At 37.9% G+C, this 71293-nt stretch overlaps 1 protein-coding gene across 3 annotated transcripts; it reads left to right on the top strand.

The window, feature by feature from the left end:
* The first annotated feature begins 18849 nt into the window (after positions 1–18849).
* CD200 (CD200 molecule) lies at positions 18850–38001 on the top strand. 3 transcript variants are annotated; one of them, XM_060149342.1, is made up of 6 exons: positions 18850–18981; positions 22732–22813; positions 25989–26309; positions 28652–28924; positions 30977–31084; positions 36697–38001. In XM_060149342.1, the coding sequence occupies exons 1-6, from the start codon at positions 18970–18972 to the stop codon at positions 36702–36704; spliced, it is 804 nt and encodes a 267-aa protein (XP_060005325.1). In that variant the 5' UTR covers positions 18850–18969; the 3' UTR covers positions 36705–38001. The 3 variants fall into 3 exon arrangements, with proteins under 3 accessions (XP_060005325.1, XP_060005326.1, XP_060005327.1); XM_060149343.1 differs by lacking the exon at positions 30977–31084; XM_060149344.1 differs by lacking the exon at positions 22732–22813 and having other exon boundaries at positions 18859–18981.
* The last annotated feature ends 33292 nt before the right edge of the window (positions 38002–71293 follow it).

The following is a 71293-nucleotide window of genomic DNA, read 5'->3' as shown; positions in this document are numbered from 1 at the left end:
AGAAGAAGTAAAGTTGTCAGTGTTTGCAGATGACATGATACTATACATAGAGAATCCTAAAGATGCTACCAGAAAACTACTAGAGCTAATCAATGAATTTGGTAAAGTAGCAGGATACAAAATTAATGCACAGAAATCTCTTGCATTCCTATACAGTAATGATGAAAAATCTGAAAGTGAAATCAAGAAAACACTCCCATTTACCATTGCAACAAAAAGAATAAAATATCTAGGAATAAACCTACCTAAGGAGACAAAACACCTGTATGCAGAAAATTATAAGACACTGAATAAAGAAATTAAAGATGACACAAACAGATGGAGAAATCTACCATGTTCTTGGATTGGAAGAATCAACATTGTGAAAATGACTCTACTACTCAAAGCGATCTACAGATTCAATGCAATCACTATCAAACTACCACTGGCATTTTTCACAGAACTAGAACAAAAAATTTCAGAATATGTATGGAAACACAAAAGACTCCGAATAGTCAAAGCAATCTTGAGAAGGAAAAAAGGAGCTGGAAGAATCAGGCTCCCTGACTTCAGACTGTACTACAAAGCTACAGTAATCAAGAGAGTATTGTACTGGCACAGAAACAGAAATATAGAGCAATGGAACAGGATAGAAAGCCCAGAGATAAACCCACACACATATGATCACCTTATCTTTCATAAAGGAGACAGGAATGTACAGTGCAGAAAGGACAGCCTCTTCAATAAGTTGTGCTGGTAAAACTGGACAGGTACATGTAAAAGTATGAGATTAGAACACTCCGTAACACCATACACAAAAATAAGCTCAAAATGGATTAAAGACCTAAATGTAAGGTCAGAAACTATCAAACTCTTAGAAGAAAACATAGGCAGAACACTCTATAACATAAATCACAGCAAGATCCTTTTTGACCCACCTCCTAGAGAAATGGAAATAAAAACAAAAATAAACAAATGGCACCTAATGAAACTTCAAACTTTTGCACAGCAAAGGAAACCATAAAGAAGACCAAAAGACAACCCTCACATTGGGAGAAAATATTTGCAAATGAGGCAACTGACAAAGGATTATTCTTCAAAATTATAAGCAGCTCATGCAGCTCAATAACAAAAAACAAACAACCCAATGCAAAAGTGAGCAGAAGACCTGAATAGAAATTTCTCCAAAGATGATATACCGATTGTCAACAAACACATGAAAGAATGCTCAACATCATTAATCATTAGAGAAATGCAAATCAAAACTACAATGAGATATCATCTCACACCTGTCAGAATGGCCATCATCAAAAAATCTAGAAACAATAAATGCTGGAGAGGGTGTGGAGAAAAGGGAAAACTCTTGCACTGCTGGTGGGAATGTGAATTGGTACAGCCACTATGGAGAACAGTATGGAGGTTCCTTAAAAAACTACAAATAGAACTACCATATGACCCAGCAATCCCACTACTGGTCATATACCCTGAGAAAACCATAATTCAAAAGGAGTCATGTATCAAAATGTTTATTGCAGCTCTATTTACAATAACCAGGAGATGGAAACAACCTAAGTGTCCATCATCGGATAAATGGATAAAGAAGATGTGGCACATGTATACAATGGAATATTACTCAGCCATAAAAAGAAATGAAATTGAGTAATTTGTAGTGAGGTAGATGGACATAGAGTCTGTCATGCAGAGTGAAGTAAGTCAGAAGGAGAAAGAGAAATACCATATGCTAACATATATATATGGAATATAAGAAAAAAATGTCATGAAGAACCTAGGGGTAAGACGGGAATAAAAACACAGACCTACTAGAGAACAGACTTGAGGATATGGGGAGGGGGAAGGGTAAGCTGTGACAAAGTGAGAGAGTGGCATGGACATATATACACTACCAAACATAAAATAGATAGCTAGTCGGAAGCAGCCACATAGCACAGGAAGATCAGCTCGGTGCTTTGTGACCACCTGGATGGGTGGGAGGGTGGGAGACGCAAGAGGGAGGAGATATGGGAACATATGTATATGTATAACTGATTCACTTTGTTATAAATCAGAAAGTAATACACCATTGTAAAGAAATTATACTCCAATAAAGATGTAAAAAAAAAAAGAAAAAAGAAAAAGAGGGAGAGGACTGAAATCAATAAAATTAGAAATGAAAAAGAAGTTACAACAGACACCGTAGAAATACAAAGCATCCTAAGAAGCTACTACAAGCAACTCTATGCCAATAAAAAGGACAACCTGGAAGAAATGGAGAAGTTCTTAGAAAGATATAACATTCCAAGACTGAACCATGAAAAAATAGAAAAGATGAACAGACCAATCACAAGTAATGAAATTGAAACTGTGATTAAAATTCTTCCAACAAACAAAAGTCCAGGACCATTTGGTTTCACAGGTGAATTCTATCAAACATTTAGAGAAGAGCTAACACCCATCCTTCTGAAACTCTTCCAAAAATTTGTGGAGGAAGGAACACTCCCAAACTCATTCTATGAGTCCACCATCACCCTCATACCAAAACCAGACAAAGATAATACAAAAAAAGAAAATTACAGACCAATATCACTGATGAATATAGATGCAACAATCCTCAGCAAAATACTAGCAAACAGAATCCAACAACACATTAAAAGGATCATACACCATGATCAAGTGGAATTTATCCCACGGATGCAAGGATTCTTCAATATACATAAATCAATCAATGTGATACACCATATTAAAAAATTGAAGAATAAAAACCATATGATCATCTCAATAGATGCAGAGAAAGCTTTTGACAAAATTCAACGCCCATTTATGATAAAAACTCTCCAGAAAGTGGGCATAGAGGGAAACAACCTCAACATAATAAAGGCAATATACGACAAACCGAGAGCAAACATCATTCTCAATGGTGAAAAACTGAAAGCATTTCTTCTAAGATCAGGAAGAAGACAAGGTTGCCCACTCTCACCACTATTATTCAACATAGTTTTGGAAGTCCTAGCCACGGCAAACAGAGAAGAAAAAGAAATAAAAGGAATACAAATTGGAAAAGAAGAAGGAAAACTAGTTTGGAAGTCCTAGCCATGGCAATCAGAGAAGAAAAAGAAATAAAAGGAATACAAATTGGAAAAGAAGAAGGAAAACTGTCACTGTTTGCAGATGGCATGATACTATACATAGAGAATCCTAAAGATGCCACCAGAAAACTACTAGAGCTAATCAATGAATTTGGTAAAGTTGCAGGATACAAAGTTAATGCACAGAAATCTCTTGCATTACTATACACCAGTGATGAAAAATCTGAAAGAGAAATTAAGGAAACACTACCATTTACCATTACAAGGAAAAGGATAAAATACCTAGGAATAAACCTACCTAAGGAGACAAAAGACCTGTATGCAGAAAACTATAAGACACTGATGAAAGAAATTAAAGGTGATACCAACAGATGGAGAGATATACCATGTTCTTGGATTGGAAGAATCAATATTGTGAAAATGACTGTACTACCCAAAGCAATCTACAGATTCAATGCAATCCCTATCAAATTACCAATGGCATTTTTTACAGAACTAAAACAAAAAATCTTAAAATTTGTTTGGAGACAGAGAAGACCCTGAATAGCCAAAACAGTCTTGAGGGAAAAAAACAGAGCTGGAGGGATCAGTCTCCCTGACTTCAGACTGTACTACAAAGCTACAGTAATCAAGACAATATGGTACTGGCACATAAACAGAAGCATGGATCTATGGAACAAGATAGAAAGCCCAGAGATTAACCCATGCACCTATTGTCAACTAATCTATGACAAAGGAGGCAAGGATACGCAATGGAGAAAAGACAATCTCTTCAGTAAGTGTTGCTGGGAAAACTGGACAGCTACATGTAAAAGAATGAAATGAAAACACTCCTTAACACCATACAAAAAAAAAATTCAAAATGGATTCTCTAATGTAAGACCAGACATAATAAACCTCTTAGAGGAAAACATAGGAAGAACATTCTTTGACATAAATCACAGCAAGATCTTTTATGACACCCCTCCTAGAGTAATGGAAATAAAACAAAAAAGAAATAAATGGGACCTAATGAAACTTAAAAGCTTTTTCACAGCAAAGGAAACCATAAACAAGACGAAAAGACAGCCCTCAGAATGGGAGAAAATATTTGCAAATGAAACAACGGACAAAGGATTAATCTCCAAAATTTACAAGCAGCTCATGCATCTCAATATTAAAAAAACAAACAACCCAATCCAAAATTGGGCAGAAGACCTAAATAGACATTTCTCTAAAGAAGACATAGAGATGGCCAAGAAGCACATGAAAAGCTGCTCAACTTCACTAATTATTAGAGAAATGCAAATCAACACTACAACGAGGTATCATCTCACACCAGTTAGAATGGGCATCATCAGAAAATCTACAAACAACAAATTCTGGAGAGGGTGTGGAGAAAAGGGAACCCTCTTGCACTGTTGGTGGGAATGTAAATTGATACAGCCACTATGGAGAACAGTATGGAGGTTCCTTAAAAAACTAAAAATTGAATTACCATATGATCCAGCCATCCCACTACTGGGCATATACCCAGAGAAAACCATAATTCAAGAAGACACATGCACCCCAATGTTCATTGCAGCATTATTTACAATAGCTATGTCATGGAAGCAACCTACAAGCCCATCGACAGATGAATGGTTAAAGAACATGTGGTACATATATAGAATGGAATATTACTCAGCCATAAAAAGGACCAAATTGGGTCATTTATAGAGACATGGATGGATCTAGAGGCTGTCATACAGAGTGAAGTAAGTCAGAAAGAGAAAAACAAATATCATATGTTAGTGTATAAATGTGGAACCTAGAAAAATGGTACAGGTGAACTGGTTTGCAGGGCAAAAATTGAGACACAGATGTAGAGAACAAACGTATGGACACCAGTGGGGGGAAGTGGTGGGGAGGTGGGGGTGGTGGTATGATGATTTGGGAGATTGGGATTGACATGTATAGACTGATGTGTATAAAATTGATGACTAATAAGGACCTGCTGTGTAAAAAAATAAATTAAAAGAATTCAAAAAAGAAAAACTATTTTGATCTGTCAAGAGAGTTTTAAACTCCCAATTTTTTATTGATAGCATGCTCTTACAATATACTGCCATTAGGGGGAGTGTTTGGGTTGTATTCATCTTATGTATAATCTCAGTCTTTATATCTCTAGGTCTGAGAATGTGCTTGAACGCACACCCCAGCTGAGACAGCCTGGCATGGACACCCTAATGAACCACACACCTTAATGAACACAGGTAATTGGCAGATGTGTGATTTTTGCTGTCATTGTGTATACTTCAAACTTAAGACTTACCCTTCCATATTAAATCATCCATTTGGTAGCAGCAATTATCATTTTAAAAATAAGTGGAAAAAATTTGTTTATATATCCAATTTCATGAATTAGTAATTTCAATTGAGGTTATATTAATATTACTGTCTTGGAATGTTCCTATTCATTCACTGTCTATTCACCCCTCCCACTGTCACCAGTTGAATGGCTACTCTGATTTGGGGTGTACTTTTTCTGATTATTAATAAGTATGAGCCTGTTTTGTTATGCACTCCCCTTCTGTGAAGTTCTTGTCTACATCTTCATGTGACTTCGGGTAGGTGGACTGTATTTGTAGAAATTGTAGAATATCATAGATTCTGTAAATACCAGATATTTATTGCTTCTCCCTATTTGGCCTCACTCCATTAAATTTCTCAGTTATATCATTAAAAGAACAGGGGTCTTTAATGTTTTAATGTTGTTAACTCCATCACTTTTTTACCTACTTTTGAGTTTGGGGTCTTATTTAAGAAGTCCTCATCCACCTAAATTCACAAAAATACAATCATATTTATTAGCTTTATATTTTTCTATTTTCTATTTAGGTCTCTAAACCTTTATACATAATGTAGACTTGATAATATAGTGTTAATTTTCATCATATAATGATCCAGATTTCCTAACATCAGCTACTATACGATATATCCTTTCCTTACTGATGAGTTGTTTCCAGCTCTCTCAGGTGGAACTTTTGTCCCATCGTTTAATTTTTTTTTTCATGGATGCATAGTTTTTATTACTGTGGTCTGTGTTAGGTGTTAAAATGTGGTAGGGAGAGGTTTCCCTTTTTTCTTTTCTAACTTGATATTTCAATTCAGGGATACACAAACATACACATGTATCAAGAAATAAGTTTATTAAGTTCTTAAAAAATACAGCTGGAATTTTGCTTAGTCCTATGTTGAATTTATAGATTAATTTTGGAAGTTTTTTATCTTTAGTGTAATTTACTCCACCTATAAATATGTTATCCATTTATTCAAGTCTTTCTGAATGTCTTTTAGGAAAGTTTAAAAATTTTCTCTCTGTAGGTTTTGTGGAACTTTTGCTAAGTTAATTCTTTGGTACTTTTTATTTGTGTGCTATAATTAATGGCATCTTATTTTTTAAATGAAATCTTCTAACTTGTTATTAGTGGTTTAGGAACTGTTATGGATTTTGTGTCTTAACCTGTAGCTGGAAACCTTGCTAAACTCTTTATTAACTCAAAGTTTTTCTGTTGATCTAATGATTTTCCACATAGATAACCATCTCCCTTGCACATAATGACATTTTTGCTTTAAAACACTTCTAAATTTAAAAACTATGTCTAAAATTTCTCTAAGTATGATATTTCCTGCAGTGTTTGGTCTTTAAGCATATTATCAAGTTTAGGAGATGTTTCATTATTTCCAGTCTCTGTGGTTTTAACATATATAGGTTGTTGAACTTAAGAAGTAATGTTTTTGTACCTGTTGAGATAGTGACATGAACTTTCCAAAGTGGTTCACTAACATGATAAATTACATTGACAGATTTGCAAATGCTAAACCATTCTGGGAATTTTTGCTGCTTTATAAGTAAAACAGGACTATACTTTGATTTTTTTAAAATCATCTTTCCTTGCTTTGAAATAAAAGTTTCAAATTAAGGTTTTGAAATTAACACTCAAAGAAAGAACTTAGTCATACAGTATTTCTCTTTTTAGAAACATATATAAGATAAAGATTTCTATTCCTTGATAGCCATCCGGATCTATGGATTTTTTGGCAGGGGAATTCTTTGATTTCATTTATTTCCTTTCAAAATTATTGGATTATTCCATTTTAAATTTCTTATAATTTGTATAATATTATTTCTCTTTTTAACATTTTATTTTATTGTGGTAAGAACATTTAATATGACATTACCCTCTTAATAAAAATCTTAAGCCTACAATATAATATTGTTGATTATTGGTACAATGTTGTAGAGCAGATCTCTAGAACTAATTCATGTTGCTTAACTTACACCCACTGACTAGTAACTCTCTACTTCTCTCTCTCTCTAGCCCCTGGCAACCACCATTTCACTCTCTGATTCTATGAATTTGACTATTTTAGATACCTCACATAAGTGGAACTGTGCAGGATCTGTCTTTTGTGACTGGTTTATTTCCCTTAGCATAATGCCCATGAGGTTCATCTATGTTGTCACATATTTCAGAATTTTTTTCTTTTTAAGGCTGAATAGTATTCCACCACATACACCATATTGTCATTATCCATTCATCTGCAGATGAATATTTAGGTTGTTTCTACCACATTTTCATTATCCATTAATCTGCAGGTGAATATTTAGGTTGTTTCTACACCTTGGCTAATGTGCATAGTGCTGCAATGAATACAGGAGTGCTAATATCTCTTTGAGATCCGGATTTCCATTCTTTTGGATAAATAGCAGAAGTGAGACTAGATCATATGTGGTTATATTTAAACATTTTTAAGAAACCGCTGTACTGTTTTCCATAGTAGCTGCACCATTTTGCATTCCCACCAATAACAAGCAAGGGTTGTCACTTTACCACATCCTCATCAACACTTGTTGTCTTTTGTTTTTTAATAATAGCCATCCTGACAGATGTCAGGTGATATCTCACTGTGGATTGATTCATATTTCCTTGATGATTAGTGACATTGACTACCTCTTGGGTGTTTGTATCTTTGGAGAAATATCTGTTCAAATTCTTAGCCTATTTGTTCATTGGATTATTAGGGATTTTTATTGTTGTTGTTGTGTGTATATATTTTTTTGCTATGAGTTATAGGAGCTCTTTATATGTATATGTTTTGGAGAGTAACGTCATCAGATATATGGTCTGCAAATTTTTTTCCCAGGGTCATGTTATCTTTTATTACTAGCACTGATTAATTTAAAAACACATCTGGAAACATGCTCTAAATAAAATGAAAACTACTTTTAGAAACTCATTAGGCCAGATAATGTGACTATAATTGGAAGAAATTAGGTGCAGAGGCTCAGGACAGTTTCTTGTGCAAGCACTTTGGGGCTGAAGAAAGACCTCCAAGATTCACATGGAGGACAAACCCTGACAGTGACCAAATGTTGTTGCCTATCCTGGAGCTACTTGTCTGTGTAACTGAGTAATTGTTTCCTGTTCCATATCTGGAACACACATGAATAAGTTATGGGTTAACTGTCATTAATGACACTGAGAAACCAATATTTGCATGCTTGTGATGGTTTTATGACTCTTAACGACTCCTGGAAATATTTCTCATATTCTTTAGGTTGCCCTTTCATGCTGTCATTGTTTCCTTTGTTGTGAAGAAGCTTTTTAGCTTGATATAATTCCATCTGTATATTTTTGCTTTTGTGGCCTGTGTTTTTGGTGTCACATCCATGAAATCATGCCAAGACGAACGTCACAAAGTTTTTCCTCTATGTTTTCTTCTAGGAGTTTAACAGTTTCAAGTCTTACATTTAAGTCTTTAATTCATTTTGAGTTGATTTTTCTGTATGGTGTAAAATAAGGGTCTAATTTCAGTCTTTTGCATGTGGATATCCAGTTTTCACAACATCATTTGTTCAAGAAACAATCCTTTCCCCATCATGTGTTCTTGGACCCTCCCTTGTCAAGCACCCTTGTCAAAGATCAGTCAACTGTATACATTTGGATTTATTTCTGAGTTCTCTCTTCTATTCCATTGATCCATATGTCTGTCATTACCCCAGTTCCATACTGTTTTGATTAATGTAGCTTTGTACTATATTCTGAAATCAGGAAGTGTTATACCTCCAGCTTCATTATTCTTTCTCAAGATTGATTTAGCTATTGATGGTTTTTTGTGTTTGATATGAACCATAGTTGTTTTTTTTCTATTTATGTAAAAAAATGCTATGGGAATTTTGATAGGCATTGCATAAAAAAACCTAATTCTACTCCTTAGAGATCTAGAAAAAGAAGAAAAAACTGAGCGCAAAGTTAGCAGAAGGAAGGAAGTTACAAAGATTAAATGAAATAGAAAATTAAAAAATAATAGAAAAAAATCGACAAAACTAAAAGTTGGTTTTTGAAAAGATAAAAAAAAATGATAAACCATTAGCTAGACTAAGAAGAAAAGAAAGAATACTCAAATAAATAAAATCAGAAATGAAACAAGAGACATTAGGATTGATGCACAGAAATAAAAAGTATCATAAGAGACTACTGTGATATATTATATATCAAAAAACTAGATAACCTGGAAGAAATTGATAAATTCTTAGAAACATACAACTTATCAAAACTAAATTATGAAGAAATAGAAAGTCTGAATAGACTGATAACTAGTATGCAGATTGAATCAGTAACCAAAAACCTTCCAATAAAGAAAAGTCCAGGACTAGATGGCTTCATTACTGAATTCTACCAAACATTTAAACAGGATTTAATGCCAATGCTTCACAAACTCTTTCAAGAAATTGAAAGGGAGGGAACAGTTCCAAACTCATTTTATTAAGCTAGATTTACCTTGTTACCAAAATCAGACAAAGACAGCACAAGAACAGAAAAACTACTGGACAATAGCTGTAACAAATATGTATGCAAAAGTCCTCAACAAAATGCCAGGAAACTGAATTCAGTGGCACATTAAAAGGCTCATATAGGCTTGGACTTGGCCAAGATGGTAGAGGAGGAAGACTCTGAGCTCACCTCCTCCCATGAGCACACCAAAATTACAACCATTTTAAGAGCAAATATCAATGAGGACAACCCAAAGACTAGCAGAAAAGATCTTCTACAACTAAAGGTATAAAGATGGAACCACAACAAGATGGATGGGGGAATGGAGACTCAGTATAGTCAAGACCCACACTGCCTGGTAGGAGACCTGCAAACAGGAGGATAATCACAATTGCAGAGCTTCAGGAGTGAGGGGTCCAAGTTCCATATTGAACAACCCAGCCTGGAGGTCCTGCACCAGGAAGATGAGCACCTAGAAAATCTGGATTTGAAGGCCAGTGGGGTGTGCTTTCAGGAGAGCCAGAGGGCTCTAGGAAGTAGAGACTTCACTGCTAAAGGGTGCACACAAAAATCTCACACAACAGAGAGCCAGGGCAGAAGCAGTAATTTAAAAGGGCCTGAGTCAGACCCACTTGCTGATCTTGGAGAGCTTCATGAAGAGGCAGGAGGCAACTTGGTCTCACCCTGGGGATATAGATGCTGGTGGAATCTGGCCCCAGCTGCACCAGGACATGGCCCTGCCCACCAGCAGGCCAGCACCAGTCCTGGGACTTTGCCTCACCCAACAGTGGGCAGGCACCAGCCCTGGGACTCCTAGGCTACGACAGTCAATCATACCAGAACCCAGCCCTACCCACAAGTAAGCAAGGAGCAGCCCACCAACTCTGGGTTGCAGCAGTGGACAGACACCATCCGCAGCACCCCATGGGCTCCAGTCTGGCACACCAGTGGGCTAGCACCAGCCTCAGGAACGCCTGAGCCCAACAGCCAGCTGCAACAAGATTGAGACCCAAAAATCAGTGAGCTGGCACCAGCCCTGGGACTTAGCTCCACCCACCAGTGGCCAGCAACTTCTGTACTAGGCAGGGCCTGACAACCAACCATGTTAAGGACTAGCCATGCTCATCAGAGACCCACAGTAGTCAGTCCCACAACAACAGAAGGGCCTATGCAGTCCACACAGGGGAACCCCTAGAGCATATACCTCTGCTGAACAGAGAGGACTGTGCTTCAGGGCTCCATAGGACATCTTCCTCATAAGGCCACTTCTCCAAGATCTGAAAATGTAACCACCTACCTAACATTAGGTTTACCTAATACATAGAAATAAAAGCAGAGTATCAGGCAAAATGAAATAACTCAAAAATAGTTTCAAAGTAAAGGAAGAGGTTACAACCTTAGAAGAAGAGGTGGAAAGTGGAGATAAGCAATCTACCTAATAAAGATTTCAAGGTAATAGTCATAAAGATGATCAGTGAACTTGGAAGAAGAATGGATGAACACAGTGAGAAGTTTGACAAAGAATTAGAAAATATAAAGAAGAACCAAACAAAGTTGAAGAATACAATAAATGAAATTTAAAAAAAACCACTAGAAGGAATCAACAGTAGATTAGATGATACAAAGAATGGGTCAGAGAACTCGAAGACAGAGTGTGGAAATCACTCAAGCTGAACAGAAAAAAAGAAAAAAGAATTTTAAAAATGAGGACAGTTTAAGAGACTTCTGGGACAACATCAAGTGCACTAACGTTGTCATTATAAGGGGCCCTGAAAGAGAAGAGAGAAAAAGAGACAGAGAACGTATATGAAGATATATTAGTTGAAAACTTCCCTAAGTTGAGAAAGGAAACAGACATCCAGGTCCAAGAAGAACAGAGAGTCCCAAATAGGATCAACCCAAAGAGGAACACACCAAGACACATTGTAATTAAAATGGCAAAAATTAAAGATAAAGAGAGAATTTTAAAAGCAGCAAGGGAAAAGTAACAAGTTATGTGCAAGGGAACTCCCATAAGACTGTCAGCTGACTTTTCAGCAGAAACTCAGCAGGCCAGAAGGGAGTGGCACAATATATTTAAAGTGATGAAAGCAAAAAAACCTACAAACAAGGATACTCTATTCAGCAAGACCTTCATTCAGATTTAATGGAGAGATCAAAAGTTTTATAGACAAGCAAAAGCTAAAAGAGTTCACCACAAAACCAGCTTCATAAGAAATGTAAAAGGAATTTCTCTAAGCAGAAAAGAAAAGAACAAAAACTAGAGGTATGAAAATTATGAAAGGAAAAATCTCATTGGTAAAGGCAAGTATACAATAAAGGTAGTAAGTCAACAAATAAACTTAGTAGAAAGGTTAAAAGCCAAAGGTACTAAAATCAACTATATTCACAATAAGTAGTGAAGGGATACAAAAAGAAAAAGATGAATAATATAATGTCAAAACAGTAAACTTAGAGGGACGAGTAAAAATGTAAGCCTGTTGAAAAGAGTTTGAATTTAAGAGATCAGCAACTTAAAATAATCATGCATATATAAATAATCTATATATAGATTGCTACATATAAACCTCATGGTAACCACAAACCAAAAATTATGATATATACACACACAAAATGGAGAAAGAAATCCAAAAATAAAACTAAAAATAGTCACCATATAACAAAAGAAGAGAGCAAAAGAAGGAACAAAAAAGGACTATAAAACAACCTGAAAACAATTAACAAAATGGCAATAAGTACATACCTATCAATAATTACGTTAAATGTAAATAGACTAAATGTGCAAATCAAAAGATATAGAGTGACAGAATGAATAAAAAAACAAGACCCATATATATGCTCTTTACAAGAGATTCACTTCAGATCCAAAGATACACTAGCCTGAAAGTAAGGGGATGGAGAAAAGTATTTTTCACAGAACTAGGACAAATAATTCTAAAACTTGTATGGAAACACAAAAGACCCCAAACAGCCAAATCCATCTTGAAAAAGTAGAACAAAGCTGGAGTTATCACACTCCCTTATTTCAAACAGTACTATGAAGCTACAGTCATGAATGCAATATGGTACTAGCACAGAAACAGGTACATAGATTAATGGAACAGAATCAGAGCCCAGAAATGAGCCCACACTTATATGGTCAGTTAATCTATGATATAGGAGGCAAGAATATACAATAGGGAAAAGACAGACTCTTCAATAATTACGTTGGGGAAAGCTGGACAGCTATGTTCAAAAGAATCAAACTGGACTACTTTCTCACACCATATACAAAAATAAATTCAAAATGGATTAAAGATGTAAATGTAAAACTTGAAACCATAAAGCTGCTAGAAGAAAACATTGGCAGTAAGCTCTTTGTCATCAGTCTTAGCAATATTTTTTGGCTCTGTCGCTTCAAGCAAGAGAAACAAACAAATGAACAAATGGAACTACATCAAACTAAAATTGGATATTGTAAATAATGCTGCAATGAACACAGGGGGAACTAACAAAATGGAAAGGCCATCTACTGTTTGGGAGAAGATATTTTCAAACAATATGTCTGATAAGGTGTTAATATCCAAAACATACAAAGAAGTCATATAACTCACCATCAAAAAACAAACAAGCCAATTAAAAAATGGGCATAGGACCAGAATAGACATTTTTTTCCAAAGAAGACATACAGATGGCCAACAGGCACATGACATCAGGATCAACATCACTAATCATCAGGGAAATGCAACTCAAGACCACAATAAAATATCACCTCACACTTGTTAGGATGAATGTTATCAAAAAGACAACAAATAACAAGTGTTGGCAAGGATGTAGAGAAAAGAGAACCCTTGTGGAAATGTAAATTGGTGCAGCCACTATGGAAAATAGCACGTAAGTTCCTCAAAAAATGGAAAATAGAACTACCATATGATCCATAAATTCTACTCCTGGTTATTTATCCAAAGAAAATGAAAACACTAATTTGAAAAGATATATGCACCCCTGTGTTCATTGCAGCATTATTTACAATAGCCAAGATAAGGAAGCAACCTAAGGTCCCACTGATAGATGCATGGATAAAGTAGGTTTTGGATATATATACAATGGAATACTACTCAACCATAAAACAGAATGAAATCTTGCCATTTGTGACAACATAGATGAACTTAGATGGTATTATGCTAAATGAAATGTCAGACAGAGAAATATAAATACCATATGATTTCACTTACATGTGGAATCTTAAAAACAAAACAAAGGAACAAACATAACAAAATAGAAAAAGTCTTAGATACAGAGAACAGATGGTTGCCAGAGGGGATAGAGTGGGTGGATGAGAGAAATAGATGAGGGAAATTAGGAGGTACAAATTTCCAGTTGCATAATAAATGAGTCACAGGTATGAAAGGTATAGTGTAGAGAATATAGCCAATAACTATGTAATATCTTTTTATGGTCTAGGAGGTAACTAAACTTATTGTGGTGACCATTTTGTAATGTATAGAAATATTGAATCACTATGTTGTGCACTGGGAACAAACATAGTGTTGTAGGTCTATTTTACTTCAAAAGCAAACAAACAAGTTCATAGTAAAAGAGATCAGATTTGTGGTTACCACAGGCAGTGAATGGGGGGAGGAGGAATTGGATGAAGCTGGTCAAGAGGTACAAACTTCCAGTTATAAGATAAATAAGTACTAGGGATGTCATGCACACCATGATAAATATAATTAACACTGCTCTATGTTATATATGGAAGTTGTTAAGAGAGTAAATCCTAAGAGTTCTCATCATGAGGAGAACAATTTTTCGTTTTTATTTTATTGTATCTACATGAGATGATGGATCTTCCCTAAATTTATTGTAGTAATATTTCATGATGTATGTAAGTCATATAATTATTCTGTACACCGTAAACTTATACATGCTGCATTCTATTATATCTCAAGAAAACAGGAATAAATAAATAAATATATAAATAAACAAAACAAAAATAAATAAGTAAAATGCTCATACATCATCTACTATACAACACAGGGAACCATATTCAGTAACTTGTAATAACCTATAATGAAAAAGAATCTGAAAAAGAATATATATATATATGTATGTATAAATGAATCATTTTGCTGTATACCTGAAACTAACACAACATTGTAAGTTAACTATACTTCAATTTTTTAAAAAAAATTTATTGGCGTATAGATGATTTACAATGTTGTGTTAGTTTCTGCTGTACAGCAAAGTGATACATATACATATATGTTATGTTATACATATACATATATACATACATATGTACATATATGTATATGTTATACATATACATATATCCACTCTTTTTTAGATTATTTTCCCATATAGATCATTACAGAGTATTGAATAGAGTTCCCTGTGCTATACAGTAGGCCCTAATTTGTTCAATTTTTTAAAAATGTTAAAAAAAGAATTGTAAAGTGAAAACTATAAAATATTAATGAAAGAAATTAGAGAATGGAATGGAATGGAATGACATTCCATAGAAATGGAATGACATTCCATGTTCATGAATTAGAAGATTTTATGTTGTTAAAATGTCAATTAAAATGGTAAAAATTCTTATGATCAATCTGTCACTTTCAGAATTTTTTAATTGATATGATTGTTTATAATACTGTCTTGTTATTTTTTCTATTTGTTATACCAGTATTATTTCTAACTTTCATTCTATATTGTTTCTTTTTATTTTCTATTTTTCTTAGTAAATTTTGCCATAGGTTTGTTCAATCAATCTCTAGGAAAAAAATCCTTTTATATATATTCAATTTTGTTCCTTTTTATTGATTTTTACCTGTAGTTTTATTGTATCTGTCCTTCTTATTTTGTTGAGTTCAGTGTTTGCTTCTTTTGCTCAACATTGGTATCTGATATATATATTTCAGGTGATAAATTAGCTCTGAGTGCTCCTTTAAATTTGTCCAAGAATTTTAAACATCATTTTTTCCTTTCTTGCAAAGTGTTAAATTATATAAGCACATTTCTTATTTTCCAAAGAATTTTTAAACAATGTTTATGCTCCATGATGGCAGGGATTTTTTTTCCCCTCTTTTGTTCACTCTTCTGCATCCCAAGTCTCTATCTTTTGTGTTTTTAACTTACTTGTATATGTCATAAATACTAATATAATAGAACATTTTGTCCATTTTATTTTTGACTTTCACATTTCATACTGGTAACCTTTTTCTCTTTTCTCCTATACTGTCTTTCACTAGGTTAAATATTCTTTTGCTAGTTTGAATCATATTTTATGCTATTCTTCTGGTGTTTTGTCTTAACTTACTAAGAACTTATATTTTTATTTCTTAAACATACACATCTTGGCATAATTCTCACCTACCTGTCATAATCTTATTATCTAACCTCTTACCCCCTTCCATGCACGTTTGAATTATGAACATACAATTTTGGGGATCTTGCTTTTCCTAGGCAGTTATAAGTTTTGATGAGTTTATTTACCCTTTCTGCATATCTTTCTATGTAGCTACTCCTGGATTAATTTTTCTTTTTTCTAGAATACTTCTTTTGAAAATATTTTCAAGGAGAGTCTTGATGTAATAAATTTTCTGAGATTTATATGCTTAACAAAATCTTTTTTTTATCCTGTCATTTTATAATATTTTGCTAATAAAATTTAGGACAGAGTCTTTAAGTAGATTTTTTTAAATGTCAAAATATCATCTGCAAAATATCATCTATATACTTGGGGGGGGAACAATAGAGAAAATTTTAAAGTAAAGTGATAGAAAAAGATAAAACTGGCAAAAACAAAAAATAATCTAACAGCATGGTGTACATGTGTTTAGGAAAAGCCATGTATAAGAATGTTTATAACACCACTATTAAAAATAACTCCAAAACGGAAACAAACAAATGTCTAGTAACAGCAGAATAGATAAATAAATGTGGCATTTAAAGAATGGGATAGCAGCAGTGAGAATGAATGAACCACAACTGCATGCAATAACATGGATGAATTTTTCAAATCTGTTGAGTGAAAGAACCCAGATACAAATGAGGACATACTCTATGATGCCGTTTATACAAAGTTTACGAACAGGCAAGTCTAGTCTATGATGTTGAAAGTAAGAGTGGTGGGAAGGTGGCAGTGACAGAAAGGGTAGGCAAAGAGAGTAGGACAGTTTCTGGTGAGCTGGGAATAGTCAGATTTTTATCTGCTTCTGGCTATGCAAGTATGTTTACTCTATGACGATTCATACTGGGTAGTTATGTATGCACTTTCCTCTATGAATAACACATTTTATCAAAAAATTAAATGTATTTTTAAAATATACCTCTGTAGCAATATTTATAAAAGGCAAAGTAGAATTCAAAGTTATTTTTCTTCAATATTTTGAAAGTTAACTCATTGCCTTCTTGCATCCAGCACTGCCTTGTGACATTTAAAGTCATTTTGGGGGGCTTCCCTGGTGGCGTAGTGGTTGAGAGTCTGTCTGCCGATGCAGGGGACACGGGTTCGTGCCCCGGTCCGGGAAGATCTCACATGCCGCGGAGCGGCTGGGCCCGTGAGCCATGGCCGCTGAGCCTGTGCGTCCGGAGCCTGTGCTCCGCAACGGGAGGGGCCACAGCAGTGAGAGGCCCGCGTACCGCAAAAAAAAAAAAAAAAGTCACGTTTGGGACTTCCCTGGTTGCACAGTGGTTGAGAATCCGCCTGCCAATGCAGGGGACACGGGTTCGATCCCTGGTCTGGGAAGATCCCACATGCTGCGGAGCAACTAAGTCCGTGCACCACAACTACTGAGCCTGTGCTCTAGAGCCCGCGTGCTGCAACTACTGAGCCCACGCACCACAACTACTGAAGCCCGCACGCCTAGAGCCCGTGCTCCGCAAGAGAAGCCACTGCAATGAGAAGCCCGCGCACCACAACGAAGAGTAGACCCCACTCACGGCAACTAGAGAAATCCTGCGTGCAGCAATGAAGACACAATGCAGCTAAAAATAAAAATAATTAATTAAATAAATAAAACACAGCTGTTTAAAAAAATAAAGTCACTTTGATTCTCTTTCTTGGTGTCTCTACTTGTCATTTTTGAAGCTTTAAGAATTTTCTTTCAATTTCTTTCATTTGATCTTAATTCCACTATGTCTATAAGTTGGCTTTCTTTTGTTTCCTTTTGCCACTCCATGAATATTTTAGTCCTGTCAATGTGTTTGTGTTTTTCTGAAAATCAGTCATTATTTTCGTTACCGCCCTGGAATTTACAGCCCCATGGACCCTTAGGTAAAAGCTCTGTCCCAGCACCTTGTCATAGGGGTGGTGTTAGGAAAACAGAAAAGGCTTTAGGAATTGAACACTTCATTGATTTGTTTGTCTGTCTTTGTTTGTTTAAGAGCCAAGAACTCTGGAACTTGTAAAGAATAAAAAAATAAAATGAGAAGAATCCTTATCATCAGTACAAATGAAAGAAAACTCCACACATAGAGAAAAAAACCCAGTCACATCGTGAGAGGAGAGATCATCACAGCATTGATAGCTTCAATATATAATTTGGTTCTGGATAGAAATAAATATCCATTTGTTTTGTAAAATGCCTACTGTTTAAATTCAGCTTCAAAATATTTGGATTTTCCGAGGTGGCAATTGTGGAAACTGTGTAACGTTTCTCAAAAATCATTTCGCACTTGCCAGCTGCACAGTGTAGATTGCCATTCCTCCAAGCGCCAACGCAGCGAACAATCCATGTCTTCCCACCTCTCCCTGTTTCCTTTCTGTCTGTACAATGAAAATGGAAACGGTGTATATTTTTTCAAATATTTTCTGTTTCCCCAGTTGCCACCTCTGAAAACTGCGAATCGTTTTGAAGATAGGAAAAGAGGAGTACTATTTATTTTATTTTATCCCCTACAAGTAAACTGGAAAAAACTGGCCTTCACGCCTCTGCTTGGGGGGCGGGGCGGGGGTGGGGAGGAGGGGTATTTGTGTCGGAGGAGGAGTGAGGCAGCTCTCCTCAGGCGCTGGCGGGGCGCATCCTTGCTCCACAGAACTGAAGGAGCTCAGTCTGGTCCGGTGTGAGATCCCTCCGGGCTTCCCCGCTGAAGCCAAACACCCCGCGCGGCCAGGAGCGAGGATGGAGTGGCTGGTGAGCCGGGCCAGGCGTGGGAAAGGGGGCGCAGGATGGGCGACATCGCTCCGGCGGCCCTGGGGCGGTGGCGGGCTGAGAGCTCCGGGCTGCGGCTTTCCCCAGTCTGGTTCGGAGGTGGGATTTCTGCTAGCGCTTTCCTCTCAGCTCTTAACCTTGCTGAGAAGCGGATTTTGCCTTCCAAAGGGTGGTTTACAGGCCGTTCCTGGCGTTCCGCTTCTCCGTCCCAGTGCGCTGGAAAAAGGATGCTGCCAGGCGCAGGCTCCGGAGACGCTTCTCCGAAGATCCTTGACATCCTCAGACAGGAACTGGGCTGGGAGGCGGGCGCTGGCGGCGGGGATAGAGGGTGCTGTATTGGCTCCGTTTTGGCCCTGAAACCTGGGGTGGGGTTGCAGAATTTCAGGCTCAGGCTGTCCAGGAGAGCTGGCGCCCTCTGTGATGCTCCAGCCTCTTTCTGCATCCTCTGGGTCTTTGCCTTGGGAAGCCATAAAGGATTGGATAAATCAGGGTTAAAACCCTGGGTATCCACGAGAGACAGACATTTTGTTTATTCAGGACCTGTGTATATGACAAAATGAAGGAAGGAGAGGGTTTTCATTTACATTGGTAATTGATAAAAATAATAAAAATTAAAATCTAAATACAAGTAATGCCTGGAGGTGGTTTTTTTTTTTTTTGTATATAGTTTATTGGCAGGATCACACAGCCAGTTATTTCACTGTTTTCCTTAATAAAGGAGAATGGTGGCCTTAGAGCTAGTGTTTACTGAGTGCCAGGTGCTGTTAATCTTCACCACTATCCTTCAAAGGAGGAGTTATTATCCAATTTTACAAATAAAGAAACAGGCAGAGAGGTTAAGTTTTCCAAGTCCATGTGACTGTATGTGGCAGGATCAGGATTTGGACCTAGAAATTTTCAGGGAAGAGGTATGTATAGGGGCAAAGTAGATAGGCAGCTGTCAGGTAAGACCCAGGCCTCTGAACCCTGGCCCTCTTGACAAAGGTTATAAATGGACCTCTCTATTTCCATTATTGTGTGATCTGATTAATGAATTTTTTTAAGTTACCTAATATATATTGGCTTTTACCATACCTTAGGCACTGTATTAAGTACTTTAAATGCTTAATTAATTCTCATAGTAACCCAAAGAGATAACAGCAACATTGATTTAGTCCTTTGTATCAGTCACTGTTCTAGGAGCTTTACATATACTATCTCATTTAGTCTTTTTAACAGAGAGAAGGTTGGTACTATTATTTTTTTCTGCATTTCAGAGAGGTAAAATGATTTGTCCTAGCTTACACATCTAATATTGGTGCTAGCCTGAACTCAAGTCAGCCAGAGGAAATGTGTATATAATTAATAGCAAAGCTTTCTTTCTAATTCCCTTTGCCTCAATCACTGTGCTTCTGTTTCTTAAACATTGCTGGCCCCCAGTTCGTACATCTTGTGTTTTGGTGTGTGTCTGCTTTCTCTCTTATCCTAAAAGACAGATTTTTACTCGGAAAGCCAAACTATTTGCATTCCTCATCACAGCCTTTGCTAGAGCCTGGATTTCCATGTGGCATGATGGTGTGGAATTCGAATGCCAAAGAAAACTTTTTAGTTTCAGAAGCCAAAGTTTGTTTGTTTGTTTGTTTTTAACATCTTAATTGGAGTGTAATTGCTTTACAATGTTGTGTTAGTTTCTGCTTTATAACAAAGTGAATCAGCTATACATATACATATATCCCCATATCTCTTCCCTCTTGCGTCTCCCTCCCTCCTACCCTCCCTATCCCACCCCTCTAGGTGGTCACAAAGCACCGAGCTGATCTCCCTGTGCTATGTGGCTGCTTCCCACTAGCTATCTATTTTACGTTTGGTAGTGTATATATGTCCATGCCACCCTCTCACTTTGTCCCAGCTTACCCTTTCCCCTCCCCATATCCTCAAGTCCATTCTCTAGTAGGTCTGTGTCTTTATTCCCGTCTTGCCCCTAGGTTCTTCATGACCTTTTTTTTTTTTTTTTAGATTCCATATATATGTGTTAGCATACGGTATTTGTTTTTCTCTTTCTGATTTACTTCACTCTGTATGACAGACTCTAGGTCCATCCACCTCACTACAAATAATTCAGTTTCATTTCTTTTTATGGCTGAGTAATATTCCATTGTATATCTTCTTTATCCATTCACATCTTCTTTATCCATTCATCTGTTGATGGACACTCAGAAGCCAAAGTTTTGAAATAGCAAAAGCCTAAGCATTTGAGTTTTAAAAGCCTAAATGCTGAAAGGCCAAGGACAGGCCTTCATCCGAGAAAAAGTTGATGGGAAGAATACAAGGTGATGGAGGAAGCAGCTTCTTTAACCCTAGGCTGGGAGAGCAAAGAGGGACTGACTAGTGTCGGTTTGTGTCCTGAAAAGGATGCTCTGTGCCTGGCCCCTGGGAGTAGGGAGTCCAGGAGGGTGGTGAATAGAACTTACAGGTAGGTGTTGAAATCAAAGAACAGAAAACACCTGTGCCTTGCTTTCTTGTGGGGAACTGTGGGAAGAGGCAAGCCTGCCCATCATGGCGAGGGAACTGTAAAACAGAGAGGGACAGATACATGGGAGTCTAGTCAGAGAGCCTTGCAGAATTCTCCTTTGTTCAGCACAGAAGAATCCAGGAGCACAGAATCTGGAGAATCGGGAAACATGAGAGAACATCCTGTAAGCACAAGATTTAATTGCACAAACCGATGAGCAGGATGACTTGAGGGGAACATAGTGCCAGCATGGATAGATGGTTGTAACCAAGGGTTAATGGTCCTGTCCCACGGCTTGGCATTCCCGGGACTGTGGATGCGGTTCCAGAGCTTGGGACAATTGTGAAGTGTTGGTGGGCTAAACTGACAGAGATTATGGGATATTGACTGAAATTAACTCTCTACCTCTAGTTGGAATGGCAACATGAAATAAAAATAAAGTTCAAGTTAAAGAAAAATACAGAGAAACCTATATTTCTTACATACCTCAATTATAGAAAAATATAGAATATAGGAAAAAATATAGGGAAAATTTACATTCCTTGCTTCTACCCCCTTACGGTGAACACACTAATGTGGACCAAAGCCAGCCATGGGGCTGCTGCAGAGTAAAGTTATTCTGTCTCCATTCCACTCTCTCATTTTATAGCAAAATTATACCCAGAATAATAGTCCCTTAAATACCACCATGATTTGTAAAAAGGCCAAGGATTTCTGCCAGACACATGAACATAAAGCAATGAAGAAAAAATAAAGCCATTACTGGTTTTGAAAAGGTAAAATTTACATAAACTGTGCAAAATTTGCAGGAAAATCTACCTCAGCAGTCACATATGCTGCCAAGTGGTTACAACCTGAGTTACATTTTTAATATAAACAGATGTGGATTATCTGGGGAGAGAATGTTCTTCAGCATTTGCCGTCTCTATGTTTTCTGAGTATACTTATGGCAGTTTGTTTTCCCAGCAGTCTTGACAGTGGTGGCTTTGGAAGCAAGGCCTCAAATTGCTTATTGATGGCCATAATGAAGGAACCACACTGCTGCTTTTCCCTTCCCATATCCTGAGCACCCTCTGTTATTTCTTCCATTTATAGTCTCTGGTTCTGCTTCCACAAAACCAAAGGTTTCCGGTGGTTAAAACTTTAGCTGCAGCATTTCCTGAAACAGCGATTAGATTGAAGCTTCCTTAGCTTTGTCCACATCCAAATGCCCACTTCTGTACTTTGCTTTCTGTCTTCAGGTGTTGAGGAGGCTCTTCTGTCATCTGTCTACCTTCCAACTGATTTGGTTCTTGGCTGCCATGATGTTTTGCAGGGCACAAGGTAAAGATACTCAATTCCCCTGCGTGGAATCCAGGAAACACAGTTTTTGGAGTGGAAACGTTTGGCCACTCTTGTTTGTGCTGTGTTAGTTCATCTGTCTGCATGAATTATTTAAGTGTGTAATTCGTTTGGAGGACTGGTTCTTTCTGCTTTCCACATTTTTTCCAATGTTTTCAAAGAATTTAATATTAAGAAACTTCTCCTAGATAAAACCAGACATGAAAAAATTCTTCCTAAATTAAGATATCATTTTTCACCTATCAAATTGAATAATGTTTAAAATAATAATTCCCTATGGTTGTAAAGATATGGGAATGCCTAAGGGAGTGTGAATGAATATGGTCTTTTGGGAAGGTAGTCTGGTAATAAGCCTTAAATTTGGGTGTGTCCCTCTCACAGAAAAATAGTAAAAATAATGAAATATGGAAGTTACGTAGGTTCACGTAGTCTATCATATAAAACATACACCTATGCTCTCCACTCATCTGCTGAATTTCCTACTTGTGCCAGTCCCTTCTCCTCGGTTCCATAGGAGAACACACCTCACTTTGCTGCTGGCCTTTTATCACCTTCTGCGTGATGTTGTACTACATCAGCCTTCACAGGGGTAGGAAAGGGAAGTTTCATACCATGTACAACATAGGATTTACCAACCCTAAATGGAGTTTCATATATGCAGCGAAGAGTTATAAACCTTCCACTAAATTATTAGTCAGAGAGAAAAGTTACCCAAGAAGTTAAAACTCTAGTTTTGATCCCTTTTCTACTCTCTATTCTAAAAGCAGCAATTTCTTCAGATCTCTGCTCTGCAAAATCCCAACAAACCTTTTGGAAACCCCAGTCCTAACAACCGGTATTCCCCCCAGAACTTTTCACATCTACCAAGAGTACACCTCACTAAAATTGGAATTATGCAACACTTGTGGGTTCCAATTTGTATTTGTTGCTATGCCCGTCTTTTCATGTTTGATGTTGTTGAGTGGATATTGTTTGTTTGTTTATGCTGCCTTCTTTTTTTCTAATTACTCTAACAGTTTATCTGTGTTATTAGTCTTAAAAAAATAACAGATTTGGTGTTTTAAGTCAAAATTTTGTGTACCATTTTATTAATTTGTGCCTTCAACTTTATTAATTCACTCCTTTTATCATTTCTTGGGTGGGGTGGGAATTTTGGGTATCTGTGTGTATTCATTTTCTTCAGTCTTTCTTGTTTCCCAGTAAATTAAGTTAGGATTAAATATTTCCCTCTGAGAACTGCTTTGTAAATTTCTACAGATTTTAATATATGATGTTCTTATTGTCATTCATAGTGATTTATAATTCTTGTTATGATTTCTGGTGTAATTAAGGAGTTAAAAGAAGCATGTAAATTTCTCATTTTATTGCATTATGGACAGAGTTCAAGGTCATTTTTTTGTACACTATTTCAAGTTCAATTTGAGGGTATGTTCCATATGTTGTTTGAAAAGATTGTATGTTTTCTTTTGGGTAAAAGTTTACAAATACATGCTCATATGCACATACTACACATACATATATAATAAGTTATATATAAAAATTTGTTTTTCAAATGTTCTATATCCTTATATTTGATTTTATTGCTTTACTTACTTTTTTTAACATCTTTATTGGAGTATAATTGCTTTACAATGGTGTGTTAGTTTCTGCTTTATAACAAAGTGAATCAGTTATACATATACATATGTTCCCATATCTCTTCCCTCTTGTGTCTCCCTCCCACCCTCCCTATCCCACCCCTCCAGGCGGTCACAAAGCACCGAGCTGATCTCCCTGTGCTATGCGGCTTACTTATTTTTTTAATATGTGGAAGTGAAAATTCCAAGAGAACAATGAAAAACTCTCTCATTATGATTATGGATTTATGGATTTTTCTTTGTAGTTCTATTAGGTTTTTATATATTTCAGAGTTATGTTGTTAGGTGCATGAAGATTCATGATTAGTATGTCTTACTTTAGATTCCTCCTTTTATCATTTTGAAAAATATATTTTTGTTCCTTACAGTGTTTTTGTCTTCTATTCTCCCCTTTCTCTCCTTTTAAAATGCTTACTGGACTCATGCTGAAACATTCTAGTCTTTGAATTTTTCTTTAATCCTTTCTATATCTTTATCCCTTTGTGCTACATTCTGGAAAAATTCTATGACCTGGTCTTCCTACTTACTAATTTACTCTTCAGTGATATTCATTCTGCTAAGTCTGTTAAGAGTTTACATTTCTCATTTTCTGCATCTATAGTTTCTACTATTTACAGTGCTGGTTCCTTTTCACACTTAAGATATCACATTTATTCACATCAAAATTTATTTATTTATGATAATAAATAAATAAATTTATTTATGATAACAAATAAATTTATTTATGATATTTTTATTCATTTGGTGAGTTCTTGGGTTTGTAGAGTTTATTATTCCTCTATCATTGTGTTAACTTTCTCAAATGTTTGGCTATTTGTTTTATTGAGATCTCCCATTGAGTCATCTATCATATCAATATGACTAGCCAGCATTGGAGGGGGAAGAAATTATTGCCATACCTTATATTCTGCACTGCATACAGTAAAAATAGGGGAATGTGTAGATTGTCATTTGGTGGTCAAATCTCTCTGGTACTATCAGCCTCCTGGAGCACTGTCCTGTATATCTCTCTATCTTGTGTTCCTATACTCACCACTGCTTCCTGAAGGCAGACATCACTACTGCTGCTCCTTCCTTTGCAGGTATGTGTGTGGAATGTCCAGAGCTGCTATACCTTCTTCACTTAAACTAATCACTCTGCCTATTGTCCGTTGGCCCTTTCTTATTCCTGTTACTGCTCCAGGCATAAACTCACTTGGTGATGCTTCTATCCTATTTGGCACTTTCCATCTTCAACCTCACTTCACCTAATTTCCAGCCTACAGGGATTCTTCATGTAATTTCTGGTCACTGGGATTTTGCTTTCTTATTTTTCTCCTCTGCTACTCTTAAAGACTGAACAAATATTTGAACTTATATTTCTCTAGCAACATCAGGAAGGTAGGTAAACGTTTTCTTTTTTTTGCATTTTTCTGTACCTTTTCTAAATTTGACTTTGAACGTGCATTGTTTTTAATCAAAAAATGTATATTTGTGTATGTATTAAAATTTAAATGTTTTTTATGATTCCATGATGAAAGTGGAGACCCAAGATGTAAAAGAGTTGCTGAACGCACCTGCTTCTTTAAGATGCTCTCTGCAAGATCCCCAGGAAGTTTTGATTGTGACATGGCAAAAAATCAAGGCTGTAAGCCCAGAAAACATGATCACCTTTAGCCAGAACCATGGGGTTGTAGTCCAGCCTGCCTATAAGGACAAGATAAACATCACCCAGCTGGGACTCATGAACTCAACCATTACCTTCTGGAATACCACCTTGGAAGATGAAGGGTGTTACAAGTGCCTTTTCAATACCTTTGGTTCTGGGAAGATCTCAGGAATAGCCTGCCTCACTCTCTTTGGTGAGAGTCTCTGAGAATACATTGTCTCTGGCTTGAAATGTTATTTTGCAGAATGTTTGGAATGTAGTGGTAGTGCCTAGTTTTTCAGGATCTTAACCCCAGAATGGCTCATGAGAGGACACTTGGCCTTTCATGTCTACTGTAACTGTGGTTACTGTTATTTGGAGAGTTCAAAGGACTATGTTGAATCTCTGCCTGGAGTTATCTTTGCCCTGACAAATACTGTTGTCAACAAGAGTAAATTAAGGACCATAGTGAGGATAAGTTCTCTATAAGCACTGATGTGGTTCAGACCTGGCTTTGCAATTAGCAGTCATGTGACCCTAGAAGAATCCTGTCCACTCTGTACCAGAGTTTATTTATCTGCACCAGAAGTGTGAAGTAGATCATTTCTAGGGTCTCTAACAGCTTTAGTATTTTTGGATCTAAGGACAAAGCCAGCTTGGGCTAAGCTGGAGCCAGTTATAGGGGTCCCTCTCATTTTGTTTCAGTTTAGCTGTATCAGGATTGATAAGGAGACATGCATCAGAGGCTCTTCATTCCTGATGCCTACTAGGGATTTAACTGAATAATAAGCATTCTTTTAAAATCCAAGAGGCTTAGTTTGATAAGATTCCTTTCTTCTTAACTGATGCTTAGCTGAGATCAAGAATTTAGAATTAGGAATAAGGGGTAACTTTGGAGGATGGCACGCTTGGTGGTAGTTTTAGAAGGGAAACGACAAACTTAGACGGGGTTATTAGGAATGTTAAAATGAGAGTTTGTGCACACCAAGAATATTGGACAAGGGATAAGAAGAGGCTCAATAAATAAGAATGCAAGGGAGGTAAGACAACACCAAATACAAGTTTCTTTCACTTATTTTGCCTGTAATGAGTCCTCTCTGCAGGATCTTGCATCAGGCTTTCTTCTTGATTTCTATTTCTTTCATTCCTCTTTCTCCCTCTGTCTCCCTGTCTTTCTCTCTCTCTCCCCTCCTCCAATCCTTCCTTCCTCTTTCCTTTCCTTTTTTCCTCCCTTGCTCTTTTTTCTTCCCTCCCTCCCTCTCCTTTCCTTCCTTCCTTCTTTCCACCATTTTTCTTCCTTTTCCTTCTTGTGTCATATTTTTCTCATTTCTGTCTGTTTCCTTTTCTTTTTCTTTTTTGTTCATCTTTCTTTCTCCTACTCCCCCTTCTTTACTCATAATCTTTGTATTATTTTTTTGCCCAAAAAGCAGACTCTCCTGCATCTTCTAACAAGTAATTCTGTAGTTCTTTTCCACACTGATCCTTTCCAGCCACAACTTATAGCTTTCATCTAAGTCATTCTTTGATACACCAGAGAACCCTGCTGCCAATCTGGCCACGTCAACCATACTCATCTTCCTTTACCTTATGTCTCTTCCTCCAGGGCTTATTGATGTTAGTAATCTGGGCACTCTGGACAGAGCCACCGTCCTATAGGCTCATTTTCTCCAGCCTACTGCCACCCACCCACTTCTTGAACTTCTGAGCACAGACAAGCTTTCATTTAGCATTGCCCTTTAATTATCTTGTGGGCTCCAAAGCCAACCACAAGAAAGGCAAGTTTACATTTGCTCAGCAGAGATAAACTGTATATTCCAAAGAAAATGAACTCATTAATCAAGGGACTTTTGAAAGGGAACAGGGTACAGCTGACCTAAAAATAATGTCCTTTTTTCATAAGCTAGTTATTTTCTGTTAACTCCATAAGGTGATCTCCACGGTCCTTACAACTGTCATTCTGTGATTTTCTGACTACTGACTATGAATTTCTAAGTGACGTTTTGTATAGCTATTTCAAGCAGGGACTTGCCAGGTCTGCTCCATGCATCTTGCTCCCTGGCCCAGTTCCAAACAGAAAAAGGCTTTCTCTAAGCAGCAGCCCCCCCCATGGGCTCTCTGTTCTGAAACTGCCCTCGTGCTTCTGAGAAGTGCAGACTACTTGTGTGGAGGTGCCAATGGGTGGTCATTGTCAAACTATTTGAGAGGGGTACCCAGAAGAAGGCAGAGATCTTACATTGCCCATGGAAGAGAAAAGGATAATTAGGCTCTGCACTGTTTGGGGGAGAAGGTACCTTCTGTCCATCCAGCTAATTCTCCTAGAGGCAAACTACAGGGAGGATCGTACTTGTCACAGGGTTGTACTAGGCCAGCCTCCATCCTGCAATTCAAAGAATTAGACACAGAAAGAACCCAGAAGGCCGCAGTTTGGATTGGATGTGCTACCTTATCTTTCTAGCCTCCACTGTCTTTCTGTAAAGATCTTTTTCTCATCTCTCTGAGGAGAGTGTAGCACTCACACCATGCTTGACTGATGGCAGATCATTTTTTTTGTCCCAGTACAGCCCACAGTATTCCTTCACTATAAACTATCTGAAGACCACCTAAATATCACTTGCTCTGCCAATGCTCGCCCAGCCCCTATGATCTCCTGGAAGGTCTCTGGGTCAGAGATTGAGAACAGTACTGAGATTCTCTCACACCCCAATGGGACAACGTCTGTCACCAGCATCCTCCAGATCAAAGACCCCAAGAGTCAGGTGGGGAAGGAGGTGATCTGCCAGGTACTGCACCTGGGGACTGTGACCGACTACAGGGAAACTGTGAACAAAGGTAAGAGAGAGAGGGCAAGATTTACCGTGGTCACATTTGTGGACACACACCTGCAAGGTGATGAATGCTCTGCAGAGCCTCTTGGCCTTTAGCAAAGGAGATGATAAGGGAGAGAATGGGATAAGTAGGGAAAGAAAAACAGAGTTGAGGAAGCCAATAAAGCCGATTTTACCTTGGCAGATGTGATATGTTGCCCACATACTGAACGCTTTTGCTGAGATCCATCCATTGATTTATTCTTCCGTGCTACTAACTGAGCATTTGTTATGCCAGAAACACAACAGTGAGGACTCAGTCCCTTCACACAGGGAGCTTCTAGTCTAGGAGGGAATGCAAAAGGAGCTGGGCAATTGTAAAACTTCATGATAAATGCTTCAATAAGAAAGCTCTAGTAGGAGTTCGTGTTTTTCAGCATGAGCCACCTGTTCTTCTTTGGCCCTGCAATAAACCTTTCTCTACTTAAAAAAAAAAAAAAAGACAGCTATGGTACACCATGGGAGGATTGAGAGAGGGGAAAAGGAGCATCAGCTCAATCTGGAGGGATTAGGATGTTTTCCTGGAAGAAGCCACATCCAGGATGAACCTTTGCATAATCTACGCTGTGGGAAAGGGGCTTTTAGGAAGGGGGCCAATCTGAGATGTTTTCCTCACCCTCTTTTAAAATAAACTGCCTCCTGTTCAGGACCTCTTTTGCTCTCCTGCGTTTCTATCTAAACTGCTGTCTCTGGGCCTCATCAATACAAGAGGTAAAGATTATGGGAGAGAGAATAAAGAAAGCGGTGGTTTTAGAGACAGGACACTTTAGTGATGACAGCCACAGTTTTCTTTCTCTATGCAGTTTTGAAGCACTAACTCTGGATGAGGCACTCAGCAGTAAGCCTCCTATAAAAAGATATTGCTGCTTTTTTTCTGGGCGCATTGTAAACAATAAAAGCTGGAAAAGTTTAGACCTCATTGGTATGGTGGCCTCTAGTGAACATATCCTGTAGTCATTTCTGGGGTCCTTGAAAAAGCAGACTAATCAAAAAGTAAACGTTTAGGTAAATTTGCTCAAGAGGTTTGCAGTATTAGCTTTGGACATTTGTGAAGAGATCCTCAGATTCAGCCACGGTGAAGGGTAAATTTCCCTGAAAAACAAAAATCTGAAAAGGAACATGTCTTTCCAAGAGTGCCCAAATTGACATATCATTTATAATGTTTATGTATCCTTTGTATGTTTGTTCATTCTGCGAACATTTACTAAAAATCTTTCATGCTTAAAGCATTATGTCGAGCACTAGAACTAGTGAAATTAGACAAATCTGAAGGTGCTCAGTTAAAGTATGATGTGACAGATTCCATGATAAAGGTATGGAGAAGATGCTGGAGACTCGCAAATCAGGGAGTGTTTCTTCTGCCTTTGTATTACACAGTGACACTGAGGGGCTGACATTCAGGCTAAGTTGCATCTATTGACTATTGGAAAGAGATTTAATAACAAAGGCATAGATTAGAAGCAACACAATAAAAACATTGAGATGAGTTATTCCTGGGGGTTGGAATCACGAGATGCATTATTCTTTTCCTTTATATTTCTCTGTATTTTTCAACAATTCCTCAATAAACATATTACTTTAATGGACAGTATGGCAAAGAATATGTGCTTTGAAGGCAAACAGACCTCTGAGCAAGCCTTGTTCTACCACTTACTACACTGATTTTGGGCTTACTTAACTTCTCTGAGCCTCAGTTGTTTGTTTTTTTAATCTGTTAGATAATTATAATAAGACCTAACTCTTGGGCTATTTAGAGGATTAAATGAGGTAACACATTCAAAGCTCCTACAACTTAGTAACAACATAAAACATGTTAGTGATTATTATTATTTAAATGTTATTAAAATAATGTGAGGTCATGAATATAGACTTCAGTATATATATATATATTTAAGAAGAATTTTCATCGAAAGCTCAGCTCTAGTAAAAACTCATCACAACTGTCTCTTTATCGCTTTTTGCCTCTACAGCTTCCACTTATGACTTGTTTTTCCTTTTCTCCCTTCAATATCCACAGGCTTTTGGTTTTCAGTTCCACTACTGTTAAGTATTGTTTCCTTGGTAATTCTTCTGGTCTTAATTTCAATCCTACTATACTGGAAACATCGTCGGAACCAAGACCGAGGTGAGTCCCCATGGGAAGTACAAAGAAGGAAAAAAATGATTGTTTAATGACAATTTGGGGGTAAAATGAAGATATAAGTAAAGGGGTGACAACCATGTGTTTGGTTTGGTGTTTCCAGAATACATAAATGTTGATGGTATTTTAAAACACTTCAGTGTCATTTTCTTGCAATTGGACATTAGTTTCTGCATTTCATTTGCCAAGATGGTTTAAAGGCCAATTTTTTTATAAATTCAGAGTAAGGATTGATGAGAGGACATGTGGAAAATGTTTATTCAATCACTATGGAATCATCTAATGGTAAAAGCAGGGAAGTCTTGGCACCCAGGCTGTGTTCATTCTACCCAGGACAATCTCTTCTCTTTTTACAGCATTCCACAGGTCAGCTACCCCACTTAAGAGACTGTGAACTTGTCTGATATGATCACTAATTGAGTAGTGCTTTCTATGTTATACCCTCACTATGGCTCAGACACTCTAGGCAAACGTACAGGTGATCCATACTTATAATAACTGCATCATGTCATTCTGCCCTTATACACTGTTAATTTCTCTCCAGCCCCTACAACAACTATCACAGTGCCTTATGTATACCAGGTGGTCAATAAATGTTCATTAAAAGATGAATGAGTGAATGAATGGAAGGGTAGATTTTCAAAGGGATTTGTTCAATTCCATTTTTTTTTTAATTGCAAATTCAGTACCTCATAGATGCTGAGTCTTAAACACTGTGAGACAATATAAAACAAGAGATGGTATCAAACAAGAGGTGTCAGCCAGCTGGGAAGAATTAAATTTCTTTAGTTTCTGAAGACAGTGCATAATTTATGAAAGCTAATGCAAAGCTGCGGTTTATGTTGTATGTAATGGGAATTTCCCAAGGTGAAGGGGTGGTATGGGAGTTTTCTCCAGCTCACATGACTGACAGAGAGGAAAGAAAAAAATGTTGGCTTTGAGTGTTATTTTACATTTCTATTAAAAATCTCACTCAGGGCTTCCCTGGTGGCGCAGTGGTTGAGAGTCCACCTGCCGATGCAGGGGACACGGGTTCGTGCCCCGGTCCGGGAAGATCCCACATGCCGTGGAGCAGCTGGGCCCGTGAGCCATGGCCGCTGAGCATGTGCGTCCGGAGCCTGTGCTCCACAACGGGAGAGGTCACAGCAGTGAGAGGCCCGCGTACCACAAAAAAAAAAAAAAAAAAAAAAAAACTCACTCAAATGCTACCTTTTTTCCTTTTTATTTTATGTCTCATAGACGAATATCTTTCACCTTCTAAGTTTTTTGAACATTTAATTTTGCATAAGCCTTATATAAACACCTGATTAATTCTTGTGACTTTATAAGAAAAGCAACAAATCACCAGTGTCAATGACCCTTTTGCAAAAGTAGATAAAGGGATTTGTTCTTTATGGGACAGGAGGTTGCAAATCAGATAATCTTATTGCACATAAACCTAAACCCATAGAACTCCTTAGCACTCTGCAAAATGTCAAAGGCAGAAGGCCGTTTGATTCCACTTTTTCCAAACATTTCACTTTTCCAGTTAGGAACTGAAGTTGACTTCCTTCCCTAAGGTCACACAGTTAGTTAACAGCAGGCCTAGGTTTAGAATCCTGGTCTCCTGACCTCTGCTGGAATGTTCTTTCAGTTATAGTTTCCTGACTTGAAAGGTGCTGTTGTTAGTTGCATTTATTTCTGTCTGTGCTTGCTGATATTACTGTGTTCTTCTGTAAAGTACAAGCAGAAAAGTATGAAGTGTTTAAATTCATTTTAAAAATCCCCTTGGACAAGAATCTTATAATACAACCTATTCAAGCCCAAGGTAAATTTCAGTAGAAAGGGGCATTTGCAAAATAATTGTCCTTTGTTCATTAAGTCTTGTATTTTCTGGGAAATATGTTTGTTCAATGCCTTATTCAGTTGCTGAAGTGAAGCGAGTCAGCTTAAGATTATTTGGTTCCATATACTTAAATAGCTAGTAAAATCAAATGTCAATTATGCTGGAGACAAACCCTCAAGGCTGAGGGAATACTGGTTTGTTAAGACCAAAACTTAAGTAGTACAAAAAGCTGGGAGAAAGGGAAGAAAATCATCAAAGATAGAGACATTTTTTATTTCTTCAAGTAACAAATTTTGATTGTCAATTTGTGATGAAAGTGAATAGTGCTACCACATTTGCTTTCCATCTTTCTTTTTTTTTAATTTTTATTTTATATTGGAGTATAGTTGACTTACAATGTTGTGTTAGTTTCAGGTGTGAAGCAAAGTGATTCAGTTATACATATACATATATCTATTTTTTTCCAAATTCTTTTCCCATTTAGGTTATTACAGAATATCTTTCTTTACCCTTACTTTGTGTTTTTTTGCTTTCTCTCTCTCTTTTACTTTCTATTATCTTCTGAAACATAAAACTTTTGGATGGGTGGGGAAACATGATCAGTCAAAAATGACACCAAGATTCTGGACCTGGTGACCTGAAAAAATGGTGATATGAACAGAAATAGAAGTGGAGAGGGGGAACTGAGTGTGAGAGTGTGTGTGTGTGTGTGTGCGTGTGTGTGTGTGTGTGTTCAGAGTTTGTGGGGAGAGAAAGAGTAGAGATGAATTAGTTCCTGAGCTTATTGAATATGAGTAGACAAAGAGTTATCTCCTTGGAGCTGCCCAATAGTAAGACAAATCTGGTAAGTAAGAAAAGTCTGTTAAGTAAAGTTCAACTCTTTGTTAGATAAATGACCAAAAAAAGTTTATTTTAGATTAAAATCACTAATTTCTTGCTCACAAAAACATAAGCAAATTTATAGTTTGTGGACAGAGGGGTAATCTCTAATGACAGATGTTATTTTCATAGAGAAGTCAGGCTCCCTGTAGTTTTCCTGTGATTCTGTATAATGCCAGAGAGTGTGATGTTGGGTTTTTCAACTGTAAAGCTGTACTAGTGATGAGCTAGAGGTGACTTCTCTTTGCACCATTCCTAATGGAATCATCACAATTACTTCCCATGAGACTACAGCAATACAATAATAGGTTAATAGGTTTTCAAAGAACATTCTTTTTTTCTTTGATGAATCAGTACTTTATTACTAAATAGAAAATGGGAAGAAATTAAAATTTCCTAGGGAAATTTTCCATCATTTCATGATAGTTCTTTCTGTTAAAGCCAGTTGTTGCCCCTTCCACACATACTACAGTGAAGTAAAATTTGAGGTTGAGGATAATCTTTTATTTCTCATTAGCCAACCCACCAATGATCACAAGCTTCTCAGAAACAACAACTTCACTTTGGGGCAGATCATCATAGATAATCACCTAATTTTTAGAAATCTTTATTTTGAGTAGCAGTCTTCTTGTGTTTGATTGGGTCAAGGCTGATTTGGAAACCAATAGAAGATTTAGACAATCATATGAAATGCATATTCCAAACCTCACTTTTCTTCAAGTATCTAACTATTTCAGGTAAAAGTGGGTTTTTTTAAGCCCACATTATCTATATAATTGCCTTGATTTTTTTCAGTTCGCTTCACAATAATCTAACCTTATAAATAGGTTCTTTGCAATGCTAATAATGATAATGTTGGTAAACACTATATCTTGGGTGGAATCATGTCACTTTCTCCTATTAATTTTTTTTAACATCTTTATTGGAGTATTATTGCTTTACAATGGTGTGTTATTTTCCACTGTATAACAAAGTGAATCAGCCATACATATACATATGTCCCCATATCTCTTCCCTCTTGCGTCTCCCTCCCACCCTCGCTATCCCACCCCTCTAGGTGGTCACAAAGCACCAAGCTGATCTCCCTGTGCTATGCGGCTGCTTCCCACTAGCTATCTATTTTACATTTGGTAGTGTATATATGTCCATGCCACTCTCTCACTTCGTCCCAGCTTACCCTTCCCCCTCCCCGTGTCCTCGAGTCCATTCTCTATGTCTGCGTCTTTATTCCTGTCCTGCCTCTATGTTCTTCAGAACCTTTTTTTTTAGATTCCATATATATGTGTTAGTATACGGTATTTGTTTTTCTCTTTCTGATTTACTTCACATACAGATTGCCAACAAACACATGAAAGGATGCTCAACATCACTAATCGTTAGAGAAATGCAAATCAAAACTACAATGAGGTATCACCTCACACCAGTCAGAATGGCCATCATCAAAAAATCTACAAACAATAAATGCTGGAGAGGGTGTGGAGAAAAGGGAACCCTCTTGCACTGTTGGTGGGAATGTAAATTGATACAGCCACTATGGAGAACAGTATGGAGGTTCCTTAAAAAACTAAAAATAGAACTACCATACGACCCAGCAATCCCACTACTGAGCATATACTCTGAAAAAACCATAATTCAAAAAGAGTCATGTACCACAATGTTCATTGCAGCTCTTTTTACAATAGCCAGGACATGGAAGCAACCTAAGTGTCCATCGACAGATGAATGGATAAAGAAGATGTGGCACATATATACAATGGAATATTATTCAGCCATAAAAAGAAATGAAATTTAGTTATTTGTAGTGCAGTGGATGGACTTTCTCCTATTTTAAGCTTAGTACTACATCAAATAACAGAGGTGCTCAGTAAATAATTTGTGTTGCGGAAATTGGTGATTAGTTGGAAAGATAATACAAAAGATATATGTTTCCAAAAAAAATGAGAATCCTTGCTTTGCCAAATAATTGTACTTACACTTTCCAGATGAAGGCTGGGTGAGTGGTAACCTTCACCTCTATCCCAGTGTCCTTCTAGTTCCAAGCAGAAGAAAGGGTGCTTTATATGAGAAAAGTGTGAAGCAATCTTTATTGAACCGACTAGGTTAGAATTGCTTGGAGGAATCTTGCATTCCAAGGCTACTTGTCTACAAAATTTCACCCTTGAATGGGTGCAAATGCCACCCATCATATCAAAATGTCATAACAAAATCCAATCACAAAGTAGGTGGCTAACAGACCCATAAGCCTGGGCATTCTTGCCTGAGCTGTTCTGTCTTTCACGGCTGAACAGATCACTGATACTGGAAATGTTGGCACAGTTAAAACATGCAGAACTTTGCAGTTTCTGGTAAAGAATTACTTCAGATTACATGGAGAGTGAGATGTGGAACCAAGATGATATCCGAGGTCTTTTACTTCACTGTTTACATGCCTTGTAGAGAGGCCCACATGCTCCAAGTTTAAGTGCTAGAAAGCTAATAACCTTGAAAGGACCTCTATCTGTCTACTTTGTGACCATTCCCAACCCGATCTCCAGTAAGTGAGTATCCACAGGAAACAAAGCCCAAGGTTTTATAAATAAAATACATGTAGATCATTTGGAATTCTTGAACGTGTTCTTTTTCTTGTAGTCTTAAGTGTATTACTGAGCAAGTACAGTCTTACTTAGGAATAGCAAACTATTATTTCCTAGAATTACTCAGGTCCTTTTAAAGAGAGTCACAGTTGCCTCACATCATGTTGGGTCAGGAATGTCTACTTCCTTCTCTTGGCTGATGAAATATACACAGAAGAATTCTGTGTTTATTGATCCTTCTGTTATTTATCTTCTTAAAATCTATTAGAATAGAAATTATAAATGTTCAAAGTTAATATCTTGATCTTTCTTTTACCCAGAGCCATAGAGGAGTCACACAGAACCCTGAAAGTTATTCCCTGGTCTACTTGAATCTGACTCAGGAGGCAAGCAGGAGAAAGAGGGTCATTCTTCAAGGAACCTAAAAGAGCAAAAGAAATTGGAGTCAAAGGCGTAAGAATTTCAAGACTTTCTACTGCCATCTAGGCTACCCAATGCTTCTGTGAGTTCCAAGAGGAAGTCATTTTACCTCTCAGGTCTGTTGTAGGACTTGATTTTGTAAAACAATGCCATGTTGTGCTGTTGAAAGGGTACTGGACTTAGAATCAGGAGCCACTGCTCAGAGACTGACTTTGACTCCAACTGGTGGCAACTCTATGTTAATCACTATCTCAATGAGCTTCCACGTTTGCATACAGAAAATTAAGGATTTGGACCAAATAATTTGCCATTCTGCTCCAAAAATGGCTGTAATTCCAGGAAAAAAAAAAGGAATAAACAAAGAGAAAAGAAATGAAAAAGAGAGAGAAGAATACAGGAAGGTAGGGACCAAAGAACTTTTCTGAGACTACCTTTTGCCTTTCTGTGGCTATTCCACCTCTTCTTCCCTTCTTCTTTGGCCCGTTAAGTCTATTTCCTCATCACTTGGTATCTAGTCCACCACCTGCTTACTGTTTTGCTAATAACTGGTCTTTCTAGAACCCTCAGTTTCACTGCTATTCTTCATGTACTTCTGTGATATTAACCACAGTGGAAGCGGAACTGAATTTATTGTGAAGTAATGTTGGCAACCTTAACTTTACTTATCTGTTTTTATAGCAGACTAAATATTATTAGTCTCAGCAGCTCACATTTTTAAAAAGGCATGCATTTCTCATCCATTTGTTTCATAATATAACCCAGCCCTATTTTAGTCATTCTAAATTCAGCCTAGTATAATGAAGACATATTTAGAAAATACGGCATTTAGAAAGTTTCCTGAATAGCAGTCAGCTAGTTCAAATGCTGTGTCTCTCCCAGCTTCTTTTCTCATGAGTTAACTTCTCACAATAGCAGAGGAAGCATGTATGGGTGTACAAATCCCTTTGTTGTAAACATATGGTTCTAACTAGTGGAACAATTTTGAACTCTTAAATAATCATACGACCAAGTTGGTGACTTTTTCAGTATCTTTTGCCTTCTTGTCTCTATCCAGTGACCTAGGAACTAAAAACTAAAACTTAAGTTGTTTTCACTGTTGAATTGAATATTTATATATTTAGTAAGGTTTTCGTATGTTATTTAATTCTGTATTATTTCGTATATTTGTATTAATATACTGAATAATTAAAAGTGTCAACTCTAAATATTTGGTTCATGATATTCTCATAGGGAATGTGGAAAATGTGGGCATTAATGATAATCTGTATATTTTTGCTCTGTGTGTGAAATCCTCCCATCTCTTACCCCCTAAAAGATGCTGTTGGCATTTATGATTTGTCACAACGTCACAGATCAGATGTTCTTGATCTGACCAGTGAAAGCTGCTTCATGTTGGTGCCTGTGTCCTTTTGATATGACCCGGTCAATTTTGGAGTACTTCCTTATATGTGCTGTTTTGATTTTGCTTTTTTGTTTGTTTGTTTGGGGATTTTTTAAAATTTAATTTAATTTATTTATTTTTATACAGCAGGCTCTTATTAGTTATCTATTTTATACATATTAGTATATAGATGTCAATCTGATTTTGCTTTTAGATACCAACCTTTGCAAATGGATTAGCTCACACAGTTTTGAATGTAGTAGGAATTATCATCCTGCTTCTGGTTTTGCTGTTTTTTCTGGTATCTCAGCTGCCAGATCAGACAGGGTAAATTAAAGCAGGAGTTCTCAAACATTTAAAGGTCTCAGGACCCCTTTACACATGTAAAAACATTATTGAGGACCCCAAAGAGCTTTCTTGTAAAGCGAATTATGTCTGTTGATATTTACCATATTTGAGATTAAAACTGATAAACTTTAAAAACAAAAATCTACAAACATGCATTTCATTAGTCATCAGAGTGATAGCAACATCACACATCAGGTAGCTTCTGGAAAGCTCCGCAGCACACTTGTGAGACAATGAAAATAAGGAATTGATGTGATTATGACAGTAGTTTTGACTTTGTGGAACCCCGGAAATGGTCTCAAGGACAATTTTGAGGACTGCTCACTTAACGTATAGGCAAAGAAGGAGACCATCTTATGAGATTTCATGAGTCTCTCCCAAAGGCTCTCCTTTATGAAACAGCTATCTTCACAGTGCCTAAGCATTCCACCATTCCACCATAATTTTAGTTAGGCCATTATCTTTCTGGGAGTTCCGCTTAAAGTGCAGAGAGGCCTAGGTCTACTCCTTCTTCCTCACTAGCAATTCAACTTAAATTGGCTTATTAAATGGCTTATCAGTTACCTTGCAGGGTATTGAGAGACTTGGGCTTAAAATAGGTAGGTTTTGATGGGAAAGACTTGGGAGGGTCATAGAGAGCAAAGAGAGGAGGTGGAAGGTGTGACTCAGAGCACATGGCTCTGTCTGACAAGGCAGATCCCCGGGTAGCACCAGTCTTGCCTTGTGACTCCTGCCCTCTCACCCCTGGGAGGGTCTCACCAACTGCCCCTTACTCATCCTGAACCTTTCAATTAGGGGAGTTTCTTCCGAATCTATGAATTGGAAAGTGACAGTTTGGGCTTTGTATGCTTCAGCAAGGTTGGGAAAGTTGTAAATATTTGAGTCACTTTGAATAACTCAATCACAAAGTTTTCTTGGTAGTAAAAATTTAGAAACTTCCCAGGGTGGTGGTAAATGAGCTCAGAGATAAGGGAAACCAAAAGAAGTTTTTTGTGCTTAAATAGAACCAAAACTGAAGGTGAAGATTTGGGGGGAGCGGTTGGAATTTATTAACCACCAACTAGGTAACATTTCATAAATACAAGTTCAAAGAGTACAAAATCCCATAGTATGACTACGGATTATGAGGCTTTGGTTAAAATAGTTCTCTTGGACCAACTTTCTTCTATGGTTATTTAGCTCGTCAGGAAAGAGATTTAACTTTCTAAAAATAAAGCTTCCTAAAGTAATTCTTCACAACTGTAATGTTTTTGTTTTTTATATTTGCTCTCAAAATGTTCCAGATAGGACTTCAGTCTCCCTACCACAGTCACTTAGGCTAAGAAACTTGGACAGGGTCACAGAGAGCTGTGATTCAATTGTAAGCAAGCCAACTTTTGCATAGACATCATATTCATTTGAGCCTTGTGAGGTCGGGAAGGTTTTTAAGCCCATCTTTATAGGTGTGAAAAATGAAGCCTTAAACTTTTCAGTGACTTTCTTTGGGTAACACTGAAAGCATGTCATGGGACTAAAACTCCAACTCAGAATCCCAGACTTCCTGCCCAGTGCTCTCTCTGTTCCCTCCACTCTTACTGTCATTCATCCCAAATCCTACTTGTCAGTATATCCTATTTGCTCTATCAATATATTTAGAATCCAACTCTTACCCCCAATCTTACCACCTGGCCCAAACCATCATTATCTTTCTCCCAGATTGTTGACATAGTTTTCTAATTAATCTCTCTGCTTCTGCTTTCTCCCCTTTTTAGTCTCTTCTCACATCTGTTTTAAAATATAGGTCAAGACAAATCATGTCATTCTTTTTCACAAAATCTCCAAGTGCTTCCTATCTTATTTAGAGAGAAGCCAAGGTCTTTACGTGGGCTGTATGGCTGTACATGATTGGGCTCCCTGATACTCTCTGAAATCACTTCCTGCTGCTCTTTCTCCTGTTCATGCTCTGCCAGCCACACTAGCCTCCTTGCTGTTTCACTAACTTTCAGACAGGTTTCCACCACAGGACCTTGGCACTTACTTTTCTCTCTGCCTGGAATGTTCTTCCCAAAGGTGGCCACATAAGCCTTTTCCCCAACAAACCCTTTCTGTCTCCCTCTCCTTCATTTTTCTCCCTTGCATCCATCAAAATCTAGCATGCTACATACTTTACTTGTTTATTTTATTATCTGTCTCTTTCCAATAGATTGTAAGCTTCATAAGGGCAGAGGTTTTTAAAAATGTTGGCTTGCTTGCTTGCTTTTCCCTCGCATCTAGTATAAGCAGTCAAGCAGTATTTCTTGAACAAATCAATTTTATGCCAATACATTATGGGAGGGAGGAGTAGTTCAAACAGCTTTGTACTGGAGCATCTCTCCTTCCCTGTGGGAGAGTATGATTGAACTAGAGAGTAGAAAAGGACTTTTAGAAATTGTTGGTCATAAGGCATAGAGACAAGCATCATGGATTTAGAACCAAAAGAATGGGGTTTAAGTTCCATCCCTGATGTTTAGTAATGTGTTGACCTTGGACCAGTCATTTAATCTCTCTGAATTTACATGTCCTCAATTTTAAATTGCGTGTGCACCAAGTCTGTCTTCTGTAAAGGTTCAAGTATGAAGGGGTATAGCTCCCAACATGCGCAAGTTTATGTGCTGAGGCGTGTCTGCCCTGTGACCTCAAAACCCCCACTGAAACAACACAGGCCTCATGTCCTTCCCAGTTCTTTCTCACAGTCAGCCCCACCCTTGTCCAGAAGTGGATGTGGGGTTGAGGTGGAGATAGGAGTGCTGGCAGTGGGAGCTTCCTTCTGGATGAACAGAGAGAAAACCTACTGGTCTTTGTATTAGGGACCCTAATACATCATCTAGGATGATTTGGCCTTTCCTTGTGCTGAGGATAGGACCAAAGGAATAAAACACACAAAAGTTAGCAAGAAGGTGCTGTCTGCAAACCAGGAAGAGAGACCTTCCAGAATCCGACCATGCCGGCACCCTATAAAAACAAAACCCAAACCAAAAAAATCCCACAAAAGTTAAAGTCCTTTCTATTGAGCATCAGCTTCTGAATACAGTTTTGCCACCTTGCTCCAGAGTATTAACAGCCACCACCTGCCATAAGAGATGGCAGAGAGCTCTCCAAACACTTAAAGAGGATGCAAAAATTGATACCGCTGAAAGCTCTCCCTAGAATTATGTTGCTTTACCAGATTTGATAATATGTCATGATAGAAGGACCTTACCAGAATTTGAAAGGTTCCAGAGAATTCAACAGATACTTAGGTACTTTTCACCTAAATCATATCAGCCTAGAGAGTGGAGCACTCAACTCAAAGAGTTGGAACTCAAAAGGAGAGTTGTGTTTTTCTGGAAGTAGCTTTCACTTTCTAGTCCAACAGCAAAAGGCACTGAAGACCAGCTGCTCAGATGATGCATTTCAAATACCACATGATTCTGGATCTGTCATTGCTGTTTAGCTTTGTATATAATTCCCTTAACTTGTACACACATTGGTTTCCCTTCTTATAAATCAAAGACAATATTGTAAATATCTCATATAAAAATAAGTCAGATGATGTCTTTAATTAAATGCTCTTTTGTAATGTATTGATTAGTAAACCCGGTGGTTCTTAGTTAAGAAACATGAGGAAGCACTAAAATTTCAGCAACAGTGACCAGTTGGATGGAAGCACACTGATACCGTCAGTGGTGGGTAGCCCTGGCCTAGCCCTGGCCTAGCTATATTTGTGAAATATAGCTCAAAGATAGCTTAGAATTTTATTCCCCTTTTTCAGTTGTCCCAGTGAGTTTCTGGGAGACCAAGCTAGTTCTGCAGCTGCCCATGCCTAGCTGGAACCACTTGGGGAAAGGAGATGCTTTTCTCCACTTTGTCTTAGAGCCTACTTTAATTTACAAATCGCTTGGAAAGAGAGAATATATTCTCTGAGGGAACTCTAGGCCTACCAAGTTGTATTTGATTTGACTGGGTCCTACCCTCAAAGTGTCATCAGAAGCCACCATCTTATGTAAATAAAGATCATCAGCAATTCCTGACACTTCAGGAGCTGACTGACACTTATGCCCCTGGGTAAGCTGATACTTCCTGTTGCATGCCAAGAGGCAGTGAAAGAGACTGAGTTAGAATCATAGAAAGTCAGAATGAAGAGATTTCAGAGACAAGAAAACAGGCCTCAGAATGCTAAGTGACTCACTAAAATCACGCAGGACTTTACCAGGACACAGGAAAAAACCAGGCAGCAGAAATTCCCAATGTAGTTACAGACGAAAGACTTACACGGCCTGCCGTAATCTGGTTAGCCAAGAAAAACCATTTCCTAAGTTTAAATATATCTGCAGGCCCACAGGGCTTACGGGAACCCCAAACTTTCCTGAACTGCCTCCTTCTGCATGAGGTTCAAAGCTGTTCCCGTCACTGGTTTTTGATGTACCTCCAGCTTCTCTGGCAGCAAACAGGTAAACATCTGGTTTGATAGATAATATGTAGTTTTGACTTGATGCTTAAATTCTGGAAAATTCTTTCCCTTGACTGGAATAGTTTTGATTGTTTTCAGCAAAGGTAATTTTGAGGGTGGGTGGGTGGATCTTGATGCAAGAGAGAGAGAGAGAGAGAGAGAGAGAGAGAGAGCAAGCACATTCTTGGTTAGGGAGGAGAAAGTTTCCAGAGATATCAGATTAAAAACAAATATTTAAAAAGCCCCAAGAATCACTTATAAAGCTAACACTTATAAAGTCAGACTTGAATGAATTTCCACTCATCAGGTTTCAAAAGCAAAACGTATTAAAGGGAACATTACAAAAATCGTGAAAAGATGAAGAGAAAGAAAAAAAGTGATTTCACAGGTTTGGGGTTCGTATTTGACTTGGTTTCTTGAATAAAAAGATGGAATAGAGGTGATAATGTCATTAGATGAAGTTTGTGATAACTGGCTTTTATACCAATTAAATATATAATAATTTCTAACCATATAGCTGTTAGAGAGCAACATTGCATTTATCTTTGCTATTTTATCAATATTCTGTTAGCTTTGTTTACGGTGATCAGAACAGCAGCATGTATCTTGCAGTGGAAAGCATTTATGAAGCACTGTTTCAACCACCCAACTGTCCTGGGTCCTGAGAGAGAGTTGCAGAGGGAGGCATGGAAAAAAATTCTTTTCCTGGAGAAATTTAAAACTTAAGGACAGACAAAATAAACGTACCTGCATGTATTTAAAAACAGCTTGTGAAATTACATGAAGTACTGTCATGAATGGGAAATAAAAGTTACAAATGTATTTATTATAATTCAATTTATACTTTGATTCCACATCATTACATGTGTAACGATATGATATCTTGGATATGGATGATAGAGAATAAGATTGGCCAAATGTTGATCACTGTTGAAACTGAGGTTCTTTATACTCTACTCTCTACTTTTGTATATGTTTGAAAATCTCATAAATCAAATTAAAAAAAAAAGAACTGTGTTCCAACTTTGCTACTAATGGGCTGCTCGAGCGAAGACTTTCCTCTGAGCAAGAATACGATTATCAGCTCTATTTTCACAGTCTATTCATCTCTGCCGCATTTTCATCTGGCTTCCAAATAAAATCTTTCCTCAGTCAACAACCTTGAATTCCATTACTCTAGATCTTTATCAATGGAAATATAATCCCAAATTCTCTGCGCTCAATCTCCCATCAAAGCTCAGGTGTTAAAATGATTTTACAATCACTCTCTTGACAAAGGTCATAATAGGAAAGAGTTGACAAGAAGATCAGGCACTGACAATTTGGGTAATCAGGCAGGATTTACTTTTGGATTCAAAAGAAAATCAGCATGATCAGGATACGTGGCAGAGAGCTTTGCAATAGTTTCTTCGACCAGTCGAGATGACTCTCTTGACCTCCAGTGCTTTATCAAAGGCTGCACTGTTGCAGATGATACAGTTGGAGTGATATTTACTTCACACCTTCTGGTAGTGTCACTGTCTTCCTCAGTGACTAGAGTGTTCCTACTCTTAGTTTAAAGTGGCTACAGGCTAAGGGCCACCCATCTAGACCAGGTATTCCATCATTTCTGGAGTTATACTATACACAATATTATTGCAAAACTTTAAACACATATTTATCATCCCCAGATACTCCAAGCTGTTATAGCCAGCTCTGGGCACATTTTCAAACTCAGTGCTGATGAACCAGATCCAGGAGTGATGCCTTTCTGCTCACTCTTGGGCTCACTTCACAGTGATCTTTAGGAGTAATTGTCTAAGGACCACATAATCTTAGTCCATTGCAGAATCACATACACCTTCTGCTTTTTCTGATCAACGCTGCAAGAAGCATCTGGGGGCATTGTCAATGTATTTGCTGAGAAATTATGCTGAGTTCAAAGTACATTATACTGATTAGTATTGAAAGTAAAAACAATACTAGAAAAACTTATTTTCCTGAAGGAATTGACACACTCGCTCCTTTCTGATTTTACTATATAAGTATAGTAAAACTTTTTTTTTTGCGGTACACGGACCTCTCACTGTTGTGGCCTGTCCCGTTTGTGGGGCACAGGCTCTGGACGAGCAGGCTCAGCAGCCATGGCTCACGGGCCCAGCCGCTCCGCGGCACGTGGGATCTTCCCGGACCGGGCACGAACCCGTGTCCCCTGCATCGGCAGGCGGACCTCTCAACCACTGCGCCACCAGGGAAGCCCCTAAGTGACTGACTTTTTCCCCTCTTCCCTTGACTATCAAGAAGGCAACGTTCAGTTAAGTAGCTTCTTTCTGATTACGAAAATAATAAATAAATACATGTTCATTATAGAAAAATTATAAAGTACGGAAGAGTAAAAACAGGGGAAGGAGAGACATAAAAAAATTAACCCATTATTCCACCATCCAGAAGAGCCAGAGCCACTGCTAACATTCTTGTAAGAGACAAATATGACACTCAATTGATGGAATTGAATCTACCATTATGGTTGATATGAATACTTACCTTTCACTTGGTTGATTTTCCAAATTTACTGCTTTTTAAGTATATATTTATATATATACACACATATATTTTGAAACTGCTTCAAGTCACTTTGGGGAAGAGAAGGAACAAATAAAAATTATCTTTAAACTAATATTGGGGTAATATCTTGCCGAGTCTAGGTCTCCTGACATAATACCTACTCAACTGTGGGATTATAAGTATTAAATTAGATGAATCACTGGTTACACATTAAAAACTTCAAAGTACTATGAAAGAATAATAATAACAACGAATATTTATTGAGCAGTGTGATATTTTGGCAGGCATAGTGCTGATTGCTCTTCATATATTATGTCATTTAATATTCACAACAACCCTATGAAAGGGTATCATTATCCTACTTGATAACAACAACAACAAAAACAACAATTACAGCTACAACAAAAATCCTGGAGGCTTGGGAAGGCTAAGTAATTTTTCCAGTTATAAACTGGCAAAATGACATAATTAGATGAAAAAAATGTGATGTGATATAAATTTTTGAAGTGGTTTTGATCAAAACTTGGAGAATTTCTCCAGGAATTAATACTTAAAATCCAGCCTTTGGTGCTATGAAACAGTCCACTTCACTCTTCTGTAAGATAATGAGGTCCACATCTTAGTCCCTAGAACCTAAGAATGTGATATTATTTGAAAATTGGTCTGCACAGGCATAATTTAAGATAAGGACCTTGAGATGAGATCATCTTGGATTATCTCAGCATGCCCTAAATCTAATGAAAAGTGTCTTAATAAGACACATACAGAGGAGAGGAGAAGGCAGTGTGACCATGGAAGCAGAGATCAGAGTAATGTGGCAATAAACCAAGGAATGCCTGGAGCCACCAAAAGCTAGAATAGGCAAATAACAGACTGCCCACAAAGGCTTTGGAGTAAGTGTAGCCCTGTGGGCAACCTTGATTTTGGACTTCTAACCTCCAGAACTGTGAGAGAATCAATTATGTGGTTTTAAGCTACAAAATTTATGGTAATTTGTTATAACAGCCCCAGGAAAATAATATAAAGATCCAGAGAACAGAAATAGAACCAACTGGGAGAAAGTGAAAGGATGAACTTTCTAATTATTAGAATTGCTCAAGAGTGTGAGGGACAGAATTAAAAAATTCCTGGCCTCTGGCAATTGGAGTAATGGGTCAGCAGTTGAAGGGTCAGGAGGGAGAGAGTCCATTGCATGGAATCAGGAGTCAGATTTACATATTTCTGACTATAGTTTTCTGGAATCACTTCTCAGGAATACCCAGGTTTTATTCAAATCATCGTCCTGCATCTCTGCATCTCCACCACTACTACCTTTATTCTAGACATTATCATCACTTGTCTGAAATATTGCCAATCCATTCCCTACAAATGTACCCAAGGAGTCTTTCTAGATTCTGATTATGACATCCCTCTGATTTACATATTCCAATGGCTTTCTATGGCTCTTCGAATATAACCTAAGATCTATAATAGGATCAGCACTTATTGTACCATTTTCCCCGACTCTCTTTGGCCAGAAGGACTGTGCCAGATATCTAATGCCATGATTATGTTTCAAACCACCGTCAAATATCAGGGTGCATGACCATTTTGTATTGCTCATGGATTCATCGTGGTTGGCTGGACAGCTTTACAGTTCTTGGCTAGGCTTGCTCACATGTCTGGGAGTCAGTTGGCAGTCACCCAGGAAACCTTGGTTCTACTCCATATGTCTCTCATCCTCCAGCAGGCTGTCTTGGGCATGTTCCTGTAGCAATTAGAGAAGGTACAAGAAAAAGCAAACGGAAGTGCACAGGCCTAGGCTTGGAACTGGCACATGCCGTTTCTACCACATTCTATTGGTTGAAGCAGATTCAAGGAGTGTGAAAATAGAAGGATTGGTCACCGGGAAAATGATTTAGTTGACTTTAAGCCTAAGTGCAATTATGTGAGTTTTGTGTCTTCAGGCAGGCTAGCGACCCAAAGAAGGAGGTCATAATAATATAAAGAAGGCATATTTGCCCGTAAGAAAGTCTGTGCCTCTCCAAGTGTAGAAAGCATCAGATGAAATCAACTTCAGGGAAATGGTTGCACAGATATGACGCTCTGCCAGGTATTCCCAATCTATTTTTTAGTAAAAGGAACTTCGAACTGATTGAGCAAAGGAGAAGATAAAGGGTGAAGAGAAGACTCAGGATCATCATTACACTCTTTCATCTTTCATTTTTTTCCTTTTGTCTTAGGGCCTTGATACATGCTCTTCAATCTGCTCTTCAATGAGTTTTCCCCACCTTAACATCACCACTCCAATTGACTGGCTAAATTCTACTGAATCTTCAGCTATCAGCTGATAAAATTTCCTTAAAAAACCTTCCAGAACTGCCCCCTCCAAACTAGTTCAGATATTCACACCTCTTCACTGTGCCCCATATATCCTCTCCTTGAACGAGTATTTCAACCAAAGTGAATAATTAATTGTATAAGCTGCTATTTAATGTCTGACCACCCTTCTAGAACATAAGCTCTGTGAGTGCAAGAAAGGGTATCTGTATTGTGTAATATTGTGTCTCTAGCCCTGAACATAGTGCTTTTCACAGATTGAGTTTTCTGTAAATACCTTTCAAACATGTGATTGAATGCTGACATCTGAGAAAAAGTTCCATAGCTTTCATTAGAATCCCAAATGGGTTTGTGATCCTCTAAAAAGTTAAGAGCCCCTACCTGAAGGTGATGTGACACAGACTATGGGCAGATATATTTGGGGCATGGAAGCCTGAGGGTTTGGAGAAGTTAGGGTCTGAGTTGAGTGCTCCGCTGATGGCCCAGAGTCCAACATATAGCATAAGAATATCTAGGGTCTTTTTGAGGCTTTGGGGGTGAAGGGTTGGTCACAAAATGCAAACTTCTTCTACTTCATGTTTTTGCTCCCCTCCTGGTCCCTTTTTGAGCCACTTTGACAGAACTATTCTGGTAATTCCTTTGGAGTTGCCATCGCCATGAAGAGATCATAGAATCAAATTATAGAAGATAATGCAAAATATGACAGGTATTTTTTGAGGGGGGTGGGTGTTCCATTCTATATTTACTCAAAGGCTTCATGCCATTCTAAAACTACTATTTCTTTCTAAGATACTGAAACTTATTTTTCTGGTACTTAAGCCATGAGAGAGACTTAGAAGCCCAGGATTAATTCCTAGAAAAGTACTCATTCCTTTAGACACAAAATCTTTATAAGGTGCTGTGAATTCCCTTCCCTGACCATGCCTCCTACCAATCCCCAACTCCTAAAATCCTTCAACTCTGTTCCCTGGAATATATGACCAGTCATCAGCACACTCCCCTACATCTTCAAACTTTTTCTAAAGGTTTCCTTTTTATCTCCTGCACTAACTGAACCTGGTACCCTTTTGAGAACAGTGTTCCCCTGAAGTCCTCTGCCTTGGTTTTGCTTTCCTTGTACCACTGGACTGGGCTATGGTGTGGGGAGGTATCTTTTTTGCTCCTTGTTGCCACTTCTAGGTCATTTTCCTTTCTGATTCCATGAAAAGCCCCTTCGTTAGGTCTCAAATCAGCAGATAATTTACTAAGCTCTCCTCCTTCTTACAGTTATTACCTTTCCCAGGTCACTACCCCTCATTCCTTGAAGATTTTAATTCCTGTCTGTCACTGGCTCCAAAACTACTTCTGTCATAATTATTGATTATGTCAATATGTATGTAGATGATTCTTTCATTCCCTGGCTTCTTCCCCTACACTAATCTAGTTCTCACCCTTCTTCAGGCATTCACTCCTATGCTCATATCCTAATCTCTGTTATTACAAAACTGCTACCCTTCATGACCTCCTTTTCACATTTCACACTTCCCACTGACATAAGACAACCTCCTATTTTTCCTGTTTTTATCCTCAAGTACTCCAACTCCAGCTAGCCTTTATCTGTGGTTTTCTTTATCCTTTATCTCTAGTTCTCAAATGAGGGCAATTTTGACCTCTAACTTCCAACCCCCAGGAGACATTGGAAATGTCGGGAAACATTTACGGTTGTCACAACTAAGAGGGTGCTTCTGGAATCCACCAGGTAGAGGTCATCTGCTAAACATCAGACAATGCACATGACAGCCCTCCACAGCAAAGGATTATCCAGTCCAAGCTGTCAATAGTGCCAAGATTGAGAAACTCTGTTTCACATGACCAGGATCTACAATCCATTGATTCTACATGGTGTTATAGATTGAATTGTGTCTTCCAAAAAAAAAAAAAAAAAGATATATTGAAGTCCTAACCCCTGGTTCTTCAGAATGTGAATTTACACAGAAATAGAGTCATTGAAGATACCACTAGTTAAGTTAAGATGGGGTCATGCTGAGGTAGTGTGGGCCTCTAATTTAATATGATTAATATCCTTATAAAAAGAATACCATGTGAAGAAACAGAGACACAGGGAGAACTCCACATGAAGACAAAGGATTAGAGTGATGCATCTGTAAGTCATGGAATGCCAAAGATTACTAGCAAGTCATCAGAAGCAAGGAAGAGACGGGTCAAAAAAGAATTCTTCCCTACAGGTGTCAGAGACAGCATGGCCTTGTTGGCACCTTGATTTTGGACTTCTAACCTCCAGAATTGTGAGAGAATAAGCAATTCAGTTTGCAGTACTTTATTACAGTAGTTGTAGGAAGCTAATATGCATAGTTTCGTTGAACTTTACTCCATTTATGTCCTCATTTCTTGCTTTGCCCAACTTAAATAATGGTGGTTGTTAAAGCAATAAAATATACAGTATTGCACAACTGTATTTATTCCCATCAGAAAGCAAAGAGATTGAAATCTGGGTATGTGTTACAGTACTCATCTAAATCATGTAATAAAATGTTGTAAGTAAATATGATAAAATTTGGGTAAGGGTGAAACTGGAAAGAGGACCAGGACTTACATGATGCACTATATTGATATACTAGTGGGTTCTCCACTGACATAGCAGAATCCTTGAAGAGACTTACCCTGTAAACCTGAGCTGAATCTTCTTGGGATGTGTTTTGTGCTGGTTTACATCTTCCAAGTTTTAATTCCTTGACCAATGACCAATAACGCCCAATCCATAGCATTGGTATCAAATCTCTGACCGAGGACTCTGAGTAAATAATTTCAGCTACTATGGTGGGCCTGAAATCATGATTCTGTTCTACTCAGCTAAGTAAATGACTTTGCAGACCTAAGACTGTACAAAAAATAAATACATAGATGATGAAAAACTAAATATGATGTTTTCTGCAAAAATTTATTTTAATGCAAATATATCAAGTTTAAAAAAATCATTTTACTGCTTTGTATATGCTTTATATTAAAGATACTTAGGAGAAACTAACATAGTAGACAAATGATTTTTACTGAAACACTTAAGAGATTTTACCCATTTATGTTTGTAGTCAATTTTCAATACTTAAGATAATCTGATTTACTAAATTTATGAGTTTAAGCTTTAAGATGTTGAAATGCTTATGAGAATCATGTAAATGTACAGTTGACTACTGAACAACAAAGGATTAGGGGAGCTGCCCGCCTCCCCTACCTCTCTTTATCCACAGTTCTGCGTCCATGGGTTCAACCAGCCATGTAGTACTGTAGCGTGTATTTACTGGAAAAAGCATCCACATATAAGTGGACTCATGCAGTTCAAACCCGTGTTGTTCAAGGATCATCTGTATAAGTTTTTGCTATTATTAGCTTTATTATAGTTGCTTATGTGTTTAGGAAGGTTTTGTTTATGGGGTTTGCATGTCTGCTTTCTTAGTGGCTTGCAATTCCTGAGGAAATCCATTATATGAAAGGTTTTTTGCAGTTGTGTTTAACAGTTTAAGAAGAGCAGGGTTTTCAATTTATAACTGTAGAAGATGCAACATCACTGATAACACAGGCTACTGTAAGTATTGTTTCCTACACATAAAAGCTTCTATGAGATTAAAAAAAAATGCCAACTAATGTCACTCTGGGATGGATCCAAAAATCTTTTTGATAAAAGTGACTCTGAGGCTGAAAATAAGGAATCTGAAGGAGAGCCAGAACAGAAAGAGCCTGAGCAGGAGAGAGAAACAACAGTGTTCAGAGGACTATAGAATTTCATTCTCAGTGGAGCAGAGAGAATGTATTAGGGATCCCTAGGAAGGTAGATGCCAAAACCCCTTAACTGGAAAACTGCAAGAGGCAGCTAAAAAAACCCTCTCCAAATGGCTCCCACTTCCAAAACACACACACATACTTGATATGGTAAAAATGAATCTGACTGGTTCCTTCCAGAACTCTTTGCCCTGAAGAAGTTTTGGTGGGCAGTGCCTGGTTGGAAAACAAGGCTGTGATTTTTGCCTTTTCAGCAGAGCCTGGTGCCTGTTCTGTGACTCAGGAAACAGAGCTCAATTGTCCCTCCCTCCCCTTGCCTCACTTTTCAACATAATAAACTTTCCTGGCAGGCAGTGCTACCAAGCCAAACCTCCTCCGCTTGTAGGTGCAGGATCTCCATCTGCACTGAGGTCAACACGTGGGCGTGAATGGGCAGAAACAGACAGGAAAGCAGATCAGGAGAAACATGTTTGGATGCAATAAAATGTAAACCCGGTAGACGTCTGCCCTGTTGCTGACCCTCCCAGGCTGCCCCAAACTCCTCCTCCTGCCAGCGCCTTCTCCTACAGTGACTTCACACAGCTTCACCACGGTTGAACCACACGGAGCTTGGCTGCTGGCAGGCATCTGCTGGGTTTCAGCTCAGGGGTTTTATCCGTATTTGCTGTTTCCTCTACCTCAAATATGAACCTTCTCTCTCTTGTCCACTCCTATACTTCCAGTGTCCAGAATCGTATCTTCGCATAACACCCACTCGGAGAACATGCGTGGACGCCTGAGTGGAGAACAGGAAATGCAAGAATGCTCTTTCAATGTCTTCTTCAGCATTTTCCGCTTTAGTTCACCCAAGGGATAGAGAAGACCCTTCAGGTTTTGCTTTCCACCTTCTGCACAAGAAAGAGGCCTTTTGCCATTGTCCTTAGGGGCTCAAAAGAGAGGAACAGGCAGCTTTCTGGAAAACTCATAAAGCAAAGCTTTTTAAAGGCACAGATAAGGACTTCCCTGGTAGTCTAGTGGGTAAGACTCTGTGCTCCCAACACAGGGGGCCTGGGTTCGATTCCTGGTCAGAGAACTAGATCCTGATGCATGCAGCAACTAAGAGTCCACATGTCACAACTAGGAAGTCTGCATGCTGCAACTAAAAAAAAAAAAAAATTACCGCATGCCACAACTAAAGATCCCACGTGCCGCAACTAAGACCTGGCACAGCCAAAATAAATTTATAAATAAATAAATAAATAAATAAAATAAAGGCACAGATAGACTCTGTACTCAGTCCCTTTTTTTCATACTGGTGTCCTAGGTCCTGCTCGATCCCACAGAAGAGAACGCCAGGTTGGTATGCAAGAGCCTTGGATTGGCTCTGTCTCTTCTATTTACTAGCTCTGTGACCTCAAGCAACTCACTGATCTTTATACATCTTTTTCCTTATAAGTAAAAGGAGTTAAAGATAATACTTGGCCCATAAGTTTGCAACAAGGAACAAAGAAGATAATGTTTGCAAAGATTTAGTTAATTTTCTCAAGAGGTGTGTGCTCAATCTATGTTAACTATATTACGGTTATTGATATTATTATTTATCAAATCAAGGAAAATCTCACTTGGTGTGTTTCAGATGACTGGAGGTTTCTTAGAGGTGCTTCAGGTTCAGCAAATGTTTAATTCTATTTTTTAATAGACTTTACGTTTTACTGTTTTTTAAAAAATAGACTTTAGTTTTAGGTTCACAGTAAAATTGAGCAGAGTAAAAATGAAGTTTCCCAATACTCCTTGCACACTCCCCAGTTACAGCCTCCCCGAGTATCAACATCCTGCACCAGAGTGGTACATTTGTTACAATCAAAGAACCTACATTATTACCCAAAGTCCATACTACACATTAGGGTTCACTCTTGGTGTTGTACCTTCTATGGGTTTCAACAAATGTACAATGACGTGTATCCACTATTATAGTATCATATAGAATAGTTTCATGCCCTAAAAATCCTATGTACTCTGCCAGTTCATCCCTTCTTTCCCCCCAAGCCCTGGCAATCACTAGTCCTTTATTCTCTTCAAAGATTTGCCTTTCCAGAATGTCATATAGTTTAAATCATACAATGTGTTACCTTTTCATATTGACTTCTTTTACTTGGCAACATACATTTAATTTCATCTATGTCTTTTTGTGGCTTGATAGCTCATTTCTTTCTAGCATTGCATGATATTCCATCTGGATGGACCACGGTTTGTTTTTTCATTCACCAAGGACATCATGGTTACTTCCAAGTTTTGTCAATTATAAATAAAGCTGCTATAAGCATCCCTGTGCAAGGTTTTTGTGCAGACATAAGTTTTCAGTTCTTTTGGGTAAATACGAAGGAGTGCAACTGCGGATCATATGATTAACAGAGTGTTCAGTTTTGTAAGGAACTGCAAAACTGTCTTCCAAAGTGGCTGTAGCATTTTACATTCACACCAGAAATGAATGAGAGTTCCTGTTGCTCTGTGTCCATGCCAGGATTAGTATTGTTAGTGTTTGGATTCTGGCCATTCTAATAAGTGTACAGTGGTAGCTCGTTGTTTACACATGTGCTTATTTGCCACCTGTGTATCTTCTTTGGTGAGTTGTCTGTTCAGGTCTTTGGCCTTTTAAAAAACTGGGTTGTAGCCTGATTGTTGAGTTTTAAGAGTTCATTTTATATTTTGGATAACAGTCCTTTATCAGACATACATTTTGCAAATATTTTCTCCCAGTCTGTGACTTGTCTTCTCATTCTCTTGACTGTGTCCTATGAAGAGCAGAGACTTTTTATTTTAATGAAGACCAGGTTATCAATTCTTTCTTTAGTGTATCATGCCTTTGATGTATCTAAAAAGTCATCACCATGCTCAAGATCACCGAAATTTTTCTCTTATGTTATTTTCTTGGGCTTTTCATAGTTTTGCATTTTATATTTAAATTCAATATCCATTTTGAGTTCATTTCTGTGAAGGGTATAAGATCTGTGTCTCTATTCTTTGCCCCATTGTGTTGCCTTTGCTCCTTTGTCAAAGATGAGTTGACTATATTTATGGGGCCTATTTTGGGGATCTCTATTCTGTTCCATTGTTCTATTTGTCTATTTTTTCACCAATACCACACTGTATTGATTCCTGTAGCTTTATAGTTAAGTCTTGAAGTTGGGTAATGTTGGTCTTCTGACTTTGTTCTTCTCCTTCAATATTGTCTGGACTATTCTGGGTCTTTTGCCAATAAACTTTAGAAACCATTTTTTGCTGCCCACAAAATAAATTGCTGGGATTTTAATTAAGATTATGTTGAATCTATAGATTAAGTTGAGAAGCACAAACATCTTGACAATAATAAGTCTATCCATGTACATGGAATATCTCTCCATTTATTTAGTTCTTAGATTTCTTTCATCAGAGTTTTGTGGTTTTCCCCATATAGATCTTGTACATATTTTGTTAGATTTATACGTAAGTATTTCATTTTGGGAGGTAATAATGGAAATGGCATTGTGTTATTCATTTCAAATTCCAGTTGTTCATTGCTGGTATATAGGAAAGTGATTGACTTTTGTATATTAATCTTTACCTGCAACCTTGTTATAATCACTTCTTGGACCCAGGAATATTTTTGCCAATTCTGTCGAATTGTCCACATATGTCATCTGCTAACAAAAATAGTTTTATTTCTTCTCTCTCTCTCTCTCTCTCTCTCTCTCTCTCTCTCTCTCTCTATATATATATATATATATATATATATATATATATATATATATAGTCTTTCTGCATTAGCTAGGACTTCCAGTAAAATCTTGAAAAAGAGTGGTGAGAGGGGACATTCTTGCTTTGTTCCTGATCTTAGCAGGAAAACTTCTAGTTTCTCACCATTAAGTATTATGTTAGCTGAATTCTGTTTTTAAGAATATATTTAAGCTATTATAAATTTAAATTAAAAATAACATTCAAGTATGTTTGCATGCCTAATTTTCAATAAGTGTGAACAATTAAGGCACTATATTTTTCTTCCAGGGTGACTTCTGGGCAGTCTTGGAATGAAGGCCACTTCTGCATCCCTGAAATTCTTTTAAATTTGTCATTGATTAGGAACATTTCAGGTCTGGAGTAGTTTTTTATTCCTTGGAAGACAATGCTGAGCTTCCTCATCATTCCTTCTAGAGAAAGTGCCAGCAGATTAATGGACTGTAGCTGACTCAGTCAAACTCTGATCAAACTATAGGATATTTTGACATGGAATTCAGATCTAGTTCACTAATAGCTGGTTTAAAGGTTGAGAAAAGATCATTTCCTTACTGTAGACTCTGTGCTTCCCAGTACTGAATTCAATGGCAGATATAAGTTGGGTTAAAGTGACTCCATAATAACTTCCATAGAGTCATATTAGTGTCTTGGGTCCTAAGGGGCATTCAAATAAAGTATTTTATCATATGTTCAGACTGTTTTACAAAACTTCATTATGGATAGAAAAACAGAGAAGTGAGCTGGTTAGTAAAATCCTCCCAGATGCCAGCAGAATGGACTCCATGACACTCCTAGACCTTCCCCATAGGAGGGTTTTTAGAGGTTTGTCTGCTCACTCCTTGCCAGCTTCAGCTTCAGCTTCAATTCCTCCCTGACACTACAGACCCTACACTTTGGCAGGGGACAAAATAATGAGATTTGTTTTGTTAGTTCATAAAATTTGTTTTTATTTATTTAAAACTAATTTATTAAGAAAGGCTTTATAAGGAATAAAGAGTAATATAATAAATATGAAATCCACTGACATGAAATTTAAGGAATAGATCATTGTCAACTACCAATGTTGTTTAAACACTTAGGAGGGAAATCTTAGTATTTATTTCTTTTTCTAGATTGTTAGAGTTTTGCAATCTTAGTATTTATTTCCTTTTCTAGATTGTTAGAGTTTTGCAATCTTAGTATTTATTTCTTTTTCTAGATTGTTAGAGTTTTGCAGTCTTAGTATTTATTTCTTTTTCTAGATTGTTAGAGTTTTGTTTTTTCTTCATACCTTTTGGAAATAATGGAATTTGATGTGGGAACCAGATGTCCATTTTTTGTGCCATCAAATGTTATACTTACTGCCAAACAAGGACAACTGTTATACGTGCCATAATGACTCTGATTCATTTATTCATCCATTCAATAAATGTTTATTGAGCTTCTACTATATGAGAAGTGCTTGTGTTTTGCTTTGCATCCAGTGACGGTGTTTTTTAATTTTAAGTGAGATGATTCCTATAGCTTATTCCTTGGGCCATATTGTTAGTCTTATGGTTCTTTCAATACCATCTCTGAGGGAAGCTTGATGCAACTCTGTTCTCTGAGGTAAATGGATCCTTCTCGTTTTTGCCTAAACCTACATATTATACTTACATTATACTTATAGCTGTCTGCTCTGGATTTTCAAGAGGAGTTCTGTGTTCACATTTTTGTCTTAATTTTTGACTCATAAATGTATATGTAAATGGTTCCTTTGCACTTGTCTTTGTTGAGAACATACCCTGTATATTCGTCATATAGGGAAACTTTTCTGTAAATATTTGTTGAGTAGATTGATAAATATGTTTTAATTGGAGACAGAATTTATCAGAAGGAAAAAATTATATATTGCATTTACTTTTCATCTAGATTGGAGTATTTTTTTGTTGTTGTATGCGGGTCTCTCACTGTTGCAGCCTCTGCCGTTGAGGAGCACAGGCTCCAGATGCGCAGGCTCAGCGGCCATGGCTCTCCGGCCTAGCCGCTCTGCGGCATGTGGGATCTTCCCAGACCGGGGCACGAACCCGTGTCCCCTGCATCAGCAGGCGGACTCTCAACCACTGCGCCACCAGGAAAGCCCCAAGATTGGAGTATTTTTAAAGGGAAAATAAGATCCTTATCACCTAAAGCTTCTATGTTTGCCCATCTCTGACTCAAAAACCTCTGTTACAACATTTCACATTGCTGTGTTTGTGTTCATATGCACACTTTTCTCTGACAAGGCAAACTGTTCCTCCACTTCTACTCCCCTTTGTAAATTTTCCCCATCCCTCAAAGGCAATTCCCCCAGGAAATTCCCCCAGGATCAGTCTCTATGTTCCTTGACTAGACATGTAAAGTCTTTGGATAAAAAGAGAAAAATTCAAGTTGTTTTCTCTAAGCTTTTGTTCTTTTGCTTCCCAACTTCTTCAAAAGAAAAACAAGAGTATGAGGGCAAGGGGACTCCTTTCCTCCAGAGTTTTTCAATAAGACAAGTATATATTTTAAGTATAACAAACTGAATTGTTTAAATAAACAATTCAGGTGTTGCATAATAGACTTTCACGCCTCCAAACAACATGATTTTAGATTTGCCAGTTATAAAAGGAAAAGAAAAAAGTTCTGTATATTTTCCCTTTTTAAAATGTCAGTCATTTCTAACTTCACTCTCCTAACTTACAGTTTTTGACGCACATTTGGAAATTAATCATGTACTGACTCATGTGATGATATATATCATGTTACTTAATGTCTGTAGAGTTGTTTAATAGTTTATTGGTTTAGAAACATGATAAGCGTTCCAAGAAGATACCCCAGGAATATTGGAAGAAGGAGAAGAATTATTTGGGGGTTAATTGAAGTGTTGGGGCACTGGAATTGAGATTCCTAAGTGAAAAAGAAAGGTGTGGGAGCAAATTTTGTTTATGCCTCTAGAGTGGGAGCATAACCCCAGATGCCTGCCTACAGGAGTCAGCAGAGATAAATGAAAATAGTTTAAGAATAACAGGGAGTTGCAGGATATGTGTCAGACTTGAACTCAACTACTAGATAGTGGGAAATAGAATGGCTAGGAAGGTGGAGAACTGCCCCTGTGGCACTGAGATAATGGTTTGTGGTAGATTGAAAATTAATATTTTTAAGTGTAAGTCCTGGCCGTATTGTTCAAATGTCCCAAAATGTCCTTTGACTGAGCCCAGGGTAATTTTTCCCAAATTTCTCAATGGAGTATCCAACCTGACTTGAAGCTCCATCCTCTCCATCTCACTTGGAATTGCTATTCTCAAGTGAAGAGTAAGGGGATTATAATGAATGTTGTGCCCCCTGGAATAGTTTAAAGGTTCGTATCTCTATCTTGGATGCCTCAATAAAATTCCTCAAGCTCTGTCTTTGTAGGCACTTTTTTTTTAAATTAATTAATTTATTTATTATTTTTGGCTGTGTTGGGTCTTCGTTTCCGTGCGAGGGCTTTCTCCAGTTGTGGCGAGCGGGGGCCACTCTTCATCGCGGTGTGTAGGCCTCTCACTGTCACGGCCTCTCTTGTTGCGGAGCACAAGCTCCAGACGCACAGGCTCAGTAGTTGTGGCTCACGGGCCTAGTTGCTCCGTGGCACGTGGGATCCTCCCAGACCAGGGCTCGAACCCGTGTCCCCTGAATTGACAGGCAGATTCTCAACCACTGAGCCACCAGGGAAGCCCTGTAGGCACTTTTAAGCTAGGCCTTGCCTTTCTCCTCACCACTGTGCTGGCCTCTTGGCCTTGCATCTGATTCTCTCCCATGAAACACACTCTCACCTTATTTAAAGAATTCTTTGTTTGGACTGCTCGACTCACAACTTCACTTTCTGCAAGATTCTGTTTTGTTTCCCCTTTGCTTGACAATCTTTTCCTTTGTGAAGCCGCATGTTCTTATCAGACTCAGTGCCAGCCTTCAGAAACCCAGCCAAGAGCAAAGCCCTCAGGTCCCTACATACTAAGGAAAGGAACTTAGACATGGATAATGTCACAAGGAAACTAAGGGAATTGAGAGAAAAAGTTACCCAAGAACAGCAAGAGCTCCGATAAAGGTGAATGAGCGGAGAAAGAGCCTTCCCCACTTTGGCAATGATAGCAGCCATTGGGATTGGGTTTTGCAACAGTTAGGCTCAGCTGCTCTCCAGTTAGCAACAAGGTTTCTGCAGCCACACACCTTCACTGGAAAATAGAAAGGAAATGGGAGAGGACAACTCTTGAAATCCTTAGTGGAAGGAAACCAGTGTCAAAGATCACTGGGATTTTTGTTGTCCTTCCTCTGAAGGTCTGCTCCCCAGGAAGAAAAGCTACAGATGTTTCCTCAACAGAACACTTTGAACATAGTAGAACAGTGCAACTATTCTAGACTTGGAGCCAGAAAACCAAGGTTCACATTCTGTCACAAACGTCATTGGTCCATCTGCCACAAGTCAGTTACCCCTCTAAACCTTGACTTCCCCATTTAAAACAAAAGATTCATCTTGTACTATTGCACAAGAGGTAATGTATATAAAAGAACTATCAAATACTAAAGTACCTCATTAATTTGAAGTTGCATTGTGACTTAATACTTTAGCACTTATGATATTCATACTACGTATTTGTGATTTAAATGATACAGATTTGAAAGGAAATTTGGATTTTCAGTCCAAAACAGTGTGAGTACTAAAAGAGACCCCCAGCAGGATAGAAATAAGTAGTATAATAGTATGATGGGGTTTGGAGTAAAACCTCAGTGCAAATCCAAGGTCTGCTATATACTAACTACGTAATAATAAATCTGACAATTTTATGCCCACATGTCCTCATCAGTGACTAATTCTTGGCATTGTTTTCAATGGGATTAAGTGAGAAAGCAGAGCAGAGCATAATGTTAGTTTTCTTTCTTTTTGCATTGACGAGGAGCAATAACAGGGAAGTTCTGACTGGTTGGACATGAAAAAAGAGGAAGCTGAGGACACAGAAATTGCAATGTTGTGTATAATAATACTTTTGTGATCAAAAAATAAAATAAAATTGGACATAGACTGCAAATAAATTCTCAGAAATATCTCTCCTAAAGGGCCAATCAATCAAATCTTAGCATAAGTTTGAGAGGACACACACAGGGAGAAAAAAAAAAACCAAAAATGTGAGTTTAGTGATAAAAGTGAAAGAATATCTCATTTTATGTGTACTTTTCCCCTTTTATGAGAAGATAAAATTATAGATTATAACTGGTTTTACTTAATTATATAGGCACAGTGAAACAGTTCTAATCAATAATTATCAGTTAAAATAAAAGACTTAGGCAGAGAGAATATCTGCCTTAAATGTTGCTCCTTTGACTAGTCACTCACACCTACCTGGTATGTTAATAAAAATTTATTGCAAAAGAACGGAGCAGAGACTCAATATAGCTAACCTCTTCTCTTTAGCTATACCTCAACCTGGACTTACAAGTGACAGACACTTGTTAGAGTCATTTGATCATAAAGTTAAGTGAATAAGTATATTCAGGAGATTGGTTGTTGGAAATTCTAGATAGGATTAGACAGAAGTAAGTCTGGGTCTTCAGGAGGCTGTTGTAAGCAAATTCAGCAAGTGTGTTTTACAGTAACCACTCTTATTTAGAATTCCATCTACTGCAGCTTACTTCCTCATTTCATGATAACAACCCTGAGCGTGCAGTATTTCTGAAATAATGCAAGACCCAAAACATAATAATTCTTTCTTACATGATTAATGATATCCTTATATCAAAGCACTTTCATAAATTTTACTACATTTATTGTCATTTTACATATTAGGAAACTGAGGTTCAGAAATGTGATGGGATGGACTCAGTCTCATAGCTAGCTCGTGGCAAAGCCAGGACTCAAATCCCCTTCTCCCAACACCAAGGACAGTGCCCTTTCCAGTGTACCTTGCCTGAAAGAGTATCAGATACATGAAAAAATTAAATTACATTTTCTTTCCCTTTAGTATGGGAGGGGACATCCTGACTCATTGACTGAATTGATAGAATAGAAAGTGATTAATCCAAGGCAAACAGACTGACCTGGGAGCCCAAACAGAGATGTCCTTCATTCCAGACCTCTTTCTACTGCTTTATCCTTGCTCATTTATTTGTCATCCATTCCAAAGATTAAGAAACGGAAAGAAACTATTACAATAGAAAGTTCAAAAGGGAACTATTTGTAAAACATGTGCCAAATATGATCAAATAACGTTAGATTATAAACCTGTCACTTCATCCATTTAAAGTTTTAAACTTGTGTCAAATTCACTTGACACTTGAAAACAAATAATTGAGTCTGTCATTTATCTTATTTGTATATAGTTTATTAGAAATTATGCCCTTAAACATAGTCATGAGCTATGTTTTTCATTCCCCAAACTGCCAATACTTAGAACAGAGCCTGGCACACACTCGATGCTTAAAAACTATTTGTCTAATGAATGAAAGTACAAATTGTGCAGTGGTAACGGGAGGCTGAGAAGGAGTAATGAAAGAAAAGAGGAAAGAACTGTATATTACAGACATGACCCTTCTTCTATCTGCCTGGATGGTGACAATGAAAAATTACACAACTTTGGCAACAGTAGAAAGCTGATTAGGAAATTTTCTAAATAGGATGCTTCATATCCAAGGAAATCAGAGAACAAAATTCACTGAATTTAGTTTCCTTGTGCATTCAAGTGGTATTAGTAATGGAACTCATAAAGACATTTTTATCGTACATCAACAGCAAGGAAATTATCAGCTTCTTAGACAACATTGTTCTTGGGTTGTTCTAGTGCCTCTCAAACTCTTACGTGCACATGAGCCACCTGGAGAACTTAAGAAAATATAGCCCTTGTGGATTTGGTTGAATGAGTCTACAGTGAGGCCTGAGATTCTGCATGGCTAACAGCTCCCACATGCTGCCAACACTGCTGATCCATAGATTACACTATAAATAGTGTGTGTTTTGTTTAGTTTTGGGGGGATTCCCATATTTTCCTTCATCTTCACTAAAACCTTACCATTTCACTATAAATATATACTTGATGTCAAATATAAAGGTCTGCGATGTGCCTTAGGTGAAATTTTGGATTGATCCTTCATCCTTGCTGTATCACCAGTATACTTAGGTCGCCAAGTCAGACTATTGATGTGAGATATTCTGATTCGTCAATCTTATTATTATGACAATTTTCATCATTGAGAATGTCAAATTAACCACGTTAGGAAAACACTGACATCTCACCTGAAAATGATTGATCATAGTTTCTTTAACAGGTTATCCCGCCATCAAAAAATTCTCTTTAAAGAAATTCCTTTTTTTTTTTTTTTTCAGTTTATTGCTATTACCTGAGGCTATGAGCTGGGTCACACCTCTCTGAAAATTAAGGTTAAGCAACCATTTTCAATTATGGTCTCTGTAGGTTGTGAAATGTTTTGAAAGCAATTTTATGGTGAAATTGAATATCATAAAGTAGTGAAATTGGCAAAAGATTTACATTATTTAAAAACTATATTCCAGGGGCTTCCCTGGTGGCGCAGTGGTTGAGAATCCTCCTGCCGATGCGGGGGACATGGGTTCGGGCCCCGGTCCGGGAAGATCCCACATGCCGCGGAGCGGCTGGGCCCGTGAGCCATGGCCTCTGCGCCTGCGCGTCCGGCGCCTGTGCTCCGCAACGGGAGAGGCCACAACAGTGAGAGGCCCGCGTACCGCAAAACAAAAACAAAAACAAAAACAAAAACAAACTATAGTCCAGTCAAGGTAATATTTCTGCCAGTAGTTCTCAGACTTGAAAATCAAAGTCACTTGGAAGACTTCCTAAATCACAAATGCTGGGCCCTGCCCTCTGTTTCTGGGTGGGGCTTGATAATTTGTATTTCTAACAAATTCCAAGATGATGTTCTATACCACAGTTTCTCAACCTCAGCACTATTGAAATTTTGGTATGAATAATTCCTATTATCCAAAGGATAACAAACAAACCAAAGGAACCAAGGAAACCAAAAAAAAGGACCTACTGTATAGCACAGGGAACTCTGCTCAATATTCTGTAATAACCTAAATGGGAAAAGAACTTGAAAAAGAATAGATACATGTATATGTATAACTGAATCACTTTGCTGTACACCTGAAACTAACACATTGTTAACCAAATATACTCCAATATAACTTCTTTTAAAAGCAATCAAAGACTAAAATTGTCTTTGTGGTGTTATCCAACAAGAGGCCAAAAGCCCCACACCTGCTCCAACTTCAGTCTCCTGGAGCCCTTCTTTAGCCATGCTCTGTTCATTTGGTATCCTCACCTTTCTCCAGGAGATTGTCCCTATTACTGGTGTATAGAATATGGGGAACTTGATCCCTTTCCTGAATGAAGAGATATGTTCCCAGAATCCAACGCTGTGAATTTGAATGCATTTTTATTGTGTCACAACCTTATTGGCTGGTAAGTCACTGCTGTTGCAGAATTTCAGACATATCGAAGGTTAAATAGGTTGTTACTGATGTTTTAGGACACGACTGTCCTAACTAACATTGTTCCAAGACCTAAACAAAAGACTACAGATGGACATTGGAACACAGTCCATTCTTATGGCAGGGGTTATCTCCTGATACCAAGTAGCTTGTCTAGAAAACACATGTGATTCATCCAAAATCACATCCTCTCTCTTTCTCTCTCTTCTATTTCTCACTTTGTCTCTCTCTCACTGAACTGCACTCTCCCTGTGTTTGAACAGTATTTTTTTAAACTTTCCTTTGGATTCTCCATTAAAAATTTATTTTTGCATACAAGAAGTATTATGTAATCTTTGTAACTTCATTATGATTGTGTATTTCCTTCATTTAATTCATTGAGTCACTTTTCTGGGGAAAAATATTACAAGAGACTTATGAAAAATCCAATGAATAATGATGCTATTGATATCAATAAAAGGCAATTTCTTCCTGTTAAAGTTTAACTTTCATATTGACCCAGAATTCTTATTAAGGGAAATTTCTCAAAACATATTTTTGTTCATTTACTGAAAGAAGTCCATTAACACTGAATTCAAATTTCCATTGAAACATGAAAAACGGCTCTCTTTAGAAAATGTGATTCAAAGGCACAAAATGAATTCCAGAAGTCTCAAATAGTGAAGACTAATAGAGGGCTGAAGAAGAGAAGAGGGTAGATTTTCTTCAGACAAATTCTGCAGTTCCCTAGTCTCCTTCTCTATCTTCCTTTTGCTCTCCCTACCCCATCTTCACTAAAAAAAAAAAAAAAAAAAAAAAAAGACTGAGAAAGGCCTGAGTAAGATGCCATCTGAAGTGGGAGGATCTCTTCTCTAAGGAAGGGGAGGTTTTAGAATATGGGCAGTACAAGGCTATAAGAAAGACAAGTAAAATTCCTGCAGAACAGGGCCAGGGCAGAGGAGAGCTCTGGGAGCTAAGCATAAGATGCTAATACTGATGCTCACAGGGAACAGCTACATCAGAGACAAAGCTCAGAACATGCCCTGGGGCTAAAGGAATTGATGTTGAAGGAAGCAGCAGAGCTAGCAAGAATGGTAACTTACCTTCACTTATAAGTTTACATTTTATTTGATATTTCGTAATACATACATAAATTTTTGCATTTGAAATGTATTATATATTTAGCTTTGTGGTTTTTTTAAATTTTTATGAGTTCTGATCTCATTTTAAAATAAAACTCCTGGATATGGAAATAGTGAAACAAATCCCTAAATACCGGCATTGTAATTTTTCTCCAGTACAGTGCTCACTTATTCAACACGTCTGAAACTGAAGTGATACTTGACCTCCAAGCACTTCCTCTCCATCAGAATCCACAGTAAAAGGAATCTCCATTCCTTCCTAGGCATTCAAATCCTGGGTATTATCACTGATGCCTCCTTCTCACTCAGTCTCCAAATCCAACTTGCTACCAAGTCTCAAAATTTCTACCTGTTAAATATTTCTGGAATCCACCTCCACCTCTCCATTTTCTGCTGGCAACATTCTTGCTCACCTAGATGACTTTCAGAGGCTTAAGATTTGTCTCCCTCCACCCCTTCTTTTCCCCCCAGTTAATTACCCATACACGAGCTAGTGATTTTCTGAAACCCATCTCAGGCTTTACATTATTGTTAGAATAGAATCCTCACATGAGGTGTACATTTTTGCTAGTCAGTTTGCTGGTCAGTCAGACTCCATTCCCTATCCGTCCCTGAAGCATAACTCCAATTTTTATGTGTTTTTGAGGAAGGTGATCCCACCCATAATCTAAGTTGTCTTAAAGGGTGGGCCTTTGTTGGTTTCATCCAATCAGCACGTAGCATTTTTCTTGTTCAGGAAACACATAGCAACTTAAGAAAAAGAGACTGCAGGAGGTGTTTATTGGATTCTTAGGGAAAAGCAGCATTCTACTTTTCCAAGAGAGAATTGAGTGAGATTTCTTTTTTGTTTTTTCATCTTTTCCTGATGTGAATAAAGAAACACAGAACCTCTAGGAAAACTGGCAGCTATCATATGCAAAAAATGGAACCATAGTTACATTAACACTGTAAGACATCTGCAGAAAGCAGAGAGGGTGACAAGTAATAAATTAGTTCCTTTTGTCCATATTTGAGTTGCTGGATATACCCTTGCCTGAAGCTCAGTTTACCACTAGAATTTTCTATTATGGAAGCCAGTAATTTTTTTCTTTTTTTATGACTTAAGCCCATGTGAATTTCTTTCTGGCCTCTCCCAGCCTCTTTAGTCTCATTCTACCCCTCTAAATGAATCTCTCTGGGCCACATGGCCTTCTTTCAGCAGTTTGACCACATTGAGGGTTTATCAAAGAGTTTCCTATGTATTTTTCCTTCTTCCTGAAACATACTTTACCCCTGTGCCATTATCAATGTATTGCCTCTCAGCTCCAAATTCACCTTGTTGGCTGATCTGTAAAAATAGATCTGGGCCCTTTAAATATTTTCCTTTTGGCAGCTGACATGATGTTAAGCCTTATCAGTTGAGGGCACTGGAGAGATACTGTAAGAACAAGGCGTTTCCTTCCCTTTCCAGTGTCTCATTTGCCAGGCTCCTGGAGAGCATGGTTTCTTCTTCAGTGCTTGGACCATATAGTTTTCATCAGTGTGAGACACCTGAATGGCACAGCTTTCTCCAGCATTTGGCCATATGTTTTCTTTAATTCTTGACTAGAGCAGTGGCTCAGATAGTGTGGGCGTATTCCCTAGCTCAGGTCATTGTTTTTTGTACTCTCAGCCCCATGTGCGCACATGCTGACCCTGAGCTGCCCTAGCCTGAGCTGCACATGGGAGTGTACTGGGTTCATATAAAGGAATCCTCTCCATTCCAATGGTACCCTCAACTCCCACTGTGTGCCCCACCCTTTCTTCATGGCTGCCTACCAGTCTGCCTGCCTGTTCCCTGCCCAGAGATTGTGAACCAGCTCTGGCTCAGGCCATCTGGCAATCTTCTCTACCCTCCAGTGTTCTACAACCACGTCTCTTTCAGCAACCTCTTTCAATGAAAGCTGAACCTTCCTTGCAAATTTGTCCTTCCTTAGGTATGCTACCCAGCCCTAAGGTACCTTTTAGAGTTCTCTTTCCATGTACATAGTAAGTCTCCTATCTTAGCTTGATAATTTTTATATTAAACTTCCCCTGTTTAAATTACTGTCACCTGATGGGACTCAAGACGATGCACCCCTTTTCCTATGGCCGCTTATATTCCTGATCTCATTTTCTCCAGCAAACTTCCCTTAACCTCCAGACTAAGTTAGATCTTCATATTAATTAGCTCTCATTGCATACCACAGATTTTTTTTTTTTTGGTTTATAATGTTTACAAACGTAATTAATGTTTGTGTGGTTATTTGTTTAATATCTTAATTACTATTCTGGAAAGTCAATGAAGAAAGGGAAAATGTCTTTCTTGGATTCCTAACATCTAACACAATGCCTGGTACAACATAGCAGGTTTTCAGAATACTGATTTTTTTTTTTTACCTTATATTATGTATGTATGTGAATTTTATGAAAAGCCCAAAGTAGCTATGAATGGGATAAACAGGGAGTATGAATTTAGGCAGGTGTCACTCTGTTAACCAAGTTCACTCTGGTAGGGCTAACAACAGTTTGAGTGTTCAATAAATAGTTTATTGACTGATGGCAAAGAAAGTATGTTTCCTCCTACATTTGGACAGCACTCCCTTGTACCATGAAAGGAAAGAGCTTCAGAAAGTCATTTATATTCTATCAACCTCCTCAGACTAATGACTAAAGAGGGCCCTTTCTTTCCTGTCAGAATCTTGGTAGAGTGGAACACAGACAGCATATGTGGACCCTTGTTCAGAGTGAACAAGTTCAAGATGAATAATTTTATCTGATCACTAGCTGACCCCCCCAGGCGTTGCTATTCAGAATGTTAACGATTGTCAAATTAAATAAATTCTGTTGCTGCTTAGTCAGGAGATAGTTCTCTTAAGATGCAGCACAGTGATGGCTTAATACTGGAAAGCTGAAGCATCTGCTTTTATGATTTTTATTTTTGGCTCGTACTGGAAGCCAGTGTTTTCTTTATTTGTTAACAGCCTTTTACCATGAATGGTCTTTCCAGATCAGCAGTTTATGGGCATCTTTCCAAACATCAATTTGATGTTTCCGGAAGAATGACTGCTTCTTTCTGGGAAGCCCCCAAAGTAACTTTTGTATGTACTACAGAGACTATATTGTATATCAGAACATCTATAATGGGCATTTGTTGGTCTTGCTACCAAAGTCAAGACTCTCATCCTGTGGGCACAGGATCCTGATTTGGTTTTGGGGAGTCACCTTCCCAAGCTTCTTTCCATATGTGTAGAGTGAAGTTGACCTTACACCTGGCTCTGGGGATGCCCTTGTGGCCAAATCCTAATTCAGACAATACATTTGTGCACCACAGTTTGGTCTGGTCACAGTTTGATTCACGAATGTGTATAGGGTCTAAGTCTGGACAACCAATCACTGAGATGCCGTTGTGAGGCTTCTCTCTGAGCTTCCTGAGACCAGGACTTTCTCTTTCCTGCTGCACTTGGAGTTCTAGAGCTGTTGCAGACAGAGCCTGACTGAGGGTTGATCCAAAATGGAGGTGAGCAGAACCAAAAGATGGACTAAAATATCCAGATTCTGATAGTTTTAATATAATCTTCTCATCAAGCTTCTCCGAAGATGAACTATTCTAGACTTTTCAATTTTGTGGGCTTATAAATTCACTTATTGATGAACCAATTCACTGTGTTAAACACACCTTTTAATCTTGGCGAAAATCCATCTACCTGTTTTCAGATGTAAAGTGATGAGCTTGAATAGATGAGAGGCAGAAAATAAATTTTGGTCACATAGATTGGAAAAAATAAATAGTGATCAAGCACTGAGATAAGAAATGCTTTTATCAGTCATTTGTTTAGTACTTAAAATACGTTTTGCAAAATTCAAGAGATGGTAGAAGTGTCAAAATATAAGCTGGCCATAAAGTCGGCAAACAGGTGCATATCATAGAGCGTTTGTTGATATTACAACACAAAAGTGTAATTATGGATAACATTATTTGACGTAAACCCCTCTTAAAATCTACTTTTGTGTTTTAAGACTAATTAATAGACCATAATACTGAATAATACATGTGTCTAAGTTCTTTCATGATGCTGTAACAAAAATACTATAGTCTGGGTGGCTTAAACAACATTTATTTCTCACAGTTCTGAAGGCTGGAGTCCAAGTTCAAGGCACCTTCAGATTCGGTGTCTGGCTTCCTGTTTCATACACAGCTGTCTTCTTGTTGGGTCTTCATATGTTTTTATGTGGTGAAAGGGGTAAGGGGTAAGGATCTCTTTTCTTATTGTAGTTAACTTACAATGTTCTGTTAGTTTCAGGTGTACAGCAAAGTGATTCAGTTTTTATATATATATATATATATATATATATATATAAAATTTTTCAGATTCTTTTCCATTATAAGCGATTACAAGATATTAATATAGTTCCCTGTGTTATATAGTAGGTCTTTGTTGTTGATCTATTTTATGTACAATAGTGTGTATATGTCAATCCCAACATCCTAAGTTATACCTTCCCCACCCCGCCCCCCCACCGTGCTATCCCCTTTGGTAACCATAAGTTTATTTTATATGTCTGTTGAGTCTTTTTCTGTTTGTTTTTTAACATCTTTATTGCAGCATAATTGCTTTACAATGGTGTGTTAGTTTCTGCTTTATAACAAATTGAATCAGCTACACATATACATATATCCCAATATATCCTCTCTCTTGCATCTCCCTCCCACCCTCCCTATCCGACCCCTGTAGGTGGTCACAAGAACCGAGCTGATCTCCCTGTGCTATGTGGCTGCTTCCCACTAGCTAGCTATTTTACATTTGGTAGTGTATATATGTTGATGCCACTCTCTCACTTCGTCCCAGCTTACCCTTCCCGCTCCCTGTGTCCTCAAGTCCCTTCTCTACCACTGTGTTTTTATTCCTTTCCTGCCCCTCGGTTCTTCAGAACTATTATTTTTTCTTTTTAAATTCCATATATATGGGTTAGCGTACGGTATTTGTTTTTATCTATCTGACTTACTTCACTCTGCATGACAGGCTCTAGGTCCATCCACCTCACTACAAATAACTCAATTTCATTTCTTTTTATAGCTGAGTAATATTCCATTGTATATGTGTGCCACATCTTCTTTATCCATTCATCTGTTGATGGACACTTAGATTGCTCTATGCCCTAGCTATTGTAAATAGAGCTGCAATGAACATTGTGGTACATGACTCTTTTTGAATCATGGTCTTTTCAGGGTATATGCTCAGTAGTGGGATTGCTGGGTCGTATGGTAGTTCTATTTTTAGTTTTTTAAGGAACCTCCAAAGTGTTCTCCATAGTGGCTGTATCAATTTACATTCCCACCAACAGTACAAGAGGGTTCCCTTTTCTCCACACCCTCTCCAGCATTTATTGTTTGTAGATTATTTAATGATGGCCATTCTGACTGGTGTGAGGTGATACCTCATTGTAGTTTTTGTTTTTTTGTTGTTGTTTGTCTGTTTGTTTTTTGCGGGACGTGGGCCTCTCACTGTTGTGGCCTCTCCTGCTGCGGAGCACAGGCTCCGGACGCGCAGGCTCAGCGGGATGACTCACGGGCCCAGCCGCTCCGCAGCAGGTGGGACCTTCCCGGACCAGGGCACGAACCCGTGTCCCCTGCATTGGCAGGCAGACTCTCAAGCACTGCGCCACCAGGGAAGCCCTCATTGTAATTTTGATATGAATTTCTCTAATGATTAGTGACGTTGAACATTCTTTCATGTGTTTGTTGGCGATCTGTATATCTTCTTAGGAAAACTGTCTATTTAGGTCTTCTGCTCATTTGGGATTGGGTTGTTTGTTTTTTTGATATTGAGTTGCATGAGCTACTTGTAAATTTTGGAGATTAATCCTTTGTCAGATGCTTCATTTGCAAATATTTTCTCCCATTCTGAGGGTTGTCTTTTGGTCTTGTTTATGGTTTCCTTTGCTGTGCAAAAGCTTTGAAGTTAAATTAGGTCCCATTTGTTTATTTATTTTTTTAAATTCCATTTCTCTGGATGTGGGTCAAAAAGGATCTTGCTGTGATTTATGTCATAGAGTGTTCTGCCTATGTTTTCCTCTAAGAGTTTATAGTGTCTTGTCTTACATTTAGGTCTTTAATCCATTTTGATTTTTTTTGTGTGTATGGTGTTAGGGAGTGTTCTAATTTCATTCTTTTACATGTAGCTGTCCAGTTTTCCCAGCACCACTTATTGAAGAGGCTATCTTTTCTCCATTGTATATTCTTGCCTCCTTTATCAAAAATAAGGTGACCATATGTGTGTGAGTTTATCTCTTGGCTTTCCATTCTGTTCCATTGAACTATATTTCTGTTTTTGTGCCAGTACCA

The sequence above is a fragment of the Lagenorhynchus albirostris genome, chromosome 5, assembly GCF_949774975.1.
Source record: "Lagenorhynchus albirostris chromosome 5, mLagAlb1.1, whole genome shotgun sequence".
Taxonomy (NCBI): Eukaryota; Metazoa; Chordata; class Mammalia; order Artiodactyla; family Delphinidae; genus Lagenorhynchus; species Lagenorhynchus albirostris.
The sequence above is the reverse complement of the archived record's forward strand: the minus strand, read 5'-3'. Positions and strand labels throughout refer to the sequence as shown.

Bases quoted from the DNA above. Each gene is read 5' to 3' on its own strand.
- CD200 (XM_060149342.1), top strand. The intron at 22,814-25,988 runs GTAAAGATACTC...CCATGATGAAAG, and splicing joins GATGTTTTGCAGGGCACAAG to TGGAGACCCAAGATGTAAAA. The intron at 26,310-28,651 runs GTGAGAGTCTCT...TTTTTGTCCCAG, and splicing joins AGCCTGCCTCACTCTCTTTG to TACAGCCCACAGTATTCCTT.